The sequence below is a fragment of the Zingiber officinale genome, chromosome 8A, assembly GCF_018446385.1.
Source record: "Zingiber officinale cultivar Zhangliang chromosome 8A, Zo_v1.1, whole genome shotgun sequence".
Classification (NCBI taxonomy): Eukaryota; Viridiplantae; Streptophyta; class Magnoliopsida; order Zingiberales; family Zingiberaceae; genus Zingiber; species Zingiber officinale.
This window is the reverse complement of record NC_056000.1, coordinates 131,164,281-131,236,369: the sequence shown is the minus strand read 5'-3', so window position 1 is coordinate 131,236,369 and position 72,089 is coordinate 131,164,281. Positions and strand designations below refer to the sequence as shown.

General features: G+C 39.2%; 4 protein-coding genes and 1 long non-coding RNA gene across 10 annotated transcripts; 1 reads left to right on the top strand and 4 right to left on the bottom strand.

Annotated features, from left to right (window-relative positions):
* Positions 1-4,129: 4,129 nt before the first annotated feature.
* Positions 4,130-11,683, top strand: LOC122010268. 4 transcript variants are annotated; one of them, XR_006119832.1, is made up of 7 exons: positions 4,130-4,381; positions 4,465-4,845; positions 5,575-5,664; positions 5,749-5,791; positions 6,645-6,694; positions 11,541-11,592; positions 11,669-11,683. It is a non-coding gene; the product is annotated as an uncharacterized LOC122010268 (long non-coding RNA). The 4 variants fall into 4 exon arrangements; XR_006119831.1 differs by lacking the exon at positions 11,669-11,683 and having other exon boundaries at positions 11,541-11,667; XR_006119830.1 differs by lacking the exons at positions 11,541-11,592; positions 11,669-11,683 and adding an exon at positions 9,345-9,615.
* Positions 11,684-24,531: 12,848 nt separating this feature from the next.
* LOC122012888 (WRKY transcription factor 28-like) lies at positions 24,532-26,011 on the bottom strand. Its single transcript, XM_042569549.1, has 3 exons — positions 25,451-26,011; positions 25,089-25,232; positions 24,532-24,997 (listed from the first exon to the last, which is right to left on the bottom strand). Exons 1-3 carry the CDS (start codon positions 25,981-25,983, stop codon positions 24,640-24,642), a joined length of 1,035 nt encoding a protein of 344 aa, XP_042425483.1. The 5' UTR covers positions 25,984-26,011; the 3' UTR covers positions 24,532-24,639.
* A 7,674-nt stretch (positions 26,012-33,685) lies between these two features.
* LOC122010267 (pollen-specific leucine-rich repeat extensin-like protein 1) lies at positions 33,686-55,543 on the bottom strand. Its single transcript, XM_042566746.1, has 3 exons — positions 55,235-55,543; positions 54,287-54,562; positions 33,686-35,219 (listed from the first exon to the last, which is right to left on the bottom strand). Exons 1-3 carry the CDS (start codon positions 55,376-55,378, stop codon positions 34,065-34,067), a joined length of 1,575 nt encoding a protein of 524 aa, XP_042422680.1. The 5' UTR covers positions 55,379-55,543; the 3' UTR covers positions 33,686-34,064.
* A 4,012-nt stretch (positions 55,544-59,555) lies between these two features.
* On the bottom strand, positions 59,556-60,729 carry LOC122010266 (interactor of constitutive active ROPs 1-like). Its single transcript, XM_042566744.1, has 3 exons — positions 60,595-60,729; positions 60,377-60,521; positions 59,556-60,307 (listed from the first exon to the last, which is right to left on the bottom strand). The coding sequence occupies exons 1-3, from the start codon at positions 60,606-60,608 to the stop codon at positions 59,624-59,626; spliced, it is 843 nt and encodes a 280-aa protein (XP_042422678.1). The 5' UTR covers positions 60,609-60,729; the 3' UTR covers positions 59,556-59,623.
* A 94-nt stretch (positions 60,730-60,823) lies between these two features.
* On the bottom strand, positions 60,824-64,706 carry LOC122010265 (CBL-interacting protein kinase 19-like). 3 transcript variants are annotated; one of them, XR_006119828.1, is made up of 3 exons: positions 63,087-64,706; positions 62,163-62,324; positions 60,824-61,473 (listed from the first exon to the last, which is right to left on the bottom strand). XR_006119828.1 is itself a non-coding variant. In XM_042566743.1 (2 exons), exon 1 carries the CDS (start codon positions 64,544-64,546, stop codon positions 63,095-63,097), a length of 1,452 nt encoding a protein of 483 aa, XP_042422677.1. In that variant the 5' UTR covers positions 64,547-64,705; the 3' UTR covers positions 60,825-61,473; positions 63,087-63,094. The 3 variants fall into 3 exon arrangements, 1 of the variants encoding a protein (XP_042422677.1); XR_006119827.1 differs by having other exon boundaries at positions 62,163-62,329; positions 63,087-64,705; XM_042566743.1 differs by lacking the exon at positions 62,163-62,324 and having other exon boundaries at positions 60,825-61,473; positions 63,087-64,705.
* Between the last annotated feature and the right edge of the window lie 7,383 nt (positions 64,707-72,089).

The following is a 72,089-nucleotide window of genomic DNA, read 5'->3' as shown; positions in this document are numbered from 1 at the left end:
CGGTGCATCAGAGGGATGAGAAGCTGCAGAAGAGTATACTAATGGAGCGAGAAGGACATGTGTGGTGCATCCGAGCGATGAGTCGGGGAGGAAACCTACTCAAGGAGAAGGTTAGAGTTGGGTTCGAGTGAGCTTAACTCTAGATGACCGGAGCGTCACCCACGCAAATGAAGGACTAGAAGGTCAACTTGAATGTTGACTTTAAAGAGTTGAAGGTATGAGGTGCCTCAATTGTCTAGAGGCACCTGAGATGGTTAGATTTGCTTCTGCAATAAAAGGGACTAGAGGCGCCTCCGATGGACTAAAGGCACCTCTGATAAACAGTATTGTTTATGAATAGAAATTGAGGTGCCTCCGATGAATTGAAGCACCTCCAATCATGATGAGTCATTTGTCTACTGTTGAGAATTGAATAAAGTTTTATCCAACTAGAGGTGACTCTAAGTGATCTGAGGAGCCTCCAATGTCATATCGACAAATGGTAACTTTTTTCAAAACGTTATAAATAGCATCGTGGAGCTAGGAGTTCAATAAAATACACTGTATTCATTTTCTATACTTCTTTTCTGAACTCCAAAGTGTTGTAAGGGGCTTCTCCGCCTCTGACTTAGTCAAAGAGGGAGGTTTATTTAGTGCACTATTTCTACCTTGGATTAACAACCACCTAGGTTGAAATCAAGTAAAAATTCTGAGTCTTCTTATTTTTTATGTTATTATTTTTTATTATCTAATTGTGTGTCCTTGATAAAGATAAAAGTATGAGAATTGTAACTTTGATTTGCAAGCTATTCACCCCCTCTAGTTGGCCCGTAATGGTCCAACAAAAGTTGGAGGACCTGTCCATTTTTTATGGATGTATCCATTTGAAAGGTAAAATTTTCATTTTCTATATTTCAAAATTTGAATGAATAAAAATTTACTAATTTTATTATATATTAATATCTAATACAAATTGGTTTATTACCATTGTATTCCTATATCGTTTGTAGAAAAAAGTGAAAAATAAGGCATGAGTTGAAGTCTCTATTGTTAATGCATACATTGTGAAAGAAGTAACAACTTTTACATCATATTATTTTGAGCCTCACGTTCAGAGCAAAAGGCGAAGAGAGGAAAGAAATGATGAGAGTCCTATTGATCATATTTTGAACTCATTTTCAATTTTTAACTACCATGGTTGACCAAGTGAATCATGTAAGTAGAAATACTTAACTAGCCAAGAATGACAGGCAATCAAGACACATATTTTATTAAATTGTCCAAAAGTACTGTTATATTACGAGTTTATATATATATATATATATATATATTTTTTTTTTTTCTTACATCATAGATTATTTGTATTATAATTTATTTTTTTTATGGTAGGATTTTTTAAAACTTATATTCTGAATTGTCAACACAATAGTTTAATCGCTTATGGGAAGGAGAATTTGCACCATGGTTCAAATCATATGTAAGTAAACAATTTAAATTTGATTTGCACATATGTAGACTTTTAACAATTGACGTATTTTTCTTTAAGTTCATGATAATTAAGCTCACCTTGAACATAATTTGTTAATCCATCTGTCATGGGATCCAAAAGCATTGGTATGCACTTGGCTAATATATTTCATAAATGGATATTATTTTCATACTCAAGAATATGGAATGGGGAATACTACAATAAATAGTGGGATTTGTGTTCAATCATCCAATGATAGAGGTACAAACAATGATTTTTATAATTTATTGGATGACATTATAAAAGTAGAATATCCTAACCCAGTAATGTAAGTTATTATATTTATGTGTTGTTAGTTTGACCATAAAAGTGCATCAATGTTATAATTTGGTTAAAATAAATCATCAGAAATTGAATAAAAAATATGAACTTTTATATATATATATATATATGAACTCAGGCACCTGGATTCAAGATAGAATGCTTTTTTTAATTTATTTTTTGGGGTATATTATATATATTTAGGGTTTAAAATTTTAGGATTTAAGAGTTGGATTATAAAGGATTTGAGTTAGCAAGATTTTCCTTTTAGGGTTCAGGCTTCCCTCTTGGGTTATAGTGTTTAAAATTAAAAATTTTAGATATTCACGAGGTATGTTATATGTATTTAAGGTTCAAGATTTTAGAATTTGGGAGTTGGGTTATAACGGATTTGAGTCAATAATATTTTTCCTTTAGGATTCAGGTTTCTCCCTTAGTTATACGGTTCAAAATTAAAAATTTTAGATACTCACGAAATAGGAAATGTTGATTTAAAAAAAAATTGAATCCTAGCACCTAGATTAAATCCAGCACTTGGACACTATAGTGCGCACTAGTCCACGGTGCACAGTCCGCAGCAGAGAATATATATATATATATATATATATAAAAGAGGAAGGAAAGATTAAAATGATTAAAATTTTATCTAATGGAATTTATAAATGAAAAAATGGATAATATAATTAATAATAAAGAAAAAAAGAAATGTTAAAGAGTATATGTGAATTTTAGAGATTTATTAGGAATTTTTAAAAAAAAATATTTGGTCTCTTCATATTTTATGAGATAATTTATTTTTCTTTTTCCTTAACCTAAAGTTTCGCCGACCCACCCTCTCTCTCTCTTGTCGCCTCACCTCGCGACTGAGATTTTAATCAATTTAATTAGATGATTAATCAGTTTGATTGAGAAAATAACCCATCAGTCTAACTTAATTAATGCGTAAATAATTGATAATTAATTAAGTTTGATTTAGTGATTCAGTGATAGATTAACAGATTGATTCATATTGATTAATTTAAATTGATTAACAAATCATTTGATATGAGATTTTTTTATGCGGATCCATTGATAGGTGAATTAATGGATTAATATATGAATTAATTAATAAGAAATAAATTGATTTGACTTTATGCCTAGGATTACTTTAGTAGTAAGACTTCCTTCGCATCATGTACTTATAGGATTTGAGCTCGAGGCAGACTCTTTGACTTGAAGATAATTGGAACAATCTACATTTGAGATGGATAGTTCCTGCTTTAACCTCTTTAGTTATTTGATTTTAGTGCATGATTATTTATTATCATTTATTTATTAGACAAAAGTTATGACTTATCTTGACTCCATTCTATTTGCTTCTTGAGTTGATACTTTATTGTTTGCCCTTATATTTAGTTTATTTGATATCTATGTAATCTTGTTTGTTTTCATACATATAGTATTTGAGTGTTACCATAGTATAGTTACATATTTATGCTCAGACACTTACACCATATAGTGATACACTTAGACTTATTACTTAATGTATGTCTATGTATTTGAACTACTTATTAGATCAGATAGTGATCTTGAGCTATCGCATGTAGACCGTAGCAAATAGTTGAATATCCTACTTGACTATTTGGGCTTGTGACTATATGCTAGTGAAACTATACCATAGTATAGCTAACAAAATTTACTCTTAGAAGTGACTGTTACTGCTTACGTATCATTTTTTATTAGTACACTTATACATTCTATTTGTCCACAGGGCCATCTGTGGTAAAGTGTGCTCCCATAGACAGTAATTGTTTACATACCCTGACTTCCCATGGGACCATCCGTGATAGAGCATTCTCTCGCATTCAGTGATAGAAGAGCTAGATAACTACCTCATCCTGTCCACCCATGGGACCATCCGTGGTAGAGCATTTTTCCGTAAACAGTGACTAGTTATTTACCATGACTGCCCACGGGATCATCCATGCACTACAACAAATATGACTTTCCGCAGCGCATCATCAACGGCGCGTGGTTAGAGTGCATTGTTAATAATAGTTTTTACAGCACACCCAATTATGTGCGCTGCAGATAGTATAATATTTATATAAATGATGACGTGAAGAAAAAATACACTGTCAATAAACTTTTTTACAGCGTGCAGAATGCGCTATTAAAATTTAATATTAACAGCATGCAGAGTGCGCTATTAATATTATTATTCTAATATTAATGACGGCGTGTAAAAAATATACGCTGTCAATAAATATTATTTACGATGTTGTTAACATGAAATATTAATCATCTTTAGTTTTTTTTTATTTTTTAAATCTTAAAATTCTTAGCCAAATTCTTCAGCCAAATCCCTAAAGCCACCCACGACTCCCTCTTTGTCAAAATTTTTCTACCGCAAGCCTTACTCCCTCTCCGCCGAAACCCTTACTCCCTCTCCGCCGAAACCCTTCCTCTCTGCCGAAACCTTCCGCGCTCCGCCTCCCTCTCTGCCTCTGTGCTCCGCCTTCATCTCTATCGTACTCCGCCTTCCTTGCTCCGCTCATCATTGCCCAAAGTCGCCGCAGGATAGCTATACCCTCAGACTCCACAAGGCCCTTATGTTCTTCGATGCCTAGCGATGTGAGTCCTCATAGATGGCCTCTTCGGAAAAAAAGGTTTTGACGGTATAAAAAATGTTCCTTTGCCCCTGATTTCTTTTGTAGCAAGGCTGATTCCCAAACACAATAATGTATCATGGAGGGGGAACTCCGGCTTGAGGGATGGCTTCTCCAATCATTCGTATGGGAAGAGTCTCATCCGTGGATTCTACGATGCCGGTGACGCCATCCAAGGTCAGACCTTTTAGGAGGCAGAGGACATGAGGATGTGGCTAAGGCAGCGGCGGAGTTCTCAACCAGAGGTGGTGGACGAGCATGCTAAGTGAACAGAGAAACCAGAGGAAAGTGCCAGAGATGGAGGAGAAGAAAGAAATGTTAGAGTTTAACAAGAGGCATGCGGAGGGGAGGGACAAGATCGATAAACAGAAAAACTTTCAACTAAAGATCTAGAAATTGAATCCTGTTAACACAATTTGCTACGTTCAGGTAAAAAACCTAATTTTTTCGTATCTTTTTTCTATCCAAGAACACCTAGGTTGTCTCAAACTATTGCTTCAAATAGGTTAAATCCCTCTTTTGAACCATTTATGCAGTTGTGTAACTGAATTTTGAAGAGGAATGCATTGTGCATAGTGGCTGCAATTGTAGTGTACCTCTATTGTTAAAAGTTTTTATTTGGTCCATTTGAATCAATTTACATTAAATCATCTTAACTTTAAACCCTATGATACTGTATTTGATGGCTTGTAACTTGTGTGGGTTTGCTTAAACGATTGTTTTGTAAGTGACAAACATTTTAGGTGCTGATTATATTCAAATTACATATATATGATATCATTGTAGATTATATTGATTGGTATATTTTGTATGTTTTGTGTCATGTGATTAAAATATTATTTTCCATCTGGTAGTGTGAATTAGATGTGTTAAAGAAATATACTTCATTGTATATATGATTCTCATTTTCATCAATATAATTTTTTAAAAAATATTATATATGCCTCCACATATTGCATATGCACTATGTAGTGGGTCTACTGCATATTGCTTGTATATGCCTTTGACTTGAGAGAAAAAATGTATACTTTGTCATGTATGGAACTATGTCTGCTCCTTACTGAGATATATTATTTTACAAATTTAATGTATATCCATTTTACTTTTAAGTCTCAACTCTTTTGAAAATAGTTGCATGTGTGTTGCTTTTTATTGTAGATCTTTGGAATTGACATGGACACACAAGATACTTTGCCATCAGTCTTGTTGTTTTTTGACAGACAAAGGTTCATCTTCAATGTTGCAGAGGTATGATAATCCTAAATGTACTAGTTAAACCTATTTGTGCTTCTAGTCCTTAAGTTAATAATAATTTGAATGATCTTACAACAGGTGATAATGATAACAATTAAAAAAGGATACTTCTACTTAGAAGGTAAAAGGAATTTTATAACTGAAAACTTGCTCATATAATCACTATGTTGTTGTATTTCTAATTAGTCTACTTCTACTTAGTAGGTAAAAGAAATTTTATACTTCTACTTAGTCTTGTTATATTTCTAATTTCTGTGATTCTATACTTGTGTATTATGGAATAGCAACGCTATGTTGTTGCTTTCTTTCCCTTTCCTACCATGACTACAAATTGAGGTAAGTAAATTTAGGAGAGGGCAAATTAAAAGAATAAGTGCATACAGTTTTAACTTTTTAACACATCTGAACTTTAGAAGCATTCAAGGAAGTGATTAAGAAAAAATGATTGATGATTAAATGAGATTAAGAAAGTTGTTTATGCTTAGGAGTTAGAAAGAGTATGAAACTTGAGAGGTGAGCAGAGGTCAAGGGTGTGCCTACTTAGGTGGGAAGGAGTTAAAGTATTGGAGAGAGAGGGAAAGCAATTAAATTTCCTTATCTATTGGGTTGAAGAAGAAAAAGTAAGAAGGAATGGAGCAACTTGGATCTCCTCCCTATTTCTGTTTCCATCCAAAAGTAGATAGAAGGAGAAATTTCCTAAGAAAGGTAGGCAACTCTTTTTCATGCTTCCTACATGTATTCTTAGTTTTAGTTTCAACTCACAGGAATACTATCTGAGAGTTCTTATGGAGAAGGTGGATTGATAAATCTTGTGTAGAAATTTGCTAATCCTCATTCTCTTTCCATTGCATTTTGTTCTTTTTTCTTGCATTATACTTTTGTTCTCTATATATTTATAATGCTTGGTAATTGTTTCTTGTTTATGGTTGTGTTTTTCTTGCACATGTTAATAAGTTGCCTATCTTTCTTTGCAGTTGGGGGCATCAAGTCGATCAGACTTTAATTGTAAAAGAACGGAAGGATAGTGAGTGGCCCTCCTTGTCAAAATCTTTTTCTATTATGTTATCAATGTGTTTCCAACTCCCTTTGTTTTAGAATAAGAAAACTATCGTTTGATTCTTTTCATACACATGAATCAATGGTTGGTTATTTAATGCTAACTTATGTCATTTGATTCATGTAGGACTAGTCTCATGAATTAGCTTGTGAGAACCGAGTGGTGTATTAATGTTGGGACTATTTTATGTATTCCAATGCAAGAGAGTTAGAAGAATCAACACATCAATCAGAAATCAATGTGGACTTTGAACTACTTACACTACTTCAGAGAGGCATAAAAGGAGAGTAAAGGCTTGCTGCTCATAATTTGTTTATCTTATCAACCTGTAACACAAATATTCTTATTAGAAAGAAAAATTATATGATATTTATTTATTTTATTTTTATATGTCTTTAACACAATTATTCCTTTAGTGATAAGTGTATGATATTGATAATTATATGTGTGATATTTTTTTTATTTTATATGCAATTAATCACAGTGCGCGGTTGTGCGCTGTGAATGCAATTTATCGTAGTGCGCAGTTGTGTGCTGCAAGTTCAATTTACCGCAGTGCGTGGTCGCGTGCTGCGAATGCAATTTACCGCAGCTCGCGGCCATGCGCTGCAAATGTGTTTTGACTTTTAATAATATGGAGTTGTGCAACATGCGATGTGCGCTGCAGATAGCATAATTGCATGCTGCAGGAAGTCATTTTTTTTTTGTAGTGATGGTAGAGCACTTCTCCTGCAATCAGTGCTTGTTATATGCTTCCTCTATGTGTTGGATCGAGAATTGCTAGGGAGGGGGGAGGGGGGGGGGGGGGGGTAAATAACGATTTAAAATTTATCGTAAAGTACGTAGTGGAAAAAGTGAAAACACAACAACGCTAACACAAGCAATCTTTTACTTGGTTCGAAGCCTATGTCGACTCCTATTCCAAAGTTTGCACTCGTTGAGTGCTTTCGTTGGGCAATCCACTTGTAATTCGTAAAATATTATAAATTTGAGTACAAATGCTATTAAGGAAATAATACCGACAATAATTAGAAAAAGAGGAAACAATAGCACTTTGTCGGAGAAGCGTTGCAGGAGCACAGAAGCGTAGATCGTGAGTTGTTGATTTGCTCTAGCCTTCACCCTCCTTATATAGGAGGTTCGGGGGCGCCTAGATACCTTTAGGGTGCCCTAAATGCGACGTACCCAAGCTAATCAAGGTGCACCATGTGGCGAAGCTCGTTTGAGGATAAAACTTGCCTCCGAGCATCCGGATCCCTTCTGGGCGCCCGGACCCTTGTTTTCCAGCAATCTCCTTCCTGCAAGAAAACGTTAGTCCGAGGCAATGTAAATTATATATCCTGCAAAATAGAATGTTAGCACAGTTTATAATAAAACATAATAGTAATTATATTCCGTCTTCTCGAGATCAGAATCTAGTCATAATCTCGACTTAGATATCTGAAATGGCTCTAAGTAGGATCGACGCCTAATGTTCCCTTCTCAAAAACGTATCCTTACAGTCATTCCCTTTCAGTGACTTACCTTAACTTACCTGCCAGACGTCCGGTCAGCCCTTTGACCCGTCTGAACTTCGTGTCAGCTACTTAGTCAACCTGTCGACCTAACTGAGCTTCCCTGCAACACTGAGTTAGCACAGTATTAACAGAATTCAAGTATAACCTAGGGTTGCCTAGCTTCACTCACTAGGACTTCCATTACCTAGCTTCACTCACCAAGACTTCATCCATCTAGCTTCACTCACTAGGGCCTGGCTTCACTCACCAGGACTTCCTCCACCTAGCTTCACTCACTAGGGCTCGGTTTCACTCACCGGGACTTCCGCCACCTAGCTTCACTCACTAGGTCCGGCTTCACTCATCGGGACTTTTACCACCTAGCTTCACTCACTAGGGCCTGACTTCACTCACCGGGACTTCCACCACCTAGCTTCACTCACTAGGGTCTGACTTCACTCATCGGGACTTACCTTTGCTAGTCATCTAGTCATGACTAGACTTCTCTCTCCCAAACATCAAGTCTTATTTGGGACAACCCTTGGTCATATTGTCAAACATTGAAACCCTAGAGGTCGATTGCATCAACACTATGTCAGTCATGTATTTATTCGTACAGGTTTGGATGTACTGTATGTACTTCCGATTTGTTAGTTATACTTGGTTGAGCAAGTTAATGTAGTGTTATGTATTGGTTATGCTTTTGACTAGCAAGTGATTATATTGGGATACTTACGTTGGTTAGTAAGTATTTTACCTGAGACTGCATCTTTTGATCTCCTTATATATATAGTATCATCCACTATCTTCTTATATCCACTGAGTTATTATATTCACTACCTCTTATTTTTCCTTTGACTTTCAGGTTAGCAGATAGAGGACTCACTTGAGTTCAGATTCCTATTTAAGTTATTGGTTTACATTCCGCTGCTTGTAGTTTGGTTTTCTTTTCATATCGAATGTTTATGTAGTTGATTATGTTTTTGGTTACTTTAATATGTTCACATGTGCATGCATACATACACACATTGAAATTTGTTTCAGGTGAATTTTATATTGCATTGGTATTTGAGTTGGCTTTTATTGGTTTGATATCGGTTATTTTCTTATATTGTCACTAGGGGTACCATCCGGTTTGACGAACAAGTATACTCTCAATGCATGACATGAACCATTTGTGTTAGCAATATAAGTGATTCAAGTATTCTCTTCTTCATAAGCATGGAAAAAATTGAGGAACATTGGGAAGACATTGCATATCAACAAGAGGAAGTTACAAATACATTTCAAAATGAGGAATATATTATTCCAACATTATGAGATCCCAGTTGAGTAATAAATTTGGATGCAAGTGAAATTCATGAGAATGATGATGATGATAAAGATGATGAGGAGGAGGATGAGAATGACAATGACAATGATGACTTTAATGTTTGATGATGGGTAAGTTTTGTAATCTTAATATAAAATATCATAAATGATAATATTTTTATTTATGAATAAATTTAGTTCTAATCAGTAAATTTACAAAATTCATAGCTCAATTAGTTGTTTATATAATATCTCATTTTTTAAATTATATATTTTCTCTGTTAATGCATTATTTTTTCCCTATAGGTCATTATAGGTGACATCTTGGTATTTTGTTGCACACTCTCTTATCTATTAACAAATATGGTAAAAAAATTTCATCTTCTTTATTATGCATTAAATTTTTATTTACTTTATCCTAACCATTTTGGTTGACAGTCTCGACGTGGTAGGCATAGACAAACTTCTCTACCTTCCCATGCATCTTCTCATTCATCGTTGATAGTACCTTCACCAGTACATTTGCCAGTACCCACACATGTTCCTGATTCAGCCAGAAACTCAACTACTAAGTTTATAAATCCTCAAGAGTTTATAGTCCCTCTGGGAGATTCGTAAGTACTATAAAATATTTTATTTTTTTAACTATCTTAATTATTTAATATTGCTTGTGTGTAATGATAGATTTGAAAATTCTGTATAGATTATTCACAATATTAATTGAATCATGAAAAATCATTAGGGAGGTACTTCCCTGATATATTCAAGCACTCCAACACCCACAAAAGAGCTTTGATGGAACGAGTTTAAGGTATATCCCCTTCAGTTTATATATGAAATTAAAATGAATATATAAACAATTATTTTTTCCATTTCAGTAGGCATTCAATTGGGAGTTGAGTGAAGAGATGTAAATAAAAAGAATATTTAAGAAAAAATATGGCAATTACATCTGACATGTATTGAATCATGCTAAGACTAGAAGGAAAAAGCCACCCTACATCATGGATAAACACTGAGTCAGGATCTCCTCAACTTGCACAATTGAAGAGAGCAAACAAAGGAGTCAACAGAATAAAATAAATCAAACTTATAATTCTGCAGATTCATTTGTGACATATGTGGGAGGCTCTATTAATATCAATAAGCATACACCAACATTGGTAAATTTCTTTTAACTCTCTTACTAATTTTTTAATCTATTTCAAATTATTTTATTATTTCTAATAGTATTTTTTTTTTAGACTAAGGAAATGGGAAAGGAGCATGTATTTATAAATACTTTCATCCACACATTTGGAAAAAAAAAATGACAAGACTTAGAGTGGAGATAGAGCTAAAGCAATAAAGATCAAGATTAAACTTTATTTGATCTTAATTTTTAACTTAGATTCTATTATTGTTATTGTAATTTTATTATAATTATTTAATGATAATATTGGATAAAATGATAAGATAGAGCTAGAACTGAGAAATTCACAAGTTAGTGATGGATCCAGATCTAAGCCCTCTGTTAGCAATAATATGAATTTATGGCTAAAGCCGAGTAGGGGACCGGAAGGGGGAAGAATATTGGGAACAAGTTCCTTGAACTGAACCCATAAAATTTTTAATACATCTTCTTTCACCCCACCAACAGTAAAGGCCAAAATAAATAGCATAACTGAAGAGGTTAGTCATTTGAAGCGGATAATATTGCAAAGAGATCAAGAAATGTTGCAAAGAGATCAACAAATATTTTAGAAGGATCATGAAATTTGCAATTTGCCCCGACAATAGGACTTAATAATGCAATATATATAGTTAAGCTCCACTCCAAGTCAGACTCCTCTCAGTTCTAGTGATGATGGTGGCGACGACAATGATGATGGTGGCGTTGATTCTTTATGACTTTATTATATATGGATAATATTTGTCTCATAATAAGTATTTTTAAATATTAATTATTTGATTATGAATCTTTCATTTGTGTATTTTTATTAATACTGTTAATTTGTTTTGAATAGGGTTGGAGAGGCAAAGTAAGCTGGTACAAATTGAAAATCTATATTGAAGGAAGTAAGTATTAAGTTTTGTGTTAATTTATAGGATTTTTTATTATAAATAATACTTTTTATTTTTTTATGCGGAAAAGAAGAATAATGGAAGGAAAAGAAAGTGTTTGTAAAGGAAGAAGAAAGATGATTTGGTGATGTATGTGTATGAGATATTTTTATTTTAATTGACTTGTTTAACTTTTTTAAGAATGTTAGATATGTATGGATTTGATATGTTTCTTTTGACTTTATGGTTTTATTTTGACAATTTTTTACTTGTATGATCGTAGATGATATGATTTGGAATATTAATAGGATGTGTATAATATGTGATGTATATGTTAAATAGGATATGTTGTTAAATAGAATGTGTTGGATGTATATGTTAAATAGGTTCTAGCTAAAATATTAGTATTTTGGGATGAATTTGGCGAAGAAACTATTTTGTTATCAAATTATCATAAATTATTATATATCGTATATTCAACGATGAAACTTATTTTCGTCGCAAATTATGAAACGAATCCAAGTATTCGTCGCAAATTCTGCGACGTATCTGTGGATTTGTTGCTAAATCTCTGACGAAAACAGGTTTCATCGCAGATTTGGCGAATTAGCAGCCTGGCAACAAATCCATATTCATTGTAAATATGCGACGAAAATATTATTCATCTCCAAATCTGAGGCGCAATGGGGATTTGCCATTCGTTCCACATTTGGCGATGAATCCATTTTCATTGCCAAATCTATGACAAAAATTAGATTAGTCATCAAATTTGGGATGAAATTAGAATTTTATCGTAGATTCGCATTTGGTAATTTTGTGACGAATTTTGTTTTCATTACAAAATTAGAACGAATTTAGCCCTAAGAATAAAATTCATTGCAAATTTGGCAATGAATTTACATATTTTCATTGCAGAATTTGATGACGACTTATTTGTAACGAAAAATTTTCGTCACATAATTCGTCATAGAATTTTTTGCAACAATTTTTTTGAAAAAATTTGTCACAAAATTTATTCCAAATTACCATGATTTTTAGAGTGTATTTCTGTATAGTATGTATGATATCAAAATTTTAGTATTTTGTTCCATTCCTAATCATCCATTAAGAAAAATTCATCTATTAATTCGTCGAAGCTGACACTCAACTTAGTGCATTGACCTAGCGAGGTCGTTCGATCACCATAATTTATTTCCTTCATCTCGCTATGGAGCAAATGGTGAGGAGCACTTGGGGTGAGGATTATCTATCCATTATTTTTTTTTAGTTGACATCAAATATCCATTTTACGACTAATCCTAAAATGACTGGCACAATCTCACAAAAGTTTTCTATCATCCAAAAGGGTAAATTTGAAAGCGCTCTCAACAGGTGACCTATTAGGCCAACATTCTTAGGTTAATCGCTCGTTAAGGGAAATTTATCTGTTAATTCAGTGAAGCTATGACTCAATCCTTAATTAGATGTTTGAGAAACTAAGAAGGTGCCCTGCCAGTTAGACTTGACCCGAGCCCGTAATCAGGTTAATTAACAAACCGGTTACCCGTTGACTCGAGTTACGGATATATATATATGTTAAAAAGAAATTAGTGAGTGCTAGGACTCAAATTCGGGTCTCATAAATGCTTCACCAAAAATATATATATAATCTTAATTAGCCTCATTGACTATCTCTGGAGTGACCGATCAGGCACCACGGAAGTTTTTCACCGGCCACCAGGGTAAATCAGGAAGCGCACGCGGTGACCAACCCAGAAGTCCAACATCCTTTGGTTGTACCCCCTATTTGGAGGAAAAATTCCTATAAATAAGCTATAACTAGAGTTCGAACTGCGAGTGCCTAGGTGATAACTTAGATATCTTACCACGACACCATAATCCCGAGGACTCAAATGCTTCACCAAGTATATTAACCAACTAGACTACAACTATTAATGTTTCTATGTTTAGATTAATTATTTAATAGTTAATAATAGTTTTATTTTATTATATTATTATTTTTAATAATTAAAAGGAGAGTAAAAGAGATTTTGTTAGTTAATTTATAATCATTTGTTGATAAATAATTTCATGTGTTAATTAATTATTTAAAACTAATTAATAATTTTATTTTACTATATAATTATTCTTAATAATAAATGGTGCAACAACATGTAAATAATTTTATGAATTTATAATTTTTTAATATAATAATATTGAACCACGTCAAATCATGATGAACGATAAATGTAACTATCTTAAATATTTAAGATTAAGGATTGACCTGTCGAACCTATAATTTTGAATTGGGTCAAGTCTAGTGTCGTTACACTATTACCCTGGGGTAAAATTATACCCATCATGTGGTAAAATTATATATCCATCATGTGGTCAAAAAATGATTTGTCCATTTTCAATGCTCTGGTAACACGGATGAGGTAAAATTATATACCTATCATGAATCATATTTATTTAGATGGAAAGTAATTGATCAATAAATAAATGATTCTAGTTATATATCGACATTAGGCCATCACACACGCTAATCCAAAGGGAATAGGTCATGCATTTACTTTCATAAGAGTGGAATGGATTAAAAAGGAAAGGATCGATGCAGTTGTAAAGTGCACCGTGCATCAATAAGTGGGTTGGGTGAGTAAAATTTTGATTATATCGAAAGAAGTGATTGAACTGTTCCAATTAAAAATTTTAATTTAGTCATTTTAAAATTTTATTTGTTTTTCTAAAATAAATTAGTTGTATCCATTAATTCAGTTTGATTTCATTTTTAAAATCTCTTATTTTATTAAACCAAATAAAATAAAATAAAATAATTGATAAATTTTTAAATAAATGAACCTATAAATCCCTAACTAATAAATCTCCTATGATACCATCATTATTGAAAAAAAAAATCAGTCAATTCAATTTTTAATTTAATTAATTAATATTTTATCTGTTTGATTTATTTGAATTTTATTTAATAATTTGGTCAGTTTTGTTAGTTAAAAAAAATTCTATTTATTTTAATTTAATTTGGTTGAATTTTAACGAAATACTTAGTCATATTTTTTTTCTCTCTTTTATTTTAATTCTCTTCTACTTGTACTTATGATAGCTTCGCTCCCACAGCCTCACATGCAAGTCAACTTCTTCTTCTCCTCCTTAATGGCAAAGCCAGAAATTTTACAGCCCTTAGGCTGATTGGAATAACTTCAGGCTACCTTCCCTCTCTTTTCTTCCCAGGCTACATTCCTCTCCCACATATTATTCCTTTCTTTCATCACAAGTCCGACAACTCTTCCTCAACGTCATCAACATCAGGCATCCAGGCTAAATCCTAGTTAAGCCATAACCTGCCTCTGCCTTTGCTTCTCCTTCTTTCTTCTCATTTTTTTCTTCCCAATAACTCATCTCTTTTCGTTGTCCAACAAGAGTTCTCTTTTCTCCTTCTCCTTCTCAAGAACAGCAACTCTTCTTCTTCCCTTCCATTTATTGTTTTTCAGCTTACCAACAATAACCCTAATTCTCCTTAGCTTCCTCTCCAACAATAGAAGCCAGTATTTTGTCTTTTCTTATAGTTGGAGTTAGTCGCCATCAAAAAAGATAGAAAGATTTGCATTATATTCATCCGTGTAGTTATTTTGTTAATTATTTTTCTTTTCCCTTGTCAATGCAAAGCAAACTAACCGTAGATCTTACTGTTCTATTTAATTTATCTTTTGGTCTTTTGTTTACTTTGTTTCTCGTCTACTGCTAAATGCAATAGTCAGAACTGCGAAGGATGTCTCCGGCCAGGAAGTCTCAACTTTCATTTTGTCCAGCCTTTCTATCCTTCATCCTAAGTCCAACTTGTATGTTAGTGATCGTAGATGACATCCGACATGGACACATGATACGATGAAAATTTAATTTTTTTAATCCCTCTCTTCCTTTATTTAGGCTTATTTTTACTCTTTCTTTCTCTTCCTTCGCTCTCTTCTCTTCTCTAAAACTAAACCCCTAAATTTTCTTCGCCTCTCTTCCGCTCCTCTCTTTCCCCCAATTTCAACCCTAAATGCAGGTATCTTTTTTAACTCTCAAATCATGGTAAGTGAGTTAGGGTTTTTGTTGAAACTATACTAGTCATCTCTCTCCTCTCCTTTTTATACTCGTATTTCATAATAATACAAGAAGCTGTTGGGACTTTCGGGCCACAAAAATCATTTTTTGCGTTGCGGAAACCCCGAAGTCTTGCCACGGATCCGTGTGAAGATATATAAAAATTATCATGTACATGTTTCCCAATCCTAGATCTACACTAGATCTACAAGAAAGGGGTTTATATACATTTGAAGCGAAGTCCTTCGCAAATCCCGCTCATCCAGAAGGGTTGTCGGATCTCGAGAGTGTCAAATGTACACTCCTCTATGTGTATCCACACGAACAATAAGTGGAGAAACACGACTAAGAGTGTGCTAGCACCCTTAGAAGGTTACGGCAATGGAGGAAGAGAGGGAGAGAAGAGAGGAAGAGAGGAGGAAGAAGATAGCTTGAATGCACACTAATGTGATTCCTTAATATGGCCGGCCACTTCATGAGGGGTTTAATACCTCCATGGAATATCAAGAGTCATGGCTCTTGATCTCCCTCATGAGGTGGCACATCTTGATGATGTGGAACACCATCATTGGTTGGCCCCATGCCAAGTGGCTTTGGTCAAGTCAAACTTGACCAATATTGAAGTGGCATTTGGTCAAGTCAAACTTGACCCTTCATCTTCCCTCTCAAGTCAAGTCAAACTTGACTTAAATTCTCCCATGGTTGATCAAATCTAACCATTGATTCAAGTCAATTTGATTTAATGAATCTCTATTCATTAAATTAAATCGATTCAATGAGTCATAATCTAAATTAGACTCATTCAACACATGAATTAAATTGAGTCCAACTCAATTATTCTAATTTAGATTATTCTTAATCCAATTTGGTTCATCACATGAACCTAATCCTCTTGGTTCATCATATGAACCTAATCTCCATCTAATTGCTCTTTGTGTGTGACCCTATAGGTTCTTGTAACATTGGTAATGCTCCTAAACTCATTTAGAAGCATAAGTAATGAGCAGTATCTAGCAACACATCATTACTACCCAAGTTACAAGAATGTTGAGATCCAACATCACCTTTGTGACTACTAATTGTGACCCTCACAATATATGACAATGTCATTCTATCCTTGACATTTAGATTGATTAAATTGAGGCATAGACCGTGTCATCCTCTAATCAATCTATATCTTGAACTCCAAGTAGACTCACTCTAAACAAATGAGCTCAATATCTCATATTGACTTATTTGGGCATGATCATGCACTTAGTGGTCTCACTCTATCAAGAATGATGATGTCACTCCCGTCATATAGGAGGGATAGATCTCATCTACATCACTCACATCCCTCCGCATAATTTGTTACATACCCAGTAATCGCCTTTATAGTCCACCCAGTTATGGGTGACGTTTGACGAAGCCAAAGTATGTAACTCCTTATGTAGGGAACCATGGTGACTTTAGGTCCAAGGACTAATAGTCCAGCCCGGATCCTCTGGACCACTTTTTACAGTCCAGGGGATGGTCCCTTAATATGGATTGGTGGGGATGAATGGTCCCCACCTATTTTATGAATGAGGACCATTCATTTCACCAATCTATACTAAGGGACCATCCTCTGGACCGCAAAAAGTGATCCAAAGGATCTGCCCTCCTAATAGTCATATTAATAGCCACATGAGAAAGTATATGATACTCATATAAAGATCCATGATACTTTCTCATGGCGGGTCATTCAGTATACATTCTCCAATGCATACCCATGTGTCAACTTGATATCTCTATATTCATGACTTGTGATGTCAAGTCATCGAGTTGACCTACATACTAGTCTTATCGTATTAACATTGTCCCTGAATGTTAATACTTAACTAGGAATGATTAAGAGTAGCGTTCTCTATATCATCTCACCATCGATTCAACCAATCGATTGATATAGATAAGAACCTTCTACTCAAGGACGCTATTATACTTAGTTATTTGGCATCAATACAAGTAAGTATAATAACCATAAAGAAAATGCCTTATAAATATATAGGAATATGATACATAGAGTCCATACAACAATCATCATATGATTGGCTCTAGGGCTCTAACTAACCAAAGGTGTTGCAAAGGTATATTGAGTGTTTGTCTTTTAGGCATCATAGTTTCTAATTAAGAATCAGCTATTTAAAAATCATTGCAAGATCACTTTAGTACTTGATTTCGAAGAACACCACCTTGAAAGTAAGATTGAACTATTTAAACATGATGGTCAAAAATGGGCATCTTGGTGCTAGTTTCAATGTAGTACTAGTTTGTAAAAACCAACACCACATGTACTAGTTTTTAAAAATGGGCACATTGGTACTAGTTTCAGAAACCGGTACCATATTAGTACTAGTTTTTAGAAATCAGTACACACTATCTGTCTGAAAATTTAACATCACTATGGTACTACAATATGAAAATTAACATCGCTTCAACATATTAATAAAGACATAAAAATCAAAAGATATAGTATTTTATCAATATTAAAATCTTAGGACCATTATTTATATGTATGTATATTTATTTATTTATATTAATAATATATATTTTGAACCATTTCAGTTATCAGTTGGCTAATAAACTCTAAAGAACTAGTATTTTAAATCATTTTAAAAGTTTTTTATCATCCGACAATGAAAGAAATGCATCATGTTCATTTGCATTATTAAATAATCTTTTTTTACTATGTTTTTGATATAAAAAATAATCTCTTTTACTTTTTTTTTTTTTTTTGGCATATAAGATATTGAGTAAATTCATCGTTACACACATGTAATATATATATATATATATATATATATATATATATATATATATATATATGGGTAATGATATGTACGACAAAAAATCTTAAGGAAGTATTCTAGAATAGACTTATAAATTTATGACCTATCATTTTAATCCAATTATTTTATGTATCTATATATGTAAGTATTTTCTAGATATATATACACACACTGTATCCGTTCCGGGCCCTTTCCATATATAAATACACCAGATCTGTATATTGTCATCTTTTTTCGCCTTTCACACGAATGTGGCTGAGAATAAAATGAAGTTACAATACTATATCGGTGTCGCCGTATCGGATTCGGATAAGGCCCTACTCTTCTTGCGGCCGCACATTTCCAATCTTCTCACTGGCCCGTGGGTGGTGGTCTGACGATAGGCCCGGAAATCTCAGGCCGTATTCGGCCCAAGCAAATCGACGCCGCCGTCTTCCCCGGCGACATTCGACGCCTCGACGGCTGCGATGCTGTCGTTAGTGTGGCGAGGAATTGATATTTCTTTCGCTCATATTTCAAAATTCAACCTCGCCGTCCACCGAGGAATTGACGACTAAGTGTTAAGACCACCACCGGTAGTTTCGGGACCGGTCACAGGCGCGAGTTGTCGGCGACGTTGCTCTCCGCCCGTAATAGGCTTTGCATCACAGTCCCGAATTAGTTTCTTTTCTTCGCACACAAAAAATCCATATTCGATTCATGCTCTTTATTGTTGTGCAGTCGACAAATAAAATAGAGATCGAAGACATTGTTTCAGCGACTTACAAGCCTTTAATTAATGCGTGTTTGGCAGAAAATAAAGATACAAATAATTGATTGCTACAGTGAAATTTGATTATTTCAATCGATGTGCCATTGTTAATTTAAGAGAATCTAGAGTAGTTCTAAGGCTTCTATATAGCTTCGGATTTGTTGATAAATTAGTCCCGCAGTCTGTACTTAATTAATATAAATCTCAAGACAATCATTTCTAAGTGTTCCGGCCGAATATCAAAGATGGTCATTAGTCAATGAATGGATTGACGTGTACACTCTTCAGAAGGTATCGGTGAAAAGAATGATGAGGATCGACTTGAAATGCACTCAACATAGAATTAGAATGGCTCCGGAAAGATATTCTGATAAGTCACTCCAACATTCAATTAGGGTTTGTGTGAGGTATGAAACTAACGAAGGATGGAAGAAGAAGATAGTATGAGAGTTTGATGTAGCTAAAGAGAGTGTGAGAGAGAGAATCCTCTTTGTACTTACATTCTCTAGGGTTTATATATATAGTTGTCAAAAGAACATCTTCATATCAAACATTGCATTTTTCTTTATCATCCTCATATGAGCCAGTGAAGGTGAAGGATCGAGAGAGAGCGATAGAGAGAGGGGGGTAAATATCGCTCCTTTAAAAAAAACACTTTTCTTCTGAACCGTTAAGATAAGAGCAATGTAGCAGAAAAAAACTTTTCTTCTGAACCTAGTTGGCTCCTATTCCAAGACCCGTGATCTCTTGATCACACCGTTGGACAATCCACTATAATTCTTCTTTCTGAAACCTCTGAAAAGAAGCAATTAGTACAATGAAAGATGTAAGATAGTAATAGCCTACTATCTTACTAGTAAATAAGTACAATGCAAGCTAATAAAAATATACTGAATAATTAAGAAGCGTTGCATATCGTCGACACTTTATCAGAGTAGTAGCTTGCTTGAAGAAGTGTTGTAGAACAGTTGCACGAACAAGGATTTAGCACAAAGGTGAACTGGAAATCAGCCTTGGATTGCAAGCTCTTCTTTTGTAAGCATCGTTACCATTAGGTCGACTGATCCTCGGGTTCGGTCAATTGAACACGCTCCCTTCCTTTTTCGCTAAAATCTGATCTTCAAGCATTTATGATCTTTAATGGTTCGGTCAACCGATCACCTTATACGGTCAACCGAACAATGAATTTCTCTATTCGCTGAGATTTACACTTAATGCTACTTTAATGAAATGATCGTTCGGTCAACCGATCCACTAGTTCAGTCGACTGATCAGCGAGGTTTCCTTCTTGGTTTCAGCTCGGTATGATCTCTGCCACATCATCAAGGTCTGGACGACCGATCATCTGGTTCAGTCAATCGATCAAGCTTTGAACGGACTCTGCTCTGCTTTGGTCTGACTAGTTTCTGGTCTGAGTTAGCCTTGTTCGGTTGATCGATCCCTGTGTTCGATCTACCGATCAAGTCATTCCCTGCAAAACAAAGTTAGACAACTCCAACCAAAGGTTAGCACAGTAATATAATAAGAGATACATGAGTAGTAATAGACAGTAACACTGTCTTGATCTTAACTTGGAAACATTTCCGGTTTCTTCAATTGGATCAACAATCTAGGATTTATTCCTTTTCGAAACACGACCTCACTGTCGCTCCCTCTAGTTTCTTACCTCAACCTACCTGTCAAACATGGTCCTCCAGACCTGTTTGGATTTTCTCTGCTCATTATCTGATCTTTGATCCATTAAGACTTTTCCTACAATACTACATTAGCCAAAAACAATAATAGTAATACAGAACACTATAGTAAAACTAAACTTAAATTTACCAAGATCCGTTAGTCTGGTCGACGTCTCAACTTTGTTTGGAGTTCACTCCTCTAAGACTCCCCGTTACCTAAGGTTAACCCCCCTAGGATTTTTTCCATCTGGCTTCACTCACCAGAACCTTAAGTTACCTTCCTCTAGGGTTTTCTCCACTTTGCTTCACTCACCAAGACTCAGCATTGAATCAGCCCACCAGGGATTTGTTGTATTTTTCGGGCCGCAAAAACCGTTTTTTGCGTTGCGGAAACCCCGAAATCCCCATGCCACGGATCCGTGCGAAGAAATAAAATTTTATATACATGTTTTCTAAGCCTAGATCTACTTTAGATCTACAAGATAAAGAGGTTACCCTTGATGTGAAGCCCTTCGCGTAATCCCGCTCGTCCTAGGTTCGTCGGATCTCGAGAGTATCAAAGTAGATACTCCTCTATGTGTATCCACACAAGCAAGAGATGGAGAAAACCACACAAAAGGTGTGCTAGCACCTTTGATGGTCACGGCAAGGAGGAGGAGAGGGAGAGAAGAAGCCTTGAGAGGAAGAAGAAGAAATGAAATTGCCTTGAATGAAAATCAATCCATTCCACACTAAAAGTGGTCAGCCACTTCATGGCTTGTAACCCCCATGGAATATCAAGAGTCAAGTCTCTTGATCTCCTCCATGAGGTGGCAGTTGGTCAAGTCAAACTTGACCAAATGAAGAAGCCTTGATGATGTGGCATTGGTCAAGTCAAAGTCAAGTCAAAACTTGACTCTTCATCTTCCTACTTAAGTCAAGTCAAACTTGACCACTTCTCTCCCTTTGCTGATCTAATCTAACCATTGATTCAAGTCAATTTTAATTTAATGAATCTCTATTCATTGAATTAAATTAATTAAATGAGTGTAAGTCCAAATTAGACTCACTTAACACATAAACCAAATTGAGTCCAACTCAATTAGCTCAATTTGGATTACTCTTAATCCAATTTGGTTCATCACATAAACCTAATCCTTTAGGTTCATCAAATGAAGCTAATCTCCATCTAATTGCCCTTTGTGTGTGACCCTATAGGTTCTTGTAACGTTGGCAATGCTCCTAAACCCATTTAGAAGCATAAGTAATGAGCGGTATCTAGCAACACATTTACTACCCAAGTTACAAGAATGTTGAGATCCAACATCACCTTGTGACTACTAATTGTGACTCTTCACAATATATGACATTGTCCTTCTATCTCAGACATCTAGATTGATCAATATGAGGCATAGATCGTGTCATCCTCTAATCAATCTAAATCTTGAATCCCAAGTAGACTCACTCAATCAAATGAGCTCAATATCTCATATTGACTCATTTGGGCATGGTCATGGTCATGCACTTAGTGGTCTCACTCTATCAAGAATATCGATGTCACTCCCGTCATATAGGAGGGATAGATCCCATCTACATCACTTACATCCCTCCACATAATTTGTTACATACCCAGTAATCGCATTTATGGTCCACCCAATTACAGGTGAAGTTTGACGAAGCCAAAGTACATAACTCCTTATGTAGGGAACCATGGTGACTTCAGGTCCAAGGACTAGTAGTTATACTAATAGCCACATGAGAAAGTATATAACACTCATATAACGATCCATGATACTTTCTCATGGTGGGTCATTCAGTATACATTCTCCAATGCATACCCATGTGTCAACTTGATATCTCCATATCCATGACTTGTGAGATCAAGTCATCGAGTTGACGTACATACTAGTCTCGTCGCATTAACATTGTTCCTAAATGTCAATGCTCGACTAGGAATGATTAAGGGTAGTGTTCCCTATATCATCTCACTATCGATTTAATCAATCGATTGATATAGGTAAGAACCTTCTACTCAAAGACGGTATTATACTTAGTTATTTGGCGTCAATACAAGTAAGTATAATAACAAAAAAACAAATGTCTTTATTTATATACAAGAATATGATACAACGAGTCCATACAATAATCATCAAATGATTGGCTCTAGGACTCTAACTAACAGGATTCAATATTGGGTCCTCCAGACCTATTGAATCCACCTGGATTCCACCATCTACTGAGATTTATCTTACCTAGCTGCAACTAGGACTTCCCTTCCCTAACCGCAGTTAGGACTAGTCACTCGATTGACTTCTCACCCTTCCTAGCCGCGACTAGAACTTCCCTTGATCAAGCTCATTTATACATATTTATCGGACATTAAAACCTTGGAAATCGATTGTACCAACAGAGAGGACCAAATCTAACCGTCTTTAGTTGTCTATCCTTCCACTAAATGCCACGTGTTTGAAGGAGGGCATCTAGGAGATCGGATCTAACAACCATATAATCGATTAATCGTTTCTTCATTCACCTAGTGTCATGCATGTGTTTTGGAATATTCGTAGTTGTTGTTAGTGGGCTAATGTAGGATGTGGGTATGATCCATGGATGAGAAAATGATGTCGATGTTGAGTGGTCTTGAGGATAGACGAAGTCGACGACTGAAGTTAAGACAGTGAGGATGCCGAGATCTAAGGTCGAGTCCTGAACGGAGTCGGTGGCTGAGGCTGAAGTAGGGATGATATCGATGACTGAGGCCTAACTAAGCGCGATGTCTGGATCTAATATTGAGGTGTGGGCGATGTCGACGACTAAGACCGAGGCATGAGAGATATTAGCAGCTGAAGCCGAGGGAGAATACCGGGATCTAAGACTAAGACATGAATGTTGTTGGCGATTCAGACCAAGACAGGGGAAATGTTGGCAATTGAAACTGAGGCATAAAGGATGTCGGGATCTAATGCTAAGACATGAATAATGTTAGCTACTGAGGCTGAGACAGGGGCAATGTTAGCAACTGAGACTGAGACCGAGGCATAGGTAATGTCTGAATCCCGATCAAGGTATGGAAGATATTGGGATTTGATGCTGAGACAGACGATATCATGATCCGATACTGAGGCAAAGAGGATGTTGGGTTCCGATGCTGAGACAGGAATGATGTTAGCAACTGAAGCTAACTCTTAGTAGCTATTTTATCTTCGAGCAAATTCTATTCCTTAAAATGAGTGTGCTGAGTACGTTCAATGAAACTCTTTATCTACTGAGTGTTATTCCCTCTGGGTCAAGTTTAACCTACCTTAATTTTGACTAACATCTCATCACAACTCTTGATCACACAGGACATGGGGATTTCAAGATTCTACCACATCACTAAGTAAATTTAACTCTAAGTGCTATGTAAATTAACTAATGATATTTAAACAAAATAATCTTATTCTCCATAGGCAATTCCCAGTGGACGCATGTTTTCTAGAAAAGAAGTATCTTCTATTCTCTATCCATTTTACGATAGTTATAAATTAATGTATAATTTATCTCTTTTCATATAATTTAGAGCTATAAATTAATGTATAATTTATCTATTTTCACATAATTTAGAGATGAACGGTAAAAAGCGTCACCGTAATCAACATACAGTATTCTCCGATCCTTTACATAATGGAATGATGGAAAATGTTTTAATTCTCAAATATGAATACACTTGAGTCATGCATGTACGCGTATAGTAAGGAACGTAGAAGTAGACGGTAGTTGGCCGGCGCCGTCAACCATGGAAGAAACCAAAGTCTTGAAATGGCAGGCGCTGTAGAGAAGGTGGCAAATTTTGCAGAAGCGCGCTAGGGTTTAAATCCCCTCTCTGGCTAAATTTGTCATCGTCGTCATCCAACCGTTGCAGTACTTGTTGCATCATCAGGTCATGGCAAAAGCTCGCCGGCATCACCTGAGAAGGCGGCGGCAGCGGCTGCGGCGACGGCAAGAAGTGCCCGCTCCCCCTCAGCGTGGTGGGGCAGTTATGAGTGTGTCTGCCTTCGTAGGTTGTTATCACGATTGATGGATTCTGGTAGCACCTCTCCACCCTTTTCTTTACGGGGCACTTCTGCGTTGTGCAACGGTAGTAGCTCCTGAAATTAAATTAAAACAATTGAATTAATTAGAAAGATTTTTAATTATTAATTAATTATAATTTACACAGATATATAATTGACGATCGACCTTGGGTAAGGGCTGTTCTTCACCGCTTTCTGACCATACTTCCTCCAACGGTAGCCGTCTTCCAGATGATCAACTTCGCTCTGGGTAACGAAGGCAAAACTTGGATCTCTTGCTCGCTTCTCGCCTTTCTTCTTCGGCTTGTCCCTAAATTTCACATAACGAATTATATATAATTAAACAGATCAGGAAGATTAATTAACATATATTGTTAAAAGAATTATTATCGATGAATGCAATTAATTCAATCTATTTAATTTGGATCCAAATAAATAGCTATAGGAATTGTAATTTATTTTAAAATCTGATTCACTTGAAGCAAATTAAGGGAGAAATTATAGAGAGAAATAATTAACGTGACTCACAATTTCTTAGACATATCGCCCTGATCTGTATCCACCTCCTCTGGCTGTTGCTTCACCTCCTCTTGATCCGGCTTCAAGTGCTCCTCCTCGCCGGCGCCGGCCTCAGTGGACGAAGAAGAAGTAGATGAGTTAGGCGTTAGCGGAGTCGAAGCTCCGCCACCGCAGCCCAGCGTCGTCGGAGGAGGAGGAGGAGGAATATTACTGGCTGCACTCAAGGTGTTAACATCCAACATCAGATCAGAACCAACCGTCCCCACTGCCGCCGGCGGCTCCCAAGAGGATGATGATAAGCCAAAATCACTAGAAGCCGCCGCCGCCATGTAGTCGACCATCGAGCTCCGTAACAAGTCGGTGATGCTCAAGAACGACGTCGTCGTCGACGGTGCTGCTGCCAGCTGCGGCGCATCGTGGTACTCATAATAAGCACCGCCACCGGGAGCTCCGGATGACGGCTTGTGGTCGATGAACGGAAAGGGTTCATCGTGGAAAATGAAGTTGTAGTGCTCCGGCCGGTGATCTTGATCGCCAGACATGGAGATCTGAGCTCTTGGATGGATCCGCAGAGACGGGTGAAGCTGTGGCCTTATTTATATATATATATGTGATTATTTTTATTGCTTTTAATGATTTTTCTCATATAACAATAATATAATAAAAAAACATTTGCCCTTTACTGAATTTTTCGGACTTTTTTTGAAATGCCTCCCAGAAATTTACAATCATCAAACTACCCCCTTATGTTTTAATTTAAATGGACTTGGCAACTTGTATTTCGTGTTGCAATCTTATACCATGACATAAGTTTCAAAATTGATCCATTGACTTTAGGATGATATAACATTTCTAGTCAATAAAAAGTTTTTTTAATTCTGTGGGCAAAAATTATTCAATTTTTTATCAAATTATGTTTAAAAAAATAAATATATCCTAATTTTAAAATTATTAAATTACATTACCTATCCAATTTTACTTTTACCCTGATTAGTATTCCTAGTTGACTATTACCATTATAACAATCCCATTATTCTTTAAAAAAAACTGACTCTTATTTAAAAAATTATTACTTTAAATATATTAAATATATTATATCAAATATTATAGGTGATCCGGCAGTAAGGACGGGAGACCCCTTTGAGGGAAGTCAATGACACTTAGAGGTCAAAAGTCAAAGACAATATGGAGTTCGGCCGATCGGGTAAGGATCGGGTCAACCAGCCGAACAGGTCTGAATCAAAGACAACCCGGCGGGGAGTCGGGTTTCCGACGCTCATGATGAACAAAGGTCGCTGGCCGAGCGGGTAGCCCGCTCTGCCGAGGCATAAAGTAGCAATGCGGTGAAGGAACAGGCTCGACCGAGCACACGACCTGGAATCTCTCGAGCGGACCATTACCTATGTCCGGTCGGACGTGATGGGACTGCCGAGCGGCCTGGCGCTCGGCGTGAGTAGAGAAAAGACAAAATGACAAAGGAACATCTTCTGACAGTAAACATGTTCGAAGACCAAGTCATGCACAGAATCCTATGACGGAAGGTTCTACTGTCCCATCAGAGAGGTGTTTGGACTGTAGCAGTATGGTGTCAGGCAAGGTCCTCTGGCAAGTCCATACTGAGGTATGGTAGCAGGACACGTGAACGCCTCGGTATGTGTGCATAAGCCTCTTCACAGCTCTATATAAAGGTCCTCATACTTCGCCGGAGGTACGCAATCTCTGATATTCGAAGCTACTTTCTCATCTTCCTCTTGCCTGACTTGAGCGTCGGAGGGTCGTCGCCGGGAACCCCCTCCCGGCCCGACTTCCTTGCAAGTTCACCGGAGATTCGTACGGCCGGTCAGAGACCCACGTCGTCATTTCGGAGAGCGCCACGTCCCCAGCGTCCGTCGATTCAGCGTTCGGACAGGATCAAATTGGCGCCGTCTGTGGGAATGCACCTGCATCCGAGCGGAAGAGATGGACGAAGCTGGATGACATCACACCGTGATACTCTCCTCAGAGGAGCTCGACGCTCTAGTCAAGGCAAGAGCAGCTAAACTCGTGGAGCAACAGAAACAGAAGGCACAAGCCGAGCGGCTGGAGCAACAAGCGACGTCGGCGTTAGGAGGCCGAGCGGAAGCACCGCCTACCACGGTTCCATTTCACCGGGCCCCTTCAAAGTCATCAAAAAGCTCTGCTCGGGTGCCTATTATCTGGAGGATGAAGACGGGCGGTAACTGGATCGACCATGGAGCGCGAACCACCTCCAGCCTTACCGAGCGGGGTGAAAGGTGCGCCAATGTAATGTATTCTGTATACTTTCCGTTCGGCTGTATATTTGAAATGCAGGAGTAAAAATCAGAAAATTAGCCCAAGGCATCGTCAGCCGAATCGGGAGCTCCGACGTTAAAAATCGAGAGTCGCACCGGCGACTATAAACCCTCCGGCCGGAAGACCGTCGAGCTCCGACGTTAAAAATCGAGAGTCGCGCCGGCGACTATAAACCCTCCGGTCGGAAGACCGTCGAGCTCCGACGTTAAAAATCGAGAGTCGCGCCGGCGACTATAAACCCTCCGGCCGGAAGACCGTCGAGCTCCGACGTTAAAAATCGAGTCGCGCCGGCGACTATAAACCCTCTGGCCGAGAGACCGTCGAGATCGAGAGTCGCGCCGGCGACTATAAACCCTCCGGTCGGAAGACCGTCGAGCTCCGACGTTAAAAATCGAGAGTCGCGCCGGCGACTATAAACCCTCCGGCCGGAAGACCGTCGAGATAAAGACAGAGAAGAGGTCGACTTTTGAGTCGTTTGGCCATTCGGCCAAGTAACCTAAAATACTTGTGAACATCTAGCGAAAATCCCATTTGCAAAACAGGACATATTAAGTCAGGTGGATGGCATGCATATTGATTAGCAAAAGAAAAAAGCAAACAGGGGGATAGCATATCATTAGAGAAATTAAGGTCGAATGGCCGAATTACAAAAAGTGATAGTTTTTAGCCAAGCGGACGAATTACATATAAACTTCTATTCTAAATAATCGTAAAGATAGATCCGTCGGGATGTTGTTGAGGAGTGTTGCCTGGTCCTGAGCTGGGATGACGGCGGAATCGGAAAGTTGCCCTTTGGACTTCAAGTATTCTGTCGTGGCATTTATGGCAAGTTCAAAGGCCGTGTATATCCGCTCGCAAACTTTCTCCGAAAATTCGGCCGAACGGATGTAATTTTGTCTCAAGGCAGCGACCCGGCCTGGTTCGGCCTCCTGATATTCTTTAAGGGCCGCTCGGGAAGTATCGGCGGCTGCCTGGTGTTCTTATAAAGCAGCCTCGAGCTTCGCCACCTCATCCGATCGGGCAATCTTCTCGTTGGCCAGTTGCTCCATCAGCTCCTTGACTTTCTGCTCCAAGCCCCGAGCCTCGACATTCTTTTTCTCGAGATCGGAGATAGCCGTGTTTTTCCGAGTGGTGGCTAGGCTTATTTTTTGGTCGAGCGTCTTGACTTGCCGCTCGAGCTCGGCCAAGGTATGAGCCTGATCGGTCGTCTTCTTCTGCTCAGCCGCCAATAGATCTTGGGTCTTCCTGAGTTCTTTCTGCAGCTCAGCGTAAGAAGGGCCATGGGAGCCGGACGGGCCGCCCGGAGCCTTCAGCCTCTTTAACTCCTCATCCACCATTGCCAGACGATTGCAAACGGCAATCTCCTCCACCCGTCTCTGGCATAAGCAAGATCGTCAACGGCCGATCGGAAAGAATATGTAAAAGACTTGAGAAAATACACTTACCCCAGTGGTCTGTTGCATATGGCTATTGGCCAGATTGCTAAGTGGGATCATTGCGACACGTGTCCGAGCGTCGGCCCACATCTCGGCTAGGGGCCCTTCAGGGTGATCGTGTGCTCAGGTGCAGCTGACCGATCGGACTCGAGCAAAATCTCCTCGATGGGGAGATGCAGGGTGACCCTAACAGTGCGGCCATGACCGGGGGTCGTCCGAGCGGAAGATGGAAGAGGATCAGAGGTCGGCGCGGAGAACTGGGACAAAATTGTCGAACGCCGGGCTTGGGGGGGAGCAGGCGGAAGGGCACTGACGGGAATGGCCTCAAGGGGGCCCCCGGACGCATCCAGTTGGGATGGAGTCCGATCGGACGAGATCGCCTCAACCGCTGGGGCTTTGCCGCGGGAATCAGAGGTGGTCCGGGCGGATTGCTGGACCGTGGAAGTGGCCGAACGTACTGGTGTCTCCGTTCGGCGTCTCTTTTGTCAAAGAGGATAAAAGAAAGAAGACAGCAAACGAAACAGTGCCCCGAGGACCAAAACTCGGGAAAGAAATGCAAAGAAAACACAAGAACCAAAGAGAGAAAGAAGGAGAACCTTACAATGAAGAGGAGGATCGAGGGAAGAACACCGGAGATCGTCGGAGAACAGAAGAGCAGGATCGCCGGAGCGCTGAGAAAGAAGAACTGGGGAGCACGCGACAACAGAAATGCGGCGAAGGAAGAAAGCGAAGGCTTTATAGGGCTGAGCCCGATCGGCCTCCACCGTCGGATTCAGGTCGTTGAAACCAGAGCACGTATCGCGCCGTCCATTTCGAACCGCCTCGGTCTCGTCACCCGCGGCGGCGCCGCCGTACGATGACGGCAGCAAGGCCACGTGGCAGGGGAGCATTTAATAAGCGCCTTAACGTGGCACAGAGCGCGTGCCCGGCCTTAATGTCGAAGATTGGCGCAAACTCCGAAGAGATCCGAGGAATATTGTCGTTGACTGACGCCACAGCTACCCCCGTGGGGGTCGAACGGACGATAGTTTCAAGGAGACACCACTCGACGAAACTGACGGTCTAGTCAGTCGGACTAATCGCCTCCTTCGACTAGATTTGAAGGGGAGGCAAGTGATCCGGCAGTAAGGACGGGAGACCCCTTTGAGGGAAGTCAATGACACTTAGAGGTCAAAAGTCAAGGACAATATGGAGTTCGGCCGATCGGGTAAGGATCGGGTCAACCGGTCGAACATGTCTGAATCAAAGACAACCCGGCGGGGAGTCGGGTTTCCGACGCTCATGATGAACAAAGGTCGTTGGCCGAGCAGGTAGCCCGCTCAGCCAAGGCATAAAGTAGCAATGCGGTGAAGGAACAGGCTCGGCCGAGCACACGACCTGGAATCTCCCGAGCAGACCATTACCTATGTCCGGTCGGACGTGATGGGACTGCCGAGCGGCCTGGCGCTCGGCGTGAGTAGAGAAAAGACAAAAGGACAAAGGAACATCTTCTGACAGTAAACATGTTCGAAGACCAAGTCATGCACAGAATCCTATGACGGAAGGTTCTACTGTCCCATCAGAGAGGTGCTCGGACTGTAGCAGTATGGTGTCAGGCAAGGTCCTCTGGCAAGCCCATACTGAGGTATGGTAGCAAGACACGTGAACGCCTCGGTATGTGTGCATAAGTCTCTTCACAGCTCTATATAAAGGTCCTCATACTTCGCCGGAGGTACGCAATCTCTGATATTCGAAGCTACTTTCTCATCTTCCTCTTGCCTGACTTGAGCGTCGAAGGGTCGTCGCCGGGAACCCCCTCCCGGCCCGACTTCCTTGCAGGTTCACCGGAGATTCGTACGGCCGGTCGGAGACTCACGTCGTCATTTCGGAGAGCGCCACGTCCCCAGCGTCCGTCGATTCAACGTTCGGACAGGATCAATAGGTATATAATAAGGAGAACTAGATAAATATATAATATCTAATTTCATATCATTTCGAGCTTTCTAAATTCATCCGTCCATTTTGACAAAAATCAATTGATGGACCTAGAGATTTCAAAATGACATTAAAGCAAATATTATATTTTTTGTCTAATTCTTCTGATTATATTCATGTCCTAAAATATCAATTTAACCTACTATATTAAGAGCAATGATTTTTTTAACATGAATTATATTTTTTAAATACGTTCATGTTTAAAAAATCATTACTCTTATTATAGTAGGTCAAATTAATATTTGAAAACATGAATATAATTTTGAGAACGTGATGAACACATAAAATTTAATTTCATATCATTCCAATCTTTCTAAATCTATATGTTGACTAAATTGATTGATCTCAAATATCAATTTTACTTACTATATTGAGAGCATTGATTTTTTTTAAACAAAACGATCATTTTTTTAAAAAAATAATCGATTCAACTGGAAATATTAGCAGGATAAAAATTGAATTTAGTATGTGATTTGGTAATTTTAAAACTGGGGTATGATTTGGATATTTTAAAATTTTTCTCGTGGTTTGACGAAAAGCTGAAAATTATTACAACAACAAATTATTTCCCAATGGTTTGATAAATTTATAAAATTAGGGGTGTAATTTAATAAAAAGACACTGTTGACCAAACACGGAGACGTCAATCCCGCCAAGGTGACGGGCTCTTGTCGGTCCAATGGAGCTGCGTCGTCCCATCATAGGACCAGCACCCACCGACACGCGACACGTGGATCGTGTGTACGACGAGCGATGGTTGACGGTTGACCGCTGCCCGCCTGCAAGATCCGCCGGAACTCGATCGGACGGCGGAAGGACGTCGAATCGGAGAAGTGTGAAACGGGGGAGCCGGGACGCGAGTCAACAGTGCGGACAACATTTTTGGTCTTTTCCTATTATTTTTTATTTCTCTCAAATTGATTGAAGAAGACATGGCTTGGGAATTGGGATGGCAACAGCCCTTTTCGTTGACCAAATTAATCGATTCGTTCATAATTAAGGTTTTTTTTTTTTGCAGCTCGTAAGATGATCACCATAACGCAGACAATTATACAAAACACTGTAGTGAGGTTTGACTTTTGTTCAAGGTCGTTATAGGTCACACATCTCTCTCATTTAAATATTATGCGCGAATAGACCCTAATTCAGTGGATGATGATGCGTGCACCTAATCCCATCTTTGAAGTTGACCAGAACATGCAGGATCTTCACTCTTCAGGATCTAATATCAACTGCACCCCTTTTAATTTGCATTTTTATTGGTGTGGAGGTGAGGATAATCATTCGAGGAAGAAGTTGAAAAACATTTGTTCAAAAATCTGGTGCATATATTCAAATTATATCTCTATCAGGAAGAGTTCAATTCAGATAACCTCGTTTTAAATGAGAAGCAGTTTCAGAGTCAAGTAATTATGTGACGGCAGCTTAAATTAGTGAGTATGATCTGGCGCATATATTCTACGAATACGTACAATATGATGTGGGGTTGGCCGATCGAGCGCTGGTCTGTCCACTGCATTCCACGACAAGGACATGTGAAGAGAAATGGAGAGGTAGACGGCCTGATATTGTTGACTGCTCACTGGTTACAGTGTCATGGACGTACATCACAAAGATAAAAGCATTTTAGGCTAAGGAAATGCATGTCTATCGATGTGCATCTCTAGCTACTGATCGTTGCGTCTTGATTTTGATTTCCCATAGAAAATGGCAAGAAGTATTTCTACCTTTTTCTTGGCATGTAGTTAAAGATCGATACAGAAATTTATTATATATGTTTCATGACTTGATTTTATTTCAGCTGTTACTCGAGTACAACGGGTGTGTGTTTCATAATTAAACTTCATTGTTTGAAGGACAAGATGCCCTTCCATAGTTTGTTTCACAAACTTGCGTATTACAAGTCAAAGCTCGTTAAAGCATGTAAATAATGCATGCCGTGGCGGGTGGCTCATCTGTTCCATTCCCGCAATAAATGCTTTTGACTTTGTTGATTTCTTCTTCTCGAGGTACGTGGTAGAATATTTTTTTAATTTTATTTATATATTTATTTTTCTATATTTAAAGGGTCGCAATTAAGATTCGGAGGCTGGGTAAATTGTGACCAGGAGGTGCTACACATGTTGATATAGATTGTGGCAGGGAGTTGGCAAAGCTTGCTTATTAATTTTCATTATAGCAGTTGTGGTGCTTGAATACGTGTGCAGCTACAACAACTGCTATTTGTTTTTAGAGTTGATTATGTGGTTTTCATCGTAGCATTTCCTTCTGCAGTGGAAGCAGTTGCCCAAATGGTTTGATTGAGAAGCTAACAGCGGTATTCTTGCTAAGCATCTGAACAAATGCTGTCTACTCTGCAATTGCTTTTTCCATTGCTGAGTTATTCAACTTTCCTAGAAGAGCAACAGGATGTCGTCATCTTTCATTTTTGAGGCGATTTGAATTTGATGGTATCCACCCCTAGCATTGATCTGGAAGAATAAGAAGACTTTTTACAGGAAGTAAAATAGACACTTGATGATTTCATGGATATAACATTTCAGTTCAACTGCACGTTCGCTAGCTACTATTCCAGAACTTGGGTTACAAGGCAGACTCAAAACTTGCAGGCTAAGTATAAACTTCATGCCAATTCAGACTTTGAATCTTCCGCCAAGAATAAAACTGTCCCAGCTTAACACAAGTTCCGGATGCGCCTTTACAAATTGACTCAAGCTCTAGTGAATAGTCGATATGATGTTTAACACTTTAACTCTCGGCATTTCTTGCAACAAATTTGATAAAGGTCGGGACATTGAATGAAAGAAAATTATATCTACAACGCCAAGCACTGAAGAGAGATTATTAATGCACAAGAGACAAATTGAACACCCACATAAGCATGCACCTACCAGCTTTTCTCACCGTGCTCTTGCAGATGTCCCACCAGCTTGTCCATTCAATCTATCGAGCAGAGAATTAAAATCCATCGGTTGCCCACTGTCGCTCATCCTCTGGACAACATTTATAACCTGATTCTTATCAAATCCCATGTTAATTGCTTTCTCAATCATCTCCCCATATGGGTGATTGCGGATGGACTGGGAGTTGTACTGGTGAGTTGGAGGAGGTACTTGCTGGTTCCTAGCAGCTGGAAGGTTGCTCGGTGGGTAGTTGTATGCAGCATTGTAGCCTGGTATGTTGTGCGATGGAGGTGGATAAGGTGGAGTGCCCATGTAACTGCCACCCTTGCCCAGCTGTGGGGCAAAGGAGCTCTGGCTGACTGGAGGCTGCATAGGCTGCTGTATGCCATGATGCAAGGGCGGAGGCGGCTGCGACACTGTGCTGCCACTTCCTCCATAACCATATGGAAAAGCTTCAGGGCGGATGCCTCCAGGATGTACAATTACTGGATTAGGGACTTGCATGGGCACGCTACTAGGAAATGTTTCAGGACCAGGATTCACAGGCTGAGATGGGTAAGGGGTATATGATGGCGGTGGTGGAGATCTGATTTGAGCCTGTGAAGCAATTTGTTGCTGCAGGTGCTGATCTTGCTGTGGAGGTAGTTGCTGCAGGTGTTGAGGAAAAGGGGGAGGTTGGTTCTGGTTTACTGACAGAAGCACCTGTGGCGGTGCCTGATGTGGTCTATTGTGAAGCTGGGATCCTGGTTGTATGTACTGTGGCTCAGGTTGGACAGGTTGGTTGCGTTGGTCTTGCAGCATTGTTTGATGCTGACCATAATAATTGCCAACTTGTTTTGGCATAACTTGCTCCTGTTGAATGTTAGGAGGGGCAGGTGCTTGCTGGGGTTTAGATAGTTCTTTGTACGGCTGAACTTGCTGAGAAGTTCCAGCGGGAGGCACTGTTTGATCAGTTTGTCGAGGTAAAGCAAGCACCAACTGTTGGTTCCCGGTGTCAGGTTTCTCATTCTGGCTTTTTGGCTCTGATGCTTCTCGTACATTAGTATTCTCATTTTTCTCAGGAGCTTTCTGCGCAAGTTGAAGTTTGACTAGTTCCCTTTGAGTTTCAACAAGTTCTTGCTTATCTCTTAGAACTTGAACAGATCTATGCACCTAAACAGGAAAACAGAAAAAACAAACAGAAAAAAAAATGCTAACTCCCAGAAAATGAAACAGATGGAAGAATAAAAAGAACTAAAGAACACTCTCGGAATTCAAGACTTCATATTTCTCAGTGAACATGACAGAAAGCATTGAAAAAAATGAAGAAAACAGGTGACGAATAAAATTTCACTGTTGTGCCTCACTGCACGGAATGAGGCAACTGTAATTTCAGGGGCATTCATTGGAGCACATCCACAGAAAAAGCATTAATTTATCATTTCTGTGCTTGGGAACACCAACAAGTGTAACACAATTCTATACTTGTACAAATAAATTTGAACCCATTGAGTTCTATTCCCATTTGCAGGAGAAATCAGTTCTCTATACCCATGGAGTTAAACACTACTCAATTCTAACAGAATAAAAAAGTCCATCTTTTGAAGATACTAGACTGGATACGAAAGAACAAAAAATTATAATAATTAAATACAAATTCAATTAGGTTATCTTCACTAGAGAATCAAGTGAGAGAATATATGTCAAGCGTAGAGATGTTCAAGAGGCTGATGCTTTATTTCCCCTAATTTAAACAGCCAAGCTTGTGCAAGGTGTTATAGTCAAGTACAGAGACGTTCGGAGATAGGGAAAGGAGTTTGCATTATTTGACACAGGTAATGAGAAAATTCATGGTTCAATGGCTTAGGCAATCCGTGTAGTCACCCTGCATAATATGGGTCTCATGTTTTTTCTTTTGTTCTATCTTATAGTAGTGAAGTTCACCTAAGACCATATATATATAAAGTTCTCAGTTTAAATACAACTGTTCAATACCTAATAACATGAGGCTTATGAGTTTGATGTATTGAGCATCATCAAAGAGCAGTGGACTCCACTGCTTTCTGAGATCCTACCTGATCTAACCGTTACTCAAATCTCATTGTTATGGATATAATGGATGCGGATTGGTTAAACTATGTCTTTCAGTGAAATTTTAAGAATGAAGAAATGACCAAAAACTCGAGGGAAAGCTATTTAGTATCACTTTGTAAGAATAAAGATCATCTATGATATTGTTGTTATTCTAAAGGGATGAAGTTGTTGTACCATGAAAATTTTAGAAAAGAGCTACTGAGAGGAAAAGAAGAGATGAGACAAACATTTCTGAAAATCAATTCAATTTTATGCTGAGATGATTGAGATCAAATGATGCCTATTTAATAAGACCACTAATTAAAATATATGAAAATGAAAAAAAAATGTGATTAATGTTCATCTAGAAAAATAAGATGTTGGCAACTTGACAACTACTACTGTAAATGGATTTTACAAAAAGAAAATGTAATTATATTAATATGATAAATGATATGTGATACGGGCGATGAGTGGACCTAGGAAATGGCATGGCAATTAAGAGTCAGGACGATGGGGCAATCAAAGTCAAGATTGCGTGGCGGTCCCAGTCAAGAAAGGATAACATCCCCTCATCTAACTTTAATTAGTCGCCCAATACTAGGGTTCTTAGAGTCAATCCGATCGAGTTATAAGTCGGCCAGCCAGATAAGGGCAGCCAGCCCTTAAACCGATCAGACCGGAGGAGGTCAATGCTTTAAGGATGGCCAGACTTTAAAGCGACCAAGATTAAGGACGGTCGGCCTTATGTATCGGCCAAAGTGACCGACTCACTTCCTAATAGACCAGCCATAGGTATGGTTAAGGGGAAAGCTAAACTCCTTACTTCATATGATTCTCTCTGTATATGCCCGGGCTACCCTGATTGTCGACCACCCCTAATGGTTTCCATGCGATAGCATGTATGTGTGTCCAGCAAGTTATGAAGTCGGACAAGTTCACATGCCCCAGCCATACAAATATCCGGTTGGGCCAAACACAACCCAGCTTAACATATTGACCGAACCTATCAGAACATAGCACCATTTCTCTAGGTAGCTCAATATATGTACGGTCGGGTAGAAGGACGACTGGGCCTACAACATTCATCCTCATATTACTACTCGGACGAAATTCCAGCAAAGCATAGACTGACAAAGGGATTTCCATGAAGCATGAGGCACTGTATTATTGCTCGAACGAAATTTCAACATAGCCAAGACACTATATCATTTTCTGAATGAAGGTTTCAAGGTTACCGAGCGGATTAATACTGAGACAGATATAAAGGCGGGTGATCTCACTGGACAGCCAGGATACATGCAATATGATACACTATAGAGTAGGATATACAGAATATAACTGAACAACCTAATAGAAGTGGTCGGTTTAATGACCGGCCGAGATATACTCAGCAAATAACATCCTAATAAGATAGTCTGACTTAATGACCGGTCGAGATATGCTATATCCTAACAGGGCGGCCAGCTTAACGACCGGCCGAGATATGCTTGGCAAGCAATATCCTAACAGCCTGTCAGAATAACAAACTGTGTCAGAGAATATTCTTCTAGAACCTTCTCCAGAGACCATCCTGTCCCTCGTCAGTCGACCATGTATAACAGCATATTCCTTCATTAGCCTCACCAGTAACAGAAGTTATAAATAATAAAAGAGGTATACATGTGGGTAGAAGGAAGATTCCTCAGATAATTATTATACATTGCCTAACAAACTCTAACACACTTTGCCACCTCATGATTAAGGAGGTTATGAGAGGAGGTATATAAAGGAGGAGTCCTCTCCGTAATGAAAATATGCTCTTGGAACATCTGCAACTCATCCTCATGCACGCATCTACTACTGTTCTTTATCCACCCGCTCGAGCTTGTACTAACTTGAGCGTCGGAGGGCCTTCGCCAGGGATTCCCCCTGGTTTCTAGGCACTGACACTTTGTCGGATCGTTTCGGTGTGTGCAGGATCGGAGAGAAACTTCTTTTTAGAGGAAATGGTCTACTGCCAGTCAATCATCGATCCACCGTGCCCAACGCGTCATCTTTGCAGTTTTCAGAAATGATCAAATTTGGCACCGTATGTGGGAACTTCCACCTGGATCTGAGAATCAAAGATGGAGGAAGCTGGAAGACTCATTACTATTACCTTAATGCAAGAAGACCTAAATCTACTAATCAACAAACGAGCCCAAAGATTGTTGCAACAGCAACAACAACAACAACAACAACAAGGAGCCACCGGTGGTACTCTGTCGCCACCTAATCCGTTACATCAACAACGGCTCATCAGAGGGAGAGAGCAGCTAGGGAAGAAGGCCCGCCTCATTTGGCGCGTGCGTCTCACTCACTAGCTCCACGCCGCCGAGCTCTGGAGAGGCACCTGTCTGAGACAAGCGAAGGGAAAAGGCTCCGGCATGATACAGCTTCCCCGAAGAAATTAGTACCTCATTCGCTCAAAAGGTACGAGAAGATAAGTTTGCCAAAGTACTATCAAACTTTAGCGATAGGGGAATACTCAGGGTCGCCTGACCCTGAAGATCGTCTCCTTAAATTTGAGCACGCTGCCCTTCTCCATCATTTACCGATGGGGTCAAATGTCGAATGTTCCTCACTACATTCGGTGATTCAACGCAAAGGTGGTTAAACGACTACTTGCTGAATCCATTCGTTGTTTCAAGGATTTCCATAAGAATTTCCTTCATCATTTTGCAAGCAGTCGACGCTACCAGAAAACTCCCCTGAGTCTTTTCTCACACAAACAAGGGCCTAAGGAATCATTAAGGGTCTATATTAAAGAATTCAATACGTGGCCATGGACGTCCTTTCAGCCACTACCGAGATTTTGGTGAGCGCCTTTTTCCAAGGGCTTAGCAATAATGACTACTTCGTCTCCTTGGTTAGGAGACCGCCACTGAGAAATTTTGATCATCTGCTGGACCGAGCGACTGAATTCATCAATGTTGAAAAGGTGCAAGCCGCCCAAAGGAAAGACACCACTGCACCGGCTCCGACCCCGACGCCCGAGCGTCAAGCATTACCCACTCCTCCACCTAGAGGACCCCGAGCAGCTTCTCAACCTCATCATCCAGAACCACAACCACAGGTCATGTAGCATGTGGAGGTTGGGCAAGAAGGATATCCCGAACCCACGCAAGAAGCTCCGCGATGATGGTGTACCCTCCACCGATCAACTACGCACGACACGCAAGATTGTTATATTTTGGCTAATCGTCAAAGTGGCAATCGGAGATTCTATTAACAGACCTCATCTCCCAACTGTCGCCCCTATCGACGACTGAACGGCTCGCCCCGAAGAGATCAGCATGAGGCCGAGAGGCGCCAGAGGAGGCCACCGCCACCCGTGAACCGGACCCTAACTCACGCTCGAAACTAACCGGAGCTCCCGACCCGGCAGGAGGAGAACCAAAATAATGCCGCCTGGGGCAACATCAATATGATGACCAGAGGTCCGACCGATGGAGACTCCAACCGAGCGAGGAAGTCACACGCCCGGTGTTTGGAGATTCATGCGACCGGCTGCAGTACAAAGCAGGCGGTCGGGCCCGAGATTAGCTTTGGGTCGAAAGATGTGAATGGGGTTGAAGTACCCCATGATGATGCATTAATAATTAAGACTGTTATAGTCAATTATAATATTTCCCGTACTTTTGTTGGCACAAATAGCTCCGTCAACATCATTTCAAACAAGCGTTTGAGCAGTTGCAGATAGATCCGAGCGAGCTTCAGCTCATGGTAACTCCTTTGTATGGATTCACGGGTAATGAGGTTCAACCGCTCGACCAAAAAAAGTTAGCCATATCTTTAGGAGAAGAGCCCCTAGTGAGGGCACGCTGATCGAACTTCATTGTAGTTGACGCGCCCTCGGCCTATAATGTTATTTTGGGTCGCCCGGCCCTGAATGAGTTTCGAGTAGTAGTCTCTACCTTCTGCCAGAAGATGAAGTTCCCCATGGATGATCAAATCGAAGAAGTTAGAGGAGATCAATTAGCTACACGCAAGTGCTATGTTGATATAATAAAGATTGAAGCCAACTCTGCACGAAAGATAGTGGGTGGAGGTCAATAATGTCCAAGAGGTACCGCCCACCTGGTCTACGAAGAAAAGGAGGAAGTCCAGATTCGACTTTGTCGACCGGAAGCTGTTACACAAGTGGCGGTCGATCTCCCTCGAGAACTCAAAAAAGAGCTTGTTGCGTGTCTTACACATAACAACGATGTTTTTGCTCGGACACCTTAGGAAGTAACCGGGGTGTCACCTACGATCATGGAGCATGTGCTCTATGTCTACCAGACGCTCGGCCCGTCAAGCAAAACGAGATTTTGGGGTCGATCAGAATAAAATCATCAAAGAAGAGGTGGACAAGTTACTGGGAGTAGGCTACATTCGTGAAGTCCAATTCCCAAGCTGCCTGGCTAATGTTGTCCTAGTGTCCAAATCAGGAAATAAATGGAGGATCTACATCGACTTCAAAGATCTTAACAAGACCTGCCCAAAAGATTATTATCTACTACCTCGCATCGACCAAGTGGTGGATTCTACCTATGGATGCGAATTTATTTGTATACTGGATGCATATCAAGAATATCACCAAGTTCTGCTCGCTAAGGATGATGAAGAAAAGGTCAATTTCATAATTATGTCATTCGGATTGAAAAATACAAGAGGTACATACCAACGGCTTATGAACAAGGTGCTCTAGAAGCACATTGAGTAGAATATGGAAGTGTACGTGGATGATATCCTTATCAAGTCCCTCCGAGCGACGACCTATGTGCTGACGTGGAGGAAACCTGTCATACTCTTAAGGCGGTATGGACTAAAGCTTAATCTCAGTAAGTGCTTGTTTGGGGCCAAGAGCGGGAAATTCCTGCGATATATTGTGACCAAGCGGGGAATAGAAGTTAATCTAAGCAAGGAGCGGGCACTTCAAGACATGGCCCCTGCACACAATCTGAAGGAGGCACAAAGGCTGACAAGCCGGATTACTGTCCTTTCTCGCTTCATCTCCCAGTCGGTAGATCGAAGTTTGCCTTCTTTCAAGATACTCTGTCGGACGACCAAATTCTAATGGGATGTCGATTGCGATAAAGCTTTTGAGGAGCTAAAAGAGTATGTCCGTCCTACCTGTATTTGCTAAGTCAATAGCGGGTGAAATTTTATGGGTATATCTGTCAACTATTGACCACACAATCGGGTCAGTATTAGTTAGGCAAGAGGGAAAGGAACAACAACTTGTATATTTGTTAAGTCATTTAATGAAAGGATCCGAGTGTCGTTATACCGCACTCAAGAAGTTAGCGTACGGATTAGTTTTAGCCGCTCGGAAATTACGTTCTTATTTCCTCTCTCACCCGATCATAGAACTTTGGGTCGGGTGCTTGTCAACCCAGAAGCTTCCGGAAGATTGATCAAGTGGACCACTGAGCTCAGTGAGTACGATATTAAGTATCAACCCCGAGTGGTCATCAAAGCTCAAGCCTTAGCTGATTTCATAGTAGAAGTACAAAATCCAGAGCCCGAGGGGACTTGAAAAATGTATATGGATGGATCCTCCACTCGACAAGGCAGTGGTATAGGCATTCTTATGATATCGCCCAGTGAAGATAGGATGCAGTTATCTATTCGACTGGATTATCAGGCTACTAATAATGAAGCAGAATATGAAGCATTGATAGCCGACCTGCAGGCTGTTAGGCATGTGGGGGCTTCTCGGGTTCTAATATACTCAGATTCACAATTGGTTGCGCAGCAATTATCAAGAAACTTTGAGATCAATAATGAACGGCTTAAGCTCTATGCAGAAAGCCTTTGAGAAACTTAAGGTTGAGTTCCAGGACGTAATTATTCAAAAAGTTCCTATCAGAAAATCAAACAACAGATGATCTGGCCAAGTTGGCTTCCGCTTGGGCTATAGATAGGTCAGTAGAGCAAACACTACTAGTAGCCTGTATTGAACGACAAGCTAACCTTGAATTATAGAGTAGTTGGAGAACACCAATCATATTATTTCTACAATAGGGCAGTTTGCCGGCCGAGGGTGAGCAAGCACATATGATTAAGAAGAGAGTTGGTCGATTCACTTTGATTGGTGATCAGCTTTATAAGCGGGCTTTCTCATGTCCTTTGCTCAAGTGCATCGGGCCGGAAAACATACAATACATTTTGCAGGAAATGCATCAAGACTCCTATGGAAATCATGCAGGCGGTCAGTCTCTCGCTTAAAAAGTGTTGTTGGTCGAGTATTTTTTGCCCGCTCTGCATGTCGACGCTGCCCAACTAGTAAGAAAATATTTGTCCTATCAGAAGCACCAGAATATTCCTCATCACCCCCACGAAGTAGTTGAAAAGTTTCAACGTTTTCTGCCCGTTCGATCAGTGGGGCATGGATATAGTGGGTCATTTTCCTTTGGCACCTGCTCAGAAGATATTTTTACTAGTAGCAGTGAACTATTTTTCTAAATAGGTGGAAGCTGAATCATTAGCCAAGATAACCGAGCACATGGTTGTTAAATTCTTATGACAACATATTATTTGCAGGTTTGGAATTCCCCATAAACTAGTTTCAGATAATTGAAGGCAATTCCAAGACGGGAAAATCCGAGAGTGGTGTTCTACTTATGGCATCACTCAGACCTTCACCTCCATGGCATATGCCCAAAGTAACGGCCGCAGAAGTAACGAACAAAGAAATTATCAGTGGGCTAAAAATCAAATTGGATCATGTCGGAGGAAGTTGGGTCGATGAACTACCTAGTGTACTATAGGCATACCATACAACCTCGAAAAGCAACAGGTATAACTCTCTTTCACCAGGTTTATGGAGGTAAAGCAGTGGTCCCGGTCGAGGTTGGCGTGGAGTCCGATCGAAGGGGATTGTATGATGAAGATAATGAGGGTCAGCGCCTTATGGAGCTTGGCCTGATAGAAGAAATTAGAGACAAGGCGACAGCTCGACTAATGGGTTACCGTCAAAGGATGAGGCAAAACTATAATAGAAGAGTTATTTCCTGATTTTTTCAGGTGGGCGACCTGGTCTGGAAGCGAATAAAATCGGTTAGGATGTCAACAAGCTGGAGCCACAATGGGGAGAACCATTTAAGGTGGTACAAAAGCTCACATCGGGCTCTTATTATCTCGAAGATGCAGAAGGCAAAAGATTGGACCGACCTTAGAGCGCGAATCATCTACAGTCTTATAGGGCTTAAAAAGTACGCCTGTATATAAGACTTAAAAAGTACTCTTATAATTTACTTGTGTATTATGTAACACCTTTTACACTTAATGAGAATGCAAGTGAATTTATCCAGAGATTTTTACAAATTATAAATTATAAGCCTCCAGCTTATAGACCAGGGTAGTCTCAGACTCCTGAGCCACCGTCGGGGTTATAAGTGAGCATGCTCTCGCGGCTCAAAAAAGTCTAGAGATTATAGCCCCCAGCTTATAAACCGGGTCAGTCTCAAACTCCCGAGTCACCAGCCGATTTATAAGCGAGCATGCTCTCGCAGCTCAAAAAAAAGTCCAGAGAATATAGCCCTCTGCTTATAGCCAGTCTCAGACTCCCGAGCCACCGGCCGGGTTATAAGCAAGCATGCTCTCGCAGCTCAAAGAAACCCAGAGATTATAGCCCCGGCTTATAGACCGGGCCAGTCCCAAACTCTTGAGCCATCAGCCAGGTTATAAGCGAACATGCACTCGCGGCTCAGAAATGTCCAGAAATTATAGCCCCAGGCTTATAGATCGGGTCAGGCTCACCGGCCGGGTTATAAGCGAGCATGCTCTCACGGCTTAGAAATGTCCAGAGATTATAGCCCCCGTCTTATAAATAGGCCAGTCCCAGACTCCTAAGCCATATGTCGAGTTATTAACGAGCATGCTCTCGCTGCTTAGAAAAGTCCCAAGATTATGACCCTTGATTTATAGACCGGGCCAGTCTCAGACTCTGAGCCACCAATCAGATTATAAGCAAGCATGCTCTCGCGCCTTTATAATTCGGACTCTTAAATTTTCGTTCGATATAATTATCCCACTCGATTCTATTGTTCAGTCCGGCAAGCAACGATGAAAATTATTAGCTCTTATATTGTAAATTGTTGAGCCGTCAGCCAAGTCACAAACCAGCTGGTCCTCAGATTTCGAACTATTAAATCTTCAAGCTAATTAAAATCGTAAGGAAATTATTATTTTGTTCGGCCTGATCAGCATACTCGGTAGTGTTATTCTATCAAATTTATTGTTCAGCAGGGAGATTCATTATGAAGGGTCCGTTCGCAAGTCGATTATCTAATGGCCACAATTATTGGGTTCGGTTGGTACTCTCAACGCCATTACTTAACCCAGGTTAGTAGTTATTCCGGCTGGCATATCTGGAGATAGTCGTTCGGTCTGAATATGGTCGCCCGATTTGATTATTCTGGTTGGGATCGGTATATAGTTCAGCATATCCTCCAATTCTTATGAGGCAATTCATTCCTATAAATTGGTCATTCGGATTATCATGATACGAATTAAGAAATAGTTTAAAGCACTAGTGGTTCTGGAGATACGCTAGAAGTTTGCAAGAAAACATATGCGATTTAATAATGTTCGATGCATATTCTAACATTTTAATTTATGCTTTACAACCAATTGAGAGCTATGACATGAAAAATATGGGTATACACTTAGTCGAACTTGCTTAAGATGTCCTTCGGAAGTTCTCTATTGAGACGATGGCGATCTACGAATCACGGAGGAGGCTCTGTGGACAAATAGCTAGCTTCCCTTAATTGTTGGGTAGCTCCCTCGGCTGCATGAAAGAGGGACTTGGAGATTGTCGGGCGAAGGTTGTCCCAAAAGCGGGAGAGTTGAGATAAGTCTTTCGTCTAGCCTCAAAACGTTCGTCCTCCCCAATCTTATAACTCTCCAGTTCAACCTTGGCAGAATCCAACTCGGCCTAGTATCATTAAATCCTTGGAATATGATGCGGTAGTTTGTGCAAAGAAGCTAGTCATGTGAGTGGTCCTTAATTCCTCTAGTAAGGTAGTTTTTTTTATCAAAATCTGAAACGGCTTTGGCTCTCATAGCCCTCTTCGCTCGGAGCTGAGATTCCCTAGTTTGAAACAGAATTTCTAATCTTTTCTTGTCCGTGTGATATGACTCCGCTAGTAGTTGGGATTCCCTCAAATTTTGCCTCATATCTAAAAGCTGCCCAGCTTGAGTTTCAATCTCTTCTCGTAAGATAGTCGCTTCAATGCTAGGGATGAGGGTGGCAGATTCTAACTCTTCTACTCACTCTTTCAAAATTTTGTTGGCATGCTCTAAGTCCACAGCTATTTGGCTTAGGTGCATCCCAGAAGCGAAAAACTGAAAAAGAATAACAATGAAATCTTAGTGCATAAGATATGTTAATGATATCTTAGTCCACAAAATAGGTCGAGCCATAAGCCTACCGCGGTTGCATTCATGGCGTACTTATCCGCTCCTGTTGACACGGTAGATCTTTTTGACCGGTTGCGAGCTTCCAACTAGGATTCAGCTAAGGGACCTTTCAACTTTAATACCCCATACGACGATGAAGTAGTAGCCTTCATCTCATGTTGAGTGGATAATACATAAGATTGTTTAAAGAGGCAAGGAGGACCAGTTGGGGATCTAGCGCTTGGGGCAAAGCAAAGGAAGTTCTAGGGGATCTCAAATAAACGACAGTCAATGGAGCGGGCCAAGTTTCTGGTACTTTCCCGACCAGCCGATGATACTGCGTAGCAGTTAAGTGCGCGAGCGTATGATAGGCCGGTCTTGTATCATAAGTTTGTTCTGAGCCCAAGGTGGTGGAAGAAACGCCCAAGGCTTGTGGTGAAGTTGGCCGCACTGGTATTGTCTAAATTGGACGGACAATTGGGGTGGTCGCACGAGAAGCATATATAAAGAATGTTTGGCCTCATCATAACAATTTTAAAATGAGATCGACTATGTTTTTGAGATCCAAGCCATTTACCTTGAGCGAAAGAAACCAAGGTCCCATCAAGGGAAGTCCGCTCGATGGTCGATTGCTCAAATAAATTCAGACCCGAAGTCTCTGATCAGAGCCTTTTGCGCATGAATGTGAGGGGAGTGTCTGAGTCTGAAGAGCCAAAGGAGGATGTTTCTTTGGGATTATCTGTTGGGGTAGATTGCCACTAGAGGACGACACTAGCCCGACTTCGCGATCCTTTAGCAAGGCTTCCCCCCATTGGTTCACGACATCTCCCTTCAGTTGAGCACGTTTGGAAAGGAAGGCGGGGGTGATAGCATCCGTTGTAACGATAAGTGAATACAACAACAACAACAACCAAGCCTTTTCCCACTAGGTGGGGTCGGCTGTATGAATCCTTTTACGCCATTGAGCTCTATCTCCTATTATATCATCATCTCTATTTAAATAAATTTTATCTTGTTTTATTGTTGCTAACCAAGTCTTTTTTGGTCTTCCTTTTCCTCGTTTGATATGCATATTTATCTTATGATAAGTGAATATCATAAGAAAAACCCTTACAAATAACTAAGAAAAAGGTGAAGATTGCATACCAAAGGTGGCGCTTAGCCCAAGGCTGACTGGGGTAAGCCCAAAAATGTATAACAAACCTTCGATGGTTAATTCAAGTAGGCTAAATTTTAGGCCTCTTAGTCTCTCTAAAGCCTCGCGCAAAGTTGGGTCAGTGCGGATATTCCCCAAATCAGGTATAGGGGGAAGATTTTGCTGCCGAGTTATGGGACAAGACAAAGGGGTTGGAAGGCTAATAAAGAAATATTTATCTCTCCATTCGCCTTGGGCCAGAATCCTATCAAATAAAGATGTCTTAGGGCGGGCACGGAAACGGAATAGGTCGTCCGTCACTTGCTGAGGGTTGAAGCAGTGATGAAATAGACGCGGAGACAAAGGGAGGTTAAAGAAACGGAAAATCATAGTGGCGCCATTTAGAATGCGAAGGGAGTTGGGGAAAAGTTGATGAAGGGGAATGTCAAAATATTGGCTAACTGCGACAATGAAAGGATAGAGAGGGAAACAGAATCTTGCTACAATTTGCTCTCTAAAGACCGCAATGTTTTCTGATGGAGGAAGATGGGGGCAATCTTCACCAGTTGGTATCACTACGTAAGAGGGTAACCCGTAATTGATTCTGAGGTCATAAGTATCCATAAGGGTGAAGTTGGAGGAGCATTGCATATACCACAGATCATCCTCAGCCATTTTTGCAAAGAAAAGAAGAAGAGGAGATAAGTGTTAGAAATAAGGAGATAGCAAAGGAAAGGTAGCAAAGAAGAAGAAGGAGAAATGAAGACATTGAACCTCTTAAAGTCTTTCTCATGGAAATCCCTAAAAGCCACTTTTTCAAGCAGAGTCGTCGGATTATAACAATAAATAAGCAGGCTAGGTTTTGAATAGTTGGATATGAAGGCGAAACAATAAGTACGGGAAAATATGTGCATTTATAATAAACGCACACACACGTGTCACCCTCAAAAAGCATGCAACGGTCCTTTCGAAGCACCAACACCTTTATCAAATCAAACCTTATTTTTTGTGCCACTCCCTTAAAGGCCCGACCGGCCAGAGGTTGAGCGAACTTTGGGGCTCACTAGGGAAAGCTCACCCGAGAAGAAAATAAGTGAAGCAATAAGGAGGGGATAAGGCCGAATGCATGCTGGACTAGTTCTTAAAACCGAGCAGGGGTTAGGTCGAATGGATTTGACCCCGATCGGTTATAAATATCCTTACTCTAGAGAAATCTTTAATTGTTATGGCTCGTTCGGTCTTTGAGTTCGGATGGACAATCATGTAAATTATAGTCGAACGGACTTTGATCCAAACGAACTTAGCACTATGATTAGTATATCATGCACATTCAAGAAAAAAACACAAGTTATCAAGACCTAAGTTATTGGAAGAGATTGACATTGGACCATAGGAAAACAAGATTACAAATTGAACCATGACAAACCAAAACAGTTGCGGAAACAGGTCAGGCGAAGCCTTATGATTTATCCTCTTACGGTCAAAGAAGCGGGCAGGAGGATCGGAAACTAAGTAACCACCTTCCTTTAGTTGCTCTACCGTGGCCTCCGCTCCAAGAAGGAGTGCTTTGCTAATGGAGCGATCGATGGCCACGTTGAAGGCAGGTGTTTGGAAGAGAACTTTCTTCCTCGTCTGGAAGCGTTCATCCTCTCCTACTCAGTATGGTTCCAATTCCGCCCAGGCAGCTATTAGCTTAGCCAAGATACCTGTCAGTTCAGATTCCTTGGAAGATAGGGAATTTTGGGCGGTCGCCAAGTCTAAGCGGAGAGCGTCTCACTCGGCATCTCGAGCAGACAGCTCGGAAACCTTGGCGGTGAGTTCAACCTCGTGTATAGCCTTCTACTCCTTTAGTTGTGAGGAAAAGCGATCAGTTACGGCCTTTAGCTGGGAGGATAGGTGATCAGATTCTGTGGTTTTTTCATCCAGCTCCGCCTTCATACTCGCTCGAAGGGTTGTCTCTGGTTGGAGTTTAGCTTCGGCAGCCTCAAGGAAGTCTTAAAGCTGATCGCCTTCTTAAACTCAACTTTTGACAGTCGTCGAGCCTCTTGAAGTTAGGTTTCTAGCCCACTTATCCATTCAGAGGAAGGTGCAGAAACGGCTTCAGAAATTTTTTGTTTTAGTGTTTCGTTTTCCTGGGCCAAGGAGTATAATTGTTATGCAGCACTCATTTCATCGCCCAACTCTGAAGAAAGGGACAAGTAGCATTAGAAACAGTCAATGTATGAGGGGGTAGATCAAAATACTTCACCTTAGTTCGTGTATAGGTGTATTCGTCTACTAACTCCCCAGGAGTTAGCTCGCTGAGCTGGTTTCCAACATCCTCCCAAGCCTCCGTTAAGCGACACCTTAAAAGTATCTGGCCAGTCGGGGTAGTCAAAGGGGAAGTTGTGGCCTAGGCGAATGGCACATAGAAGGTGTTGAAAATGAATGAGGTCGTCTCGGCCCAGTAAAGCCTGGAGGAGTCTTTACACAAGGAGATAGAATGAAGTTGGAATCTATCGCCTCGTTCAGCAGGGAGATCACCTCTTGAATTCGGGCAGGCTCGAACGTTGGGCTAGCAGAAGGAAGAGCGGACAAGGTCCGCTCGGACTATTATTCCTGTGTTTCCTCCTAGACCGGCTTTGCTTGGACGGGAGATAGGTAAGCTGAAGGCACCTCGCTTGTAGGTGCTTTAGTTGATGTCGCTAGCTCTTCAGGGACTTCGGCGTGAACAAGTTTACGTCTTTTGCGTCTTTTTGAAGGAACATCCTCCCCCTCCAGGGGAACACTTTCAGGCACAAGAACGGAAGCGAATGGCAATTCCTTTGAAGCAGTAGCCGCACTAGGCTCAGTCGCAAGGTTATCGGATGTCCCATTGCAGGGGCAGCTGGTTGTAAGCCTCGCTCAAGATGCAGTTCTCGCTCTTTAGCCCGAATTTATTTCTCATCCAGGTCGATCGAGTTATCGATTAGGGCCAAGAAAATGGCATTCACTCCACAAAATAAAGAATACCTTAGTTAGTGATAATGCAGTGACTAAGTTATCGAAACTTACCGAAAGAGCCAGGAATCTTCTTTTGTATGGGGCTTAAGCCAAACAAGTGTAGGAGGCCTTCTCGTAGCCACCAATGAATCTTAAATTGTTAGCTGCCTAGCTTGGGAAAGTAGGTGAGGTAAGTAGCATCTTGTTTATAATTCCCTATGTCAGGAAGAGCAGGAAAGGAAAATTGTTAGGCGCCAAGAAGCGGGCTCGGGCATTTCAAGGAAAAAGAATCGCGACTTCCAACCCTTGTTGGAAGAGAGCATGTCCTTGAAGAAAACGGATTTTAGGCGAGATTGGAAAAGGAAAACCCCCGGTTCTGATTTCTTGAGATAGGAGAACAAAAAGAAATTTCGAAGGTAGGAGGAATGCTAAACAAATGGAATAACATGAATGTACCACATACGGCACGAATAGCGTTTGCAGCAAACTGTTGTAGGGAGATACGGAAATACTGACTTACTGCCGACAGGAACGGATGAACAGGAAACAGAAACCGACCACTAGTAGGTCCATAAAGAAGGTGATGTGATTAGCAGGAGGATGATGAGGATGGGCGTCGAAAGAAGGGATAACGATTCAATAGCTCTGGATTTCATACCGAGAGCGAAGGAAAGCTTTATCGACAGCGTCAAAATCCGAAAAGGTCAAGATATACCGGGGGAAAAGGATTTTTCAGCCATAAGAGAACACAAAGTGAAGAAAGGGAAAAAGACTTACTGGTTGCTTAAGGGGAAGGAGAGGAGAACACTGTAAGTGAAAGGTAGACGGAGAAGATAAAGAAAACAAAAGACAAAGTGTGAGGAGTATGGGTTGTTTAGGGTTTTTATAAAGTATGATTCAATGGTGGTCGTTGGATTGAGATGGCATGCAACGGAACGTTATAGTAATCCATAAATAGCATTTATGATGGAGATGACAACCAAATCATTCCTCTGACAATGCACCTCTCCACACGTCCTCAGTAATCTCTCCCACACAACTAGCTGCAAACAAGCAACTTTTGAAAAAAATTGCTAAGTCCTCAAGGCGTAAAGGGGAGCGCGAATTGATTAATGGTCGTGATAAAAGGGCCGAACTGGTGAAAGTGGGAATTGGGTCCAGTCAGTTGACTACACCTCCTTCGACTAGACTTGAAGGGGAGGCTGCGAAACAGGTTGCGATAAGTGGACCCAAGAGATGATGTGGCAGTTAAAGTCAAGACGACGGGGCGATCAAAGTCGAGATAGTGTGGCGGTCCCAATCGAAAAAGGATAACATCCCCTCATCTAGCTTTAATTAGTCGCCCAGTACTAAGATTCTTAGAGTCAATCCAATCAAGTTATAAGTCGACCGTCAGATAAGGGCGGCCAGCCCTTAAGCCGATCGAACCTTAGGAGGTCAGTGCTTTAAGGATGGCCAGACTTTAAGGCGACCAAGATTAAGGATGGTCGGCCTTATGTATCGACCAGCGTGACCGACTCACTTCCCAATAGACTAGCCATAGGTATGGTCAAGGGGATAGGTATGGCCAAGGGAAAAGCTAAACTCCTTACTTCATATGAGTATCTCTATATATGCCCGGGCGACCCTGATTGTCGGCCGCCCCTAATGGGTTTCCATGCGGTAGCATGTATGTGTGTCCAACTGGTTATGAAGTCGAACAAGTTCACATGCCCCGGCCGTACAAATATCCGGTCGAGTCAAACACAGTCCAGCTTAACATATTGATCGAACCTCTCAGAAAATAGTGGCGTTTCTCTGGATAGCTCAGTATATGCCCGATCGGGTAGAAGAACGACCGGGCCTACAACATTCATCCTCATATTACTACCCTAACAAAATTCCAGCAAAGCATAGAATATCAAAGGGATTTCCAAGAAGCATGAGGTGCTATATTATTGCTCGAATGGATTTCCAACATGACCAAGACACTATATCATTTTTCCAACGAAGGTCTCAAGGTTGCGCCGGATATAACTAAGCGGCTTAATGCCAAGACAGATATAAAGGCGGGTGGCCTCACTAGACAACCAAGATACATGCAATATGATACACTATAGAGTAGGATATACAGAATGCAACCGAAGAGCCCAATAGAAGCGATGGGCTTAATGACCGGTCGAGATATACTCGACAGATAACATCCTAACAAGGCGGTCTGGCTTAATGACCGGTTGAGATATATTCAACTAATAACATCCTAACAGGGTGGCCAACTTAACGACCGGTGACTGGCTTAACGACCGATCGAGATATGCTTAGCGGGCAATATCCTAACAGCTTGTCAGAATAACAAACTATGTGTTAGAGAATCTTCTTTTAAAACCTTCTTCAGGGACCATCCTGTCCCCTGTCAGCCTATCATGTATAACAGCATATTCCTTTATTAGTGTCAACAATAACAGAAGCTACAAACAACAAAAGAGGTATACATGTGGGTAGAAGAAAAATTCCTCAGATAACTATTATACATTGCCTAACAAACCTTGACACACTTTGCCACCTCATGATTGCGGAGGTTATGAGAAGAGGTATATAAAGGGGGAGTTCTCTCCGTGGTGAAGGTACGCTCTCTAAACATCTGTAACTCATCCTCGTGCACGCATCTACTACTGTTCTTCATCCACCAGCTCAAGCTTGTACTAACTTGAGCGTCAGAGTGCCTTCTCCAGGGATTCCCCCTTGGTTTCTAGGCACTGACACTTTGTCAGATTGTTTCGGTGTGTGCAAGATCGGAGAGAAGCTTCTTTTTAGAGAAAAAGGTCTACTACCAGTCAATCATCAATCCGCCGTGCCCAGCACGTCATCTCTGCAGTTTTCAGACAGGATCAATATGTATGATAATAGAGTCACTAGTTTTATAATTATTGATAACATTGCAAATCAGCTTTCTATAGCGGTTGGTTTAATATCAAGGGTTAGCTCTGAATTTTTATTTGTTTACGTGTGTAAATAGAAACTAAAGGTTTTAGTAAAATGGAATTAAAATTAAATGTATGAAATGAAATGCTACTAATAAGAACATATCTTGGATCTATTATTCGACAAAGAGATATTAGCTGGTATATGGTAAATAGGAATAAAGAGTGTGGTTGTAACGGACAGCTTTTGGAATCTTGTGAGATTGTCAAGTAACATCAAATCTTAAAAAGCAAATTATAAGTGTTATATGATCCTCCATACTCTATTGATTAGAGTGTTGTTTTGCTACAAAAAAATTGATGAAATAGATATGACAATGTTAAGAAGGATACTTGGGGTTTTACTAAAAACGATTAAAAAAATATTACAGCTTGAAGCAATTGCATGTAGCTCCAACCTATGATAATGAGATAAAATACATTGAGGTGGTGTACATGTTCAAAGGTGGCAATTAGATTCTATAGTTAAACCAATTGAATCAATTAAAATAGAAGAAATAGAGTGATTAATAAATATATAACTCAGGAGAACGTGCTAAAATATTTTAAATAATTTGAATACTAATAATGCAGCCTCACATAAAGCTCACTAAAAGAATAAAATTTGTATCGTGATTCCATAATTCGGACAAAAAAATGCAGTGTTGATTATGATTGTGATAACAACAAAATAATAGTTTGGTCATTATTGAACTCAAGATGTCACGAAATCCAACTGGTCAGAAATGTCTTATCTTGTATTCAATCTAGTCACTGTACTATTGATTGGAAATGAATCAAATTTTTTGACCATTAGTTTGTGGTCATGGCAGTCATCAGTTACTCAAATGAGTCTAAAGTAACATAATAACTATGCCAGAATCAAAAGTGAACTGTGGAAAATATCAACCAAAAAAAAATAATTGCAGAGAGCTAGTTTAATATAACCTTTATCTAAAAGTGATGATAGAAATATAAGTAACCAAGCAATAAATATATCTAGAGTGAGAATTTGGCATGAAGAATTAGAAACTGGAAGGATATTTTGAATTGAATATTTATAGTAGTAGAAAACCAAATCAAAATAAGAGTTGATCATATTATTCAAACTGACAGTGAACATTGATGAAAAGCGTTCAATGAGAACAGAAAAATAAGAATGCAGTGAAATAGATAAATTGTGCTCTATGAAGAAACAATATATAACTATTGTTGAAGGTAGATTTCCACTGAGTAGAGCTAATAGAATGTAATAAATGCATATTTGAGGCTTTCAAACTATACTGTGTTATAATGAGAAGCTTGTTATAAGTTTCAGATAGAGCAGAGTTTCAAAAGAAAAGTCATCACTCAGTCAAGTTTCTGGAAGAGAACTAAATGATCATAATAACACCAAATTGCAAGTACCATTAGAGTTTAGGAGTATACTATGTACCCTCTTAAATCCCAAGGACTAAAACATTGGCTTATTTGTTGACACACGTGGAAAATTTAAGTGCCACTCAAAAAATTAAGCGATATTAAAAAAATTCCTTGCTTTCATGCATGATTCTTTTTTAAAGAACAACTATTGTTGATTTATGTTTATCAAAAAATAATTTTGTTAATTTGATTGCCAAGTACCACTATTTTAACTTGAAAAAGAAAAATGTAAATCCACAGAGGGCTACATATTAATCAACTAACAGTAGTAAATTATAATTTATATCAGCACTTACTTCTTGAAGATGCTTCTCAAGAAACTTGAATTTCACATCTTTTTCATTCTGGTCGTGAGTAAAATCAGCTCGAAGTTCACCAACAGATCGCTCAAGTTTGTAGCAGACTATCTCCAACTGTGACAAACGGCCACAGATACCATCAAGTGATCGGAGTAAATTATCGGCATACTTCTTCATGCATTTCTCAACAGATGGTAATACACCCTCCCTGGAATAATCTTCTTGTTCATAGATACTGACTAATGGTCTTCCCATGCTATTCTCATGGAGATCCTGTTCAGTGATGATCATGTAGTTAAAAAAATGTGGTTTGTTGGAAAATCAAGGACTGAAACAAAATGAAACATGATAACTTCTATTTCCCGATAAGAACTTTCCAAATAGTTAACACAGCAAGACAAATCGTTAAAAGATGCTCCTACATACACAATTACCATATAGAATTCAAGAAGTGAGAATTATATAAAGACTTCATCTTGGGGCATTACTATTCATGAAGGGCTTGCAGAGGGCCAACGTATAGGTCATCTTGAAGATAGCTATTATCCAAGCCAAATGGGAGACCTAGATTGCTTCAACAGGCAATCTAGGCGGCCAAATTATTCCATGATGACAATGCACATCCAAACAAAGGCAATCCAACGGAAAACCATGAAACGGAGACCAATCAAATTTCAGGAAAATGGCGAACAAGATGAAAGGAAAACGAAACCGTAATCTTCCCTTTCCCCGAGCAAACAATCGCATTAAGACTGCAGCAAGATCCAAATTACAGGTAAACATAAAACTTCCTAGTCATTCCAAGACTCGAAACGTTTAACTCTCTTCATAGCCATGACGAATTCAGGAATAACCTAACCAACATCACGACACACGACATTGAAATGGCACATCAAGAACTCAAGAAGCGAAATATAAAAAAGAAAATAAAATAACGACAACAACCTTTCCGGAGGGATCCGATCGCTTCCCAATCGAAGTGTCCTGCGCGGAGAAATCGTCGTAGGAGCACAGGATGTCATCGGAGCCGAAATCGAACGATCTGGAGTCCGAGGCGGCTGCTCGTCCGGAAGACTCACCCGATGCCATGGGAGAAGAGACAAAGAGGGGGAAGAAAGAGGGGAGAGATGCGGTTGCTTGCCTTAGGCGACCAGTTGGTTTATGACAGCGCGGCGGCGAACAAGCGGATACCGCCAGCGTAGACCGTCGGGCGGGCGCTCAAGCTCACAGAATTGGGGATTAAGATGCAGTGGCGACGCGTTTTTGTATGTCACGGGCGTTTGGTTTAGGGAAATAGGAGCGGGGAATGGGAATAGAAATAGGAATGAGAATTATTGATTGTCATTGTTAATGTTTGAATTATAGAAATAAAAATACAAATAAGTGAATGAATCCTTGAAATTAGGTAATAATTCATTCCCATATACCTCCCCTTCACTGTGTCATTACCCTATTTTCATCAATCAAAATATTTCCTTATTTCAAAAATACCCTTGACCTAAAACTAAAATTTTCTTCCTTAATATCAAATATCAAAATATATTTATTTATTTTTTCTTTCATATCACTTCTCTTTCCTTTTTCTCTCTCATCATATTTTCTCTTTCATCATTTTATCACACACTTTCTCTCTCCTTAATATCTCCTATCACACTCTCTTTCCTATTTTTTTCTCATATACTTTCTCTCTCATCATACTTTCTCTCTCCTCAATCTCTTCCATCAGACTCTCTTCCTTCTTTTTTTTCTTATCATACTTTCTCTCTTCTCAATCTCTCCCATCACACTCTCTTTTTTCTTTTTTTCTCATCACACTTTCGCTCTCATCACACTTTCTCTCTCCTCAATCTCTCTTATCACACTCCCTTCTTTTTTTTTCCTCAACACACTTTCTCTTTCATCATACTTTCTCCCTCATCATACTTTCTCTTTCCTCAATCTCTCTCATCACACTCACTATTCTCTTTTTTTTCATCACACTTTCTCTCTCATCATACTTCCTCTCTCCTCAATTTCTCTCATCACACTCTCTCTCCTCTTTTTTCATTACATTTTCTCTCTTTTCATCCTCTCCTATCATACTTTCTCTCACATCATATTTTCTCTCTCATCTTCTCTCATCATGCTCTCTCCTATCACATTCTCTTTTCTCATTTTCTCTCATCACACTTTCTCTCTCTTCATTCTTTTTCATCACACTTTCTCTCTCATCATACTTTCTCTCTCATCATTATCTTTCATCATATTTTTCTCTCACATTTATCTTTCTCTCACATCTAATTTTTTCTTTTATTTTCCTTTAAGGGTAAAAAAGGAAATTTTGATTTATTTCGATAGAAAATATGCAAGTAACCAAACATTGTTTTTAAGAATGATATTCATGCTCATATTCATTCTCATTCCACAATACAATGATTCTCATTCCAATTCCTATTCCTAAGAAAGAATCAAACGCCCCCTTAAACTTTCACCAATGGAAGAGAGTGAAAGCGTGACAAAGGTGAAGTCTAAGATTTGGGATTGATTTGCTATTATGGAAGATAAATAATCATAAACATTTATTTTTTTTATTTATAATTCTGATATTAAATTTTTGGTAATTTATCGACAGGTGTATCTAGATTTTTAAATTTACCAACAGACATGATATTTTATTATTTACTAAAATATGAACTTTTTTACATATTTTTTCATTCTACCCTCTTGATTACCAAAATCATTTATGGAATTCGAGAACTCCGATTACACCCATTTCAATTCCTGTGGATTTCTAGGGTTGTAAGGAGTTTAAATATATTATTCATTATTTATTTCGACTTCTCAAAGGTGTTCAAATGTAATAAGAAAGAATTTCCAAAATTCTCCACGTTGGACCTGATATCATTCTATATCAGACCCACATTGAATCATATCAAGTCCGCATTTGGCCTAATATGATTTCATATCAGACCCAACGTGGAGAATTTTGATGATTCTATATCTAAGAAGTCGAAATAAATAATGAATAACATATTTGAACTTCTTGCAACAAAAAAATTCATAGGTTGAATTCTACTAATGGACCTAGAGAGCTCTAATTACATCCATTTCAGTTCTTATGAATTCCTAGGGTTGCAAAGAGTTAAAATATGTTATCCATTGTTCATTTCAACTTCTCGGAGGTGTTAAAATATTTTTAGAAAAATTTACATGTAAAAAAGAGAAAAAAATAGGAGAGAAAAGAGAAAAAATGTTACATGCATAGGAGAAATATAAGAGTACTGAGAGAAATGACAGAGAAAAAAAAATTAATCAAGGGGGTAGAATGATAAAAACACTGTAAAAGGTACATTCTTTGGTAAATAATAAAGTAGCATGCACCTTTTGGTAAATTAGAAAATTTGGATACGCCTTTTGGTAAATTACCGTTAAATTTTTTGTATCCATTAATTTTGAATAGACGATAAATGAATCAAACATTCATGAATAAATTTCGTGTTCAATTTTATAAGAGTTTATTTATATTCATTCAATATACATACAAGATTAATTAAATAAACAAGTTTGAATTAATAATTAAATTAAACAAAAAAGTTTGAACACGTATAAGTTCTAACTTGTTAACATTCGTGAACAATATTCATGAATAATATTCATAAATAGGGTTGTAAATGAATCAAACGTTCATGAACAAATTTGGTATTCTGACTTTATAAGAGTTTGTTTATGTTTATTTAATATACATGAGATCAATTAAATAAGCAAGCTTCAGTAGTTCGTTAAACTAAACAAACAAGGTTAAACATATATGTGTTTAGTTCGTCAATATTCGTGAACAATATTTACGAACTATGTTTATTAATAAAACTCATATCAACATGCTAAATAAACAAAAATAAAATAAGATAAAATAAACAAATAATTTGGAATAGGGTGTAAACGAACAAATCGAGTTGAATATGTAGAAAAATCTAAGGCTCAAATTCGGCTCGAAATAGGTATATTCGAGTTTGAGCTTAATTCGAAGCTCGAAAAATCTAAAAAATTTTGTTCGAGTTCGGTTCGAATTAGGGCTCGAGTTCGAGTTCAGCTCGAAAGATTCAAACATGTTCGGGGAACTATTCGAATTATTGCTAAAAAAATAAGTACTCGAAAGACTCAAAATTTATTTATTTAATATATATTTAATTTGTATTAATAAAATATTAAGGCTCGCGAGCGGCTCACGAACTATCGAACAATATAATTTGAGCTTGAGTTCAGCTCGATAAAAATTTGAACATGTTTGAGTTATGCTCAAATCCGATAAATTCTAATACGAATCAAATATTTTTTTAGTTGGCTCGAAAAGTTCAGGAGCCAGCTAGATTCGTTTGCACCCCTCAATTTGAATTATCAAACTTAATAACCAATCAAACAAGTAAAAATTTCAAATAATCAAACAAACTTAAATTGAGAGTTTGATAACATCTAAATGAACTAAACTCAAGTCAAGCTTGACTTGAGAACTCGATAATATATAAACGAATTAAGCTCAAGTCAAACTTCAAACAAGCTCAAGGTCATAAAAAATAAACCAAATCAAGTTTGAATAATCATTTTAAAAACTTGGTTCATTTTAAACTCGACTCAACTTAACTCAATTATCTTATCAAATAAGTTTAAACACCCTAAAACTTGGTTCGACTCGGCTTATTTATAACACTATTTTAACTATATTCATTAATAAAATTCTTATTAATATGCTAAATAAATAAAAACTTTTAAAATGAATGAAATTTAAATTATTAAACACAATAACTAATTAAGTAATTAAAAAATTTAAACAATTAAATAAATTTAAATTAAGAACTTGATAATATAAATAAATTAAACTTAAATCAAAAGAATTCAATAACATTTAAATGAATTAGAGACAAGTTTAAATAAAATTCTAAGTTTATAAAAAAATGAACTAAACTAAACTTAAATAATCATTTTAAATATAAAATAAGTTTGAACATCTCAAATTTAACTAAGCTGGATTTATTTATCATCCTAATTTGTGAAGGTGGTTGATTGAATCCATAAAAAAAAATGATCTGTTATCAAAATATATATATATATATATATATATATATATATATATATATATATATATATATATATATATATATATATTTCAAACTTTAAACGTCGAATTAATAGTTTAAAGAGTCTACCGTAATCCGTATAATAATAATAATATTTTGCCATGGTAAATATACTATTTATAGAAAAATAATGTTTTTCATGCTAACGGAAAATATAATATTTCAATCCAGGAGCAAGTGAAATTTTCTCTAATGAAAATTGAAAACAACAGGCATCCATTTCTTATTTGTACGGAGCTTTCTTTTTCCCGACATCGCCAAACACCCAAACGCGAAACCCGTTCCTCTTCCCCACTTCCTCTCGGGTCATCGATGCCGAGCCCCACTCGCCGGGATCCTCCAGTGCCTCGGCTGCCGCCTCTGTGGCCTTCCTCCATTGCTCATTTTGCGTCCTCAGCCGCTTCATCTCGGCTTCCGCCGATGTCTTCTCTGTTTCTGCCGTGCGCAGCTGCTCTGCTAACATCTCTTCCTTGGCCGCGCTTTGTTTCAGCTCCTCCTCCACCGATCTTACCTTCGTCATCAGCGCCTCTTCCCTTGCACGCGCGGCAGCGAGGATGACGGCCAACTCTGCCGCTGCTCTCGCCCGGAGAAGCACAGCTTCTTCTCGAAGAATCTCCGCCTCTTTCTCCTTCTCCAGCAGAAAAGCCTTCAGCATGAACATCTCCTTCCGCCATTCTTCCTCTTCGTCTCGATCCCCTACTTCGTGCCCAGAGTCATCGTCTTTATCTGAAGGATCCACCCGATCTTTTTCTTCCTCGACTAAGTTCACGGCAACAGCACGCTTGGCGTCAAGCTTGGTGGCCTCCTCCGAAGACAATTGAGCTCTCAGTTCCTTGAGCTCCTCCTCCGCTTCGCCAAGCTTCAATTCCAGTTGATCCGCATCTCTAGTGCCGCGCTTCTTCTCGTTCTACAGAAACAGCAGCCGCGAAGTAGTTCCAGTAATTACATCTTTATGTTTGGGCTCGGAGAAGTTTACCTCATGCAAGCAGACGCGAGGGGAATGACGACCTCCGGACTTGGGGGAGGCGCCGGCCACCGCGGACACTGTGCGGTGGAGGACGTTGGCCTCGGAACTGGTCTGCAGGCGGAGCGGCCCTGGGCGCTTTGGGAATTCGGACGCTCTGTTTCCGAGAAGAAGATCAGCAAACGGATTCTGAAACCAAGTGAAATCGAGAGTTTGAACTCTGGCATTACCTCGATCTCGACATCGGAGAAGACGAACTCGAGATCCACTTGCTGGCTGCTGCAGTAGATAATTTCCCCTGCTCAAAACGCGGTTCGAGATTGGCAACAAGACCGTGACAGAATAAATAAATAAATAAATAAAGAGCGAGAAAAATTTTCAAATTTCAAATCAAGATCTTGCCGGGCAGAATACTAGTTCACGATCTGTTTACACATTGATCAACCAACCTGCATAATTGTAGAATCAAACACTTGAATGACTTGACAACGAATGAAGAAGAGTAAAGCTATAGATCTTGCAGCAGCCAACAATATCAGATTTGTTTGGCTGCCATTTGCTTTACAACTGAACCCACACACAGAATCAATCTGAACAGAAGTTCCTAACTTTTCAGATTACCCGAACATTAAATATAATGTTAATTTACAAGGAAAATATAGCTATACACAGTCTAACTCATTCTAATGTGTATATATTATATATACATAGCCATGCTACACAAACTGGCTCATTAGTTAGTGGTCGACGTATGAACTCATATTCACAGCAGGCGTGGCAAATGGGGGAAAGAAACAGAATAGGCAATGATCCAATAGAGAGCGACTTCAGATAATGTTTGATGAACAATGCTGAAGCTGGTGTGATAGTTGTCTTTCATGGCGATCTGCATGGTCCACTGTAAGAATGTATAAACACCAGGAAAAAAAGGAAAATCCAGATCAAAATAAAGTCCAGCAAAAGTTATCAGCATTTGGAGTGTCGATGAGAAGAAATGGTTTGTCCACCAAATAACTAGTGAGCATCTGAAGAAAAATCCCTCTACTCCAGTGTCTCATTTGACAACCAACCAGCCAAGGCTCGAGTTGAAATGCTCAACACATGTAAACCTAACCACAAGAAAAATTGTAATTATAACTAAGAATAAGAATCAAAATATAAGTTCTTTAAAAAGAATTATCGAGGTGGCAAAGACAGAAAGTGAAAATGAAAAACGAGGATGGTGATAGCACCATGAAGGACAAAATAGTGATCCGCATGCATATCAAATGTAGAAAACAAAAGCCTAATATTGGCCTTACAACAGTAAAAGATCATTCAAACCAAGGAATTTAGTTAGCCATATCCCAACCAAGTCAACTTAATTATTTTTAGTTGTTGATCATTTGAGCGTATACTAGCTCCCCTCTCTGCTTCTAAAAGAAATAAAGGTTATCAATTTCAAGTGCCATTTTTTCATTGCAAATCTTTAACAAACAATCTACCCTGGCTAGGAGTCTAACCATTATACAACACTAGTCACTAGGTTACATATTCATGTCTATTAAGATACAGAAAACTGAACTCGAATGTAATTCTAACAATTTTCTAGTGTTTCTATGTCATATAAGTTTAACATACGTCTACTAAGTGTTAAGAACATTTTTTTAATCCATTTTAAATTTTAACTTATCTTTCAGGTTTTCATAGTTCTGAGTTACAGCCGCTAGCTCCTCCCTTTTAACACTTGAGACAAAGAACAGCCTCATCTAAGAATAAACAACATAGTTGGAGAGGCTTTTGTGTATATTGAACTTACTGTTTATTCTCTGATTTTAGCCGGGTAAAGCCCTCATCATGAATCATGATCATCACCATTTTGACCCGCTTAAGTGCCAACAATTTTGATTCAGCTGAATAAATCTTATTTCTTCAATAGTTTTATCCTTTGTCATTTGAAAATGTTCGAACATTTTTCCATCTTACCTATCAGATATGCACGAAAATATCTTCTTCATCAATTAATATCCTCAAATAAATGCATTCTTAGGTTCTATTGCTGGAATTATGACAAGGAGTGGAAAGAAAGCATGATCCATTTTTCACTTTTATAAATAAAACAAGCATATGCAATGATTCCCAATTTAAAGAGAAAGAAAGCTTGGTTAAGATCAAGCGAAAGTGGCAGTAAATTGCAAGCTTAAACAATAGTGAAATTCCTAATAATGCACAGGAGGATTAGCTTTTAACTGTAATGGACAGTATCCCGACCATGAAAGAACATGGACAGAGTGATTCAACATCTTAATGTCAAAATATAATTTCACTGTTCCAAGGAAAAGAAAACTAGCGCTATACAAGTGAGGTGCCAGGACTTTTACTAATTGCGTCATGTTCTTAATTGGCTTTTCCAGCCTTCTGTAGTTATTTCAAAGATTAAAAAACAGTCACTTACAACTTGTTCAAAAATTTCCTAATTTATGAAGAAATTATGTGATAGAGCTAACAAAAAAGAATAAATAAAAAAACTATGTGGTTGAGCTCGATTATTTAAATAATTCACGATAACCTGAATAAGATTGTCATACTTGGTCTAATGTTGGATATCTAAATGTACTTGTTAGAAAAGACAACTGTGAACATGTGATATCCCGTTCATCTTATATCCATGAAATTTCAAATTCTAGAACATTCAAATAATAGGCACTCTGATTTTTCTAACTCGTTCAACGAATGAAGTTACCTTTTTTTCTATTCGGTATTACGTGCAATGTGGGAGGACTCATAGACGATATCTTGTAACCCTGGCTTGAGCACCTTATTGCAGAACTCTTCATACTCCTCTCCATCGCCTGCCTTCTTCTTCACCTCCACTACAACAATCCATGGCGTAAGCTCATATATATCCACGCCGATCGTCAAGGGGCCCTTCTCACTCTCTCTAGTTCCTTCTAAATTGATCTGGCTTCCCTTCTTCCTGACCTTCAAGCTTACTACCTTTGCAATGTCTTCCAATTTAGATACTATTGCTGGGACAGGCTCCTTGGACAGGAACCTGGTCATCTCCGCTTTTTCTTCAAACAAACCTGAGAGGTCAAAGCCACTGGAGAAAGATATGATATCAAATGCAGTAAGGCTTGGTGGCCTCAACGATGGATGATGTTCGTAGGAATCGCCGTAGAATGATGCCGGACAGGAAGCCACGGAGCTATCCGATTCCGACCCTGATTCGTCCGTCTCATCCGGCTTGGGTTCGTTACTCTTCAATTGTTCATCTTCTGAATCTGAATCGTTAAAGCTATGCAATTGGTTGTCTTCGATATAAAATCGGATGTGCCGGAACCCTTTTCTGAACCAGGGATTCTCCATGATCTCCGGAATGGTGGCTCGGGATTGGGGATTCACATCAAGGAGGCGATGGAGGAGATGGTTGAGGTCTTGCGATAACCAGCGTGGGCACCGGAAGGATCCTTTGTAGATCTTCCGGTACATGGCCACAATGCTGCTGTCGTGGAAGGGGAGGTAACCAGCCATGAGCACGAAGAGGATGACGCCACAGGACCAGACGTCAACCTTAGCGCCATCGTAGCCCCTGCGGGCGAGAATCTCCGGAGCGACGTACGCTGGCGTGCCGCAGAAGGTATGCAAGAGCCCGTCGACGTGCATCTGCCCAGCCACGGCCGAGAGGCCGAAGTCAGACACTTTGAGGTCGCCATTATCGTCGATGAGGAGGTTCTCTGGCTTGAGGTCCCGGTGGAAGACGCCTCTGGCATGGCAGAAGGACACCGCGGAGATCAGCTGCTGAAAATAGCGGCGGGCGGTGTCCTCGAGGAGGCGCCCCTTCGCGACACGGCCGAAAAGCTCGCCGCCGCGGACGTACTCCATGACGAAATAGATCTTGGTCTTGGTCGCCATGACCTCGAAGAGCTGCACGATGTAGGGATGACGTACACGGCGGAGGATGGCGATCTCGCGCTTGATGTGCGCGGCGAACCCACCCTTGACGATCTTCTCCTTGTCAAGCGCCTTGATGGCCACGAGCTCATCGGTGCGCACGTCGCGAGCGACGTAGACCTTGGCGAAGGAACCAGCACCGAGGAGCCTGCCTACATCAAACCGCCCGAGGAGGAGACCACCTCCTCCCGTATCCTTCTTCCTCCTCTTCTCGGCCAAGCTCGTTTCCGGCGCGGCTGCTTCTGCCATCGGGGACGCTCGAATTCCTAGTCCCTAATCCGATCTCAGAACTAACTGAGGAAGGAGAAGCGCAGCGCTTATGTGGAGAGCTATATGTGAGCGTATCGGCCACGCGTCGGAGGTGGACCGATGACTTCGAAGTTACGGAAAAGGCTGAACTCGTCCCGACGTCCTCTGGTGGATAACGGGAGATGGCGACACCGTTACGTCTACCACAAATAGAAAACCCAGTATCGCTTGGACGGTTTCTCGGGACACGTGGAAGGACAGAAGCATACGCTATTCCGTTCGACAGCCGGCGACGAACCGTCCCTCTTGATTGAGTTGCCTGTTTCGCAGGAACGAAGCACACTCGCCCCCACGGCAGCGGTTAAGGCGTAGCGAAATTTAAGAGAGTGACATCACATCAGACATGTGTTGTCATTTAATTTGACGGAAAAACTTTGGAGTGGACGGCGGGGGAACGAACTTTCGACGGTGTAAAAAGTACATGAATTTATAGTGAAGTAATGATTCGGTGTTGTATAATCTTATAAGAGACGGACGACGGACCACGGACCACGGACCACGGACCACGGCGAGTTGATAGTAAGAATTGGACACTGGTTAAAAACAACAACAACTGCAAGAGACTCTTCTTGGCCAAAAGAGTTACCTGCCTTGTAGTTGGAGGACAGATTGGGTCCAACGAACCCACATGTGAACGGCTCTGTTTTTTTGGATCGTTAACTTTATGAATCTCTCACCGGAATGAATATTTCTTATAGACTTTAAAGCCATTCCATCTGATATGTTGCATCAAAATTACTGAAAATAAGAACTTTTTTACTCGCCGGACTTGTGCTGCGGATTTTGTCCGTGACAGCGTGTATTTTATTTTATTTTTAAATTATTTTGTTTAGTTTGCAGATAGGATTTTTTTTTTAAAAAAAAATTAAGGATAGCATTATAATATTCAGTAAAAAAATTCAAACTATTTTTTTTTTTAAATATACACGGACCATGGCATATCAAACCTTAGGGGTTCTCTTGAGCAGTTCGGATCCTCTGTTTTTAAATTTTTTTATCCTCATATTTTTTTATCAATCGGACGGATCAAATTATATTTCAAGAATGTCTTGCACATCATAAGTATACTACATACATCTTAAGGATGTCATAATGCCTTGAGATGTAATATAATATATTCGATCGACAGAAAATACAGGGGAAAAAAAAATTTAAAGACAGAAGATCCAAACTCTCACTTGAGCTCTTGAAGTCATGGAATACACATTTTTTTTTGTATTTTTTAGTGTTACAAATATTATATAATAATTTTGAAAAAAAAAATTAAAGTCATTCTAAAATTTCATTTTTTTTCTCTTATTTTAAGTTCCAAATTCCCATCAAAATATTTTAGCTACAATTGTTATGGTAAAAGAGTGAACAAGTTCTTACAGTAAGATGTGGACAGAAAATTTTGGAATTTTGGAACCGTTTTAAGTGTTACTTATGGACGGATAAATTTTAAGAGATCCTAATTTTTTATTCAAGTAAAATCACGTGATCTTCAATCTATCAAATCAAAACTAGTTTATAAATCCATAATAAATTAATAGATAAAACCTTTAACGGATCCTTCTACGATTTAAAAAAAAACATTGATTAATACCTTTTCAAATACTCCGAGTAACTTTTATCATCATTTAAGTGTTATTTTAATCTTTTTATTATTGAGATTACAAAGTTGTAAATATAATCCTACATTGAAAATACATGAAAAAAATCATGAATTTATAAGAAAAAAATATCTCCATTGGCATGAGGCGCAGCCCCGGTCCTTCGACTCAGGAAGCCAAGGCGAAAAAAATAAAATGAGGTCTAAAATAAATTTTTGATAATATATAATTCATCTACAACGATTTCTTCTAGCATTTCTATTTACAAAATCATCTATAATATTATCAGTTTCAAGATTTTTCAAAATACTTTTCTCAATACATAAAATTGCCAATCTATTTAATTTTTCTTGCGACATTGACGATCTCATATATATTTTCAATAATTTTAATTTTAAAAAACTTCTTTATACTACCGTAACAGACATAGTCAACAAGATTCTATAAATAATTACAACATTTGGATAACAATTTATACTTTTAATAAATTCAAGAATATCAATTGTAGACATTACTATATTTGGTAAAGTCATTTGTAATATTTTTTAATTCGATAAATAAATCATCTAACTTAACATCTGATGAGTTGTTATAAGTTAGAGTATATTTTAGATTGACACAATATTTTCGCAATTCATAATCGTCCATAGTTCTTAACATTTTTGAATCAAATAAAAAACCAAATATATTTTCAAAAGTTTTCATTTGCTCAAATCTACATTTTAAAGAAGCAATCGTCATGTCCACAACAACAACAAAATAATCAATTTTAAAGGATTATGATAGTAAAACTTCATCGTCCTCTCTTTCATTAAATTATTTTTTCCTAAAATATGACGCTTTGTTGTAAATATTAACTCTATGTTCATATATAATGCAAGACTTTTAGTAATAGTCAAACATGCAATAAATTCATCATGCCTATACTTTTCAAAAAAAATAAGATTATACCTTCCAATTGTTTCATGGCAGTCCAAAATCCCTAATTTTTCATTTGTTTACCACTTTGCAAATTGCAACCTAAAAGGATAAAAGGAAAAGACAATATCAAAAGGTTCTGAAATATGAATTTCGATCCAACTACCCAAGACCCCAACTACATGCCTATAATATATAATACTAAAAAATAAATTTGGGCCCTCTTAAATTCTGGGCCCAGGGTTATCGCCCAGTGTGGCCCTCCTCCAGGGTCGGCCTTGATGAGGCGTTTTGGACAGAGCCCAAGAGTAAAACCATGAGGGCTTACTCCAAAAGTGGGCAATATCATATCATTATGGAGATATCTAAATTCTTTTCGATCATTTAATTGATATCATAGATATGTCCGCTACAGAAGGACTAACCGTCATCTAAAGCAAAAGAAATGATCGGATCCAACATTTATTCGCCAAAATTTGAGGCAGACTTCAAAATTCTCTTAATTATAAAATATAGTTTTGTAGCACCTATGGATCAACACAGAGCAAGAAAGAAGAGTACACATGGATGAAGAAGGAGCAAGCCAACTTCGTGGCTAATGGAAAAGCAGAGTTCCATCTACTCATCGTTCTTCCACCTCAGGAGGTAAACCAAATCGGAAGCTACGACTTCGTCAAAGATCTCTGGGAGAAAATTTTGGAGCTCCACGAAGGTACTTCAGAAGCTAAACTGACAAAGCGGGACATCCTCTGAAACCAACTGATGAACCTCCGGATAAACAAGGGAGAAAATGTAGCCCAACTCCATGCAAGAATCAAAGACCTGATCACCCAACTCAACAACCTCGAAGAAAAAGGTAATAAATCGTGACTCTTTAAGGTACACACTTAACTCTTTTCCGATAACTCAAGAGTGTTCAGTCTTAGTAGATGCTTACTATATCTCTAAGGACCTTAAGGTATGCACTCTTGAAAGCTTATTTTCAACTTTTAAACTTCACGAGTCTCACTGTGTAGATTCTCAGAAAATAGAGAAATCAAATAATATTACTCAAAAGGCTAAGAAGGATGAATCAGACGCCAACAACTTCTTTGATAATGATGAAATTGTTAGAGTGTATACTAAAAGCCTAACTTTTTGTAAACATTTATTTTGAAATAAAGAATCACATTGGTCAAATGTCTACATTTATATGCTAAGTGTAGTTATTCAATTAATTTATATTGTAGATAACATGGTGTGTGGTGTCATACACAGAAGATCATGTTATCAATTCCTTATAAATTATAAACAGTGGCTCACGACTAAGATGGAAAAGAACAAACCATTAGAATAGTTGTAGTGTAATTTGGTACTAGTTTATCTTAACTATAAAATTATACTAGTACACTCTGAGTGTATTGAGCAGGACCATTTGAGGTAGTTTCTTTTTATACTTACTATATAAAAGATTAATAATACCTCTGTTATTATGGAAGTGTGTACTCTTAATCATAATATAATAACAAGCACATATACTTAATACTTATTTCTTTAATTTATCAAAAGGTGCGATTTATCTCGTTAAATCAATAGGCCCGATAAGTTGGAAATGATATTATTTATATGGTGTGTTGTTGGTTATAGAATGAAACTGTGTCCTAATAATCTAGGTTGATGATGTCTCCAAGAGGAGCTCATAAGAATTGTCATGTAAACCCTACAGGTGGACTTAGTCCGACATGACGATAAGGTTGAGTGGTACTACTCTTGGAGCTAGATATTAATTAAGTGAATTGTCAGTAACTCATTTAATTAGTGGGCATTCTATATCTTAAACAGAGGGAGACTAACACACTCATGATAAGAAGGAGCCCATATAGTAATATGGGATTGGTGCGGTAGTTCAATAATAACTCTTTAGTGGAATGAGATATTATTGATGAACTTGAGTTGAGTGTTCGGGGCGAACACAGGAAGCTCAAGTTCATCGGGAGACCAAAATCATTTCCTCCTCTCGGTCCTTGTCGTAACCTCTTATTTATAAAGTCTTATACCCACCTATACGTACCCAACTTCTTACCCACCTTAAGGTGGTCGGCCAAGCCTAGCTTGGAGCCCAAGCTAGGGTCGGCTAAACAAAGGCATGATGGGTCAAGTTGTGGTCGCCCTAGCATGAACCCAAGCTTAGGTGGTCGGTCAAAATAAAATAAAAATGGAGTTTAAATTTAAATCTTTCCTTATGTGGAAGCCATGGTTTCAAAAGAGAGTTTAAAATTTAAATCTTTCCTTTTATATCTTTCTATAAAAGATTAAGAGAAAGGTTTGATATCTTTCCTTATTTGTGTTGGATCGAGAAGCGCTAGAAGGGAGGGGAGTGAATAGCACACAGTGGAATAAAAAACAAACACACAGAAAGACACTAGAAATTTACTTCGTTCGGAGCCTAGATCGACTCCTACTCGAAGGCCCGCGATCCTTGACCGCTTTCCGTGGGCAACAACTATAAGCTCGTAAAAATGTACAATAAGATATTGCAATTGGAAGCACTAAAACAAATTATACCGACAACAATAAAGTAGCAGAATCTGAAGCTCCGGGGTTGTCGGGGGCTTGTAACAGCACTTCTGGACGTTTCTTGAGCAACTTGTAGCGTAAGGATTGCTTGGAGTTCGTTGTACTGAGCTGCTGGTCGAAACCCTCTTATAAAGGGTGTTCAAGGTGCCTTGAATGCCATCCAAGGCACCTCCAGGAAGGCCGAGTCGCCCGCGTGGATCAGCACAGATCTGGTCGAAGTCTATCTAGTTCAAGGCACCTTCAACCTCTCCAAGGCGCTTTCAGCCTTCGGTCCAAGGCGCCTTGAGCCTTATTCAAGGCGCCTCCAGTCTGCTGCGCTGGCTTTTCCTGGCTCGCACCCGAGGCACCTCCAAGCTCCATGGAGGCGTCTCGGACACTGTTCATCCGAGGTTAACTTGTGCTCCTTTGGTCCTGCAAAAGTGTTAATCCCAAACACATACCCTGCAAAACAAAGTTAGCACAAAACAACAGTAAATATGATAACAGAATATAATGACAGTTTCCGGACTGTCCGGATCTGACTTCGGATTTTCAACCGGAAACCCTAGGTCGACCCGACGCCTACTGTTCCCTCTAAGGGGAACGCGTCCTCACCTACTCCACTCAGGATATTTACCTGATGCCAGTGCGATCCTCCAGATCGACTGGACTTTTGCTCGATACTCGATGCTTCCGGACTTTCTGCTGGACTTCCGCTTCCCGACTGGTCCAGTCTTTCACCTGGTTCGCGACATCAGGACTTTCAACCTAGTGTTACCCCCCTAGGACTTTTGCCTGAAGCACTCGACCCACCAATACTTTCCGCATAGGGTTACCACCCCTATGACCTAGGGTTACCACCCCTTAGGGTTTTCCCTTTGCCTAACCGCAGCTAGGACTTTTCTCCACCTAGGGTTACCACCCCTAGGACCTAGGGTTACCACCCCCTAGGGTTTTCACCTGCCTAACCGCAGTTAGGACTTTCCTGAAACACTCATTCAACATGTTAGATCAACACACACCTTAACTTTGAATCCTTTGCCATTATCAAAACTTATGTTCGATCGTCGGATGCTTCCCGCACCAACAATTTGTAGTTAAAAGGAAGATTTTAATTTTTGATAAAATTTTCCTTTTTTGTTACCATCCTCATGGTTTTAAAAGAGGGTTTAAAATTTAAATCTTTCCTATTATAGCTTTCTACAAAGGATTAAGAGAAAGATTTGATATCTTTCCTTATTTGTAATTAAAAGGAATATTTTAATTTTTGATAAAACTTTACTTTTTTAACCATCCTCATGATTTTAAAAGAGAGTTTTAAAATTAAATCTTTCATTTTATAGTTTCTACAAAAGATTAAGAGAAATGTTTGATATCTTTCCTTATTTGTAGATTGAAAGGAAGATTTTAATTTTGGAGAAAACTTTCCTTATTGTAATCATCCACATGTTTTAATAGAGAAATTTTAATTTATAAAAGTTTCCTTTTATAACCAACCATAAAGGAAATTTTTTAAAGAGAAGTTTTTATTTTAAAAATTTCCGGAAACAAATTAGGAAGTTTTAATTTTGTGTTTAAAACTTTCCTTATTTGGAGGAGTTGTAGGGGTCAACCACATTAAAAGAAGAAAAAGAATTTTTTTTTTTAATTAAATTTTCCTTTCAATGGCAAGGAAAATAAGAAAGTTTTTATTAAAACTTTCCTTATTTGCCAAGACCAAGGAATATAAAAGAGAGGGTAGAGGTGTCTCACCTCATAACATATGATCTAGTATTTCTCTCTTCTCTTCCTTGTGGTGGTCAACCCTCTCTTCTTCCTCTTCCCCTATTCTTCTTCTTAAGTAGCCGGCGACATCATCTTCTTGGAGAGATCTTGGTGGTCAGATTTTGCTTGGAGAAGAAGAAGAGATAGGAGGCATTGTTTCCTAGCATCTCTTGGAGTTTGGTTGGTGGCCGAAGTTCTTCATCTCTAGGAGATTGTTGGTGGCCGAAACTTGCAAGGAGAAGAAGGAGGCTTGGGTGGATTCTTGTCTCGGTATATCATCGCTCACACGACGTCCGAGATAAGAAGAGGAATACGATAGAAGATCGTGAGGTCTATAAGCTACAAAAGGTATAACTAGTTATTAGTTTCCGCATCATAACTAATTCATCTTTTTGTTTAGATCTTGAAATACCAAACACAAGAGGCTAACGTTTCTAGGTTTCGAATTTATGATTCGAGTTTTTGTTTCTTTTGTTTTTTCGATCTTGTGATTTGATTGTTCTTAATGGTTAAACCTAGGGTTACTATAAGGAGATTAAATATTGAATTTCGTTGAAAGGCTTTGTCTAGGAAGTGGTGGATGCTCCCATAACCAAGAAGGTCTAGTGTCTCGCCATGTTTAACCTAGAAACCGATCTCTGAAATAAATATTTAATCAAATTTATAACATAGGT

Coding starts and splice junctions, on each gene's coding strand:
- LOC122012888 (XM_042569549.1), bottom strand. CDS start 25,983: ATGTCTGGCGATCAAGATCACCGGCCGGAGCACTACAACTTCATTTTC. Junction 25,233..25,450: donor GGCGATATGTCTAAGAAATT/GTGAGTCACGTT, acceptor TGTGAAATTTAG/GGACAAGCCGAAGAAGAAAG. Junction 24,998..25,088: donor AAGAACAGCCCTTACCCAAG/GTCGATCGTCAA, acceptor ATTTAATTTCAG/GAGCTACTACCGTTGCACAA.
- LOC122010267 (XM_042566746.1), bottom strand. CDS start 55,378: ATGGCATCGGGTGAGTCTTCCGGACGAGCAGCCGCCTCGGACTCCAGA. Junction 54,563..55,234: donor GATCGGATCCCTCCGGAAAG/GTTGTTGTCGTT, acceptor ATCACTGAACAG/GATCTCCATGAGAATAGCAT. Junction 35,220..54,286: donor TTGAGAAGCATCTTCAAGAA/GTAAGTGCTGAT, acceptor TTTCCTGTTTAG/GTGCATAGATCTGTTCAAGT.
- LOC122010266 (XM_042566744.1), bottom strand. Junction 60,308..60,376: donor CTCGCGTCTGCTTGCATGAG/GTAAACTTCTCC, acceptor CTGTTTCTGTAG/AACGAGAAGAAGCGCGGCAC.
- LOC122010265 (XM_042566743.1), bottom strand. CDS start 64,546: ATGGCAGAAGCAGCCGCGCCGGAAACGAGCTTGGCCGAGAAGAGGAGG.